The sequence below is a fragment of the Lissotriton vulgaris genome, chromosome 8, assembly GCF_964263255.1.
Source record: "Lissotriton vulgaris chromosome 8, aLisVul1.2, whole genome shotgun sequence".
Classification (NCBI taxonomy): Eukaryota; Metazoa; Chordata; class Amphibia; order Caudata; family Salamandridae; genus Lissotriton; species Lissotriton vulgaris.
Window position 1 is genome coordinate 1404167549 of NC_141696.1, and position 72089 is coordinate 1404239637.

The following is a 72089-nucleotide window of genomic DNA, read 5'->3' on the forward strand; positions in this document are numbered from 1 at the left end:
TCGAGCAGCCTCCAAACGCGGTCACAGTAGAAGCAGCTTATCTCCTTTCCTCACGGAGATGCAAAGCAGAGTCACGGCAGGCAACAAACAGCTGCGAGCGGCCCCCGCGGAGCGGGGGCCGCGAGCTGTAAATACTGAAGCTGGCGAATCAGATCAAAGCAGGCAGCCAAGCAATCAGGGCGGAACAGGGGCGGGAAGAGACTCCAGGTGCGCTCCGGTCTTCACGCGCAGAACCCTGGGTCTCGCAGTCCCGACCTCTGTCGAGCAGCCTCCAAACGCGGTCACAGTAGAAGCAGCTTATCTCCTTTCCTCACGGAGATGCAAAGCAGAGTCACGGCAGGCAACAAACAGCTGCGAGCGGCCCCCGCGGAGCGGGGGCCGCGAGCTGTAAATACTGAAGCTGGCGAATCAGATCAAAGCAGGCAGCCAAGCAATCAGGGCGGAACAGGGGCGGGAAGAGACTCCAGGTGCGCTCCGGTCTTCACGCGCAGAACCCTGGGTCTCGCAGTCCCGACCTCTGTCGAGCAGCCTCCAAACGCGGTCACAGTAGAAGCAGCTTATCTCCTTTCCTCACGGAGATGCAAAGCAGAGTCACGGCAGGCAACAAACAGCTGCGAGCGGCTCCCGCGGAGCGGGGGCCGCGAGCTGTAAATACTGAAGCTGGCGAATCAGATCAAAGCAGGCAGCCAAGCAATCAGGGCGGAACAGGGGCGGGAAGAGACTCCAGGTGCGCTCCGGTCTTCACGCGCAGAACCCTGGGTCTCGCAGTCCCGACCTCTGTCGAGCAGCCTCCAAACGCGGTCACAGTAGAAGCAGCTTATCTCCTTTCCTCACGGAGATGCAAAGCAGAGTCACGGCAGGCAACAAACAGCTGCGAGCGGCTCCCGCGGAGCGGGGGCCGCGAGCTGTAAATACTGAAGCTGGCGAATCAGATCAAAGCAGGCAGCCAAGCAATCAGGGCGGAACAGGGGCGGGAAGAGACTCCAGGTGCGCTCCGGTCTTCACGCGCAGAACCCTGGGTCTCGCAGTCCCGACCTCTGTCGAGCAGCCTCCAAACGCGGTCACAGTAGAAGCAGCTTATCTCCTTTCCTCACGGAGATGCAAAGCAGAGTCACGGCAGGCAACAAACAGCTGCGAGCGGCACCCGCGGAGCGGGGGCCGCGAGCTGTAAATACTGAAGCTGGCGAATCAGATCAAAGCAGGCAGCCAAGCAATCAGGGCGGAACAGGGGCGGGAAGAGACTCCAGGTGCGCTCCGGCCTTCACGCGCAGAACCCTGGGTCTCGCAGTCCCGACCTCTGTCGAGCAGCCTCCAAACGCGGTCACAGTAGAAGCAGCTTATCTCCTTTCCTCACGGAGATGCAAAGCAGAGTCACGGCAGGCAACAAACAGCTGCGAGCGGCACCCGCGGAGCGGGGGCCGCGAGCTGTAAATACTGAAGCTGGCGAATCAGATCAAAGCAGGCAGCCAAGCAATCAGGGCGGAACAGGGGCGGGAAGAGACTCCAGGTGCGCTCCGGTCTTCACGCGCAGAACCCTGGGTCTCGCAGTCCCGACCTCTGTCGAGCAGCCTCCAAACGCGGTCACAGTAGAAGCAGCTTATCTCCTTTCCTCACGGAGATGCAAAGCAGAGTCACGGCAGGCAACAAACAGCTGCGAGCGGCACCCGCGGAGCGGGGGCCGCGAGCTGTAAATACTGAAGCTGGCGAATCAGATCAAAGCAGGCAGCCAAGCAATCAGGGCGGAACAGGGGCGGGAAGAGACTCCAGGTGCGCTCCGGTCTTCACGCGCAGAACCCTGGGTCTCGCAGTCCCGACCTCTGTCGAGCAGCCTCCAAACGCGGTCACAGTAGAAGCAGCTTATCTCCTTTCCTCACGGAGATGCAAAGCAGAGTCACGGCAGGCAACAAACAGCTGCGAGCGGCACCCGCGGAGCGGGGGCCGCGAGCTGTAAATACTGAAGCTGGCGAATCAGATCAAAGCAGGCAGCCAAGCAATCAGGGCGGAACAGGGGCGGGAAGAGACTCCAGGTGCGCTCCGGTCTTCACGCGCAGAACCCTGGGTCTCGCAGTCCCGACCTCTGTCGAGCAGCCTCCAAACGCGGTCACAGTAGAAGCAGCTTATCTCCTTTCCTCACGGAGATGCAAAGCAGAGTCACGGCAGGCAACAAACAGCTGCGAGCGGCACCCGCGGAGCGGGGCCGCGAGCTGTAAATACTGAAGCTGGCGAATCAGATCAAAGCAGGCAGCCAAGCAATCAGGGCGGAACAGGGGCGGGAAGAGACTCCAGGTGCGCTCCGGTCTTCACGCGCAGAACCCTGGGTCTCGCAGTCCCGACCTCTGTCGAGCAGCCTCCAAACGCGGTCACAGTAGAAGCAGCTTATCTCCTTTCCTCACGGAGATGCAAAGCAGAGTCACGGCAGGCAACAAACAGCTGCGAGCGGCTCCCGCGGAGCGGGGGCCGCGAGCTGTAAATACTGAAGCTGGCGAATCAGATCAAAGCAGGCAGCCAAGCAATCAGGGCGGAACAGGGGCGGGAAGAGACTCCAGGTGCGCTCCGGTCTTCACGCGCAGAACCCTGGGTCTCGCAGTCCCGACCTCTGTCGAGCAGCCTCCAAACGCGGTCACAGTAGAAGCAGCTTATCTCCTTTCCTCACGGAGATGCAAAGCAGAGACTTCCGTATACTAAAATGTCTGCTTGCGCAGGGCCTACGTTATTGGCTTTGAAGACTTCAATGACGACACAAACTGAATGCTTTGAAGTGTATGGCCCAGAAATGCACTCACATGCTCCTGTATATTGCAGGCTTCGGAATGCAGATCTCGAAACATCTAACACACACCAGAAAAAGAAATGCATTACGTGCAAGGAACATCGCACCAGTAGCAGTGAACATGACATGGTGACTGTGTGTCTGCCTTGAGGAGGCTCCAACGTCACGCTTGCTCCTGGCTGGCTAGCTGGCAAGTACCACATGCGTCTCAGCAAATCCAGATGCTGCTCAAGCAGCGCCAGGATTGGCTTGAGCAGTGATAATTGCCGCTCATTAGAAGACCGGGAAGACCGGGAGCTGAGGCATGGAACAACCCTCGCTCTTCTAATGAGCAGCTGAGTGCGCATGTTCGGGCTGGTCGCAAACTTTTTCAGCCCTAAACAGAACATGTGCACTCTTGCTGCGTGCTCCGCCGACCACCTGACAATGTCATCATCACTTGCACTGAACTCCTGCTGCTCGCCCTCTACTGAGCCGACTACCTCGGGCGGGCGCGGTCCCATGGCTGGCCGGCCTGCCTGGGATTGAATATTTGAATGTGAGATCTAGGGTGGCATGGTAAGCAAAAGAAAAATGGATTTAACCCAGATCTCTTGAATGGGGTGAATGTATGATTCATTCAGCATTCCGTCCATCATTTGTTTGCATAGCACTTTTCACCCTAAGTGGATAGGTATGCCCAGACGTGGGTCCCTTGCTCACTGTGCCACCGGATTCAAGCTAGCCTGGCTGATGAACGATAATACCCAAACTTTGGTCCCAAGATGCTTGTTTCCGGTCCAGGGAGGACCTAGCTTGGCAGTTTGTTCTGGACTGTTCCTATGAGGCACAGGGTCAAGACTGATTTGCATATGGCTGGGTCTAAACTGGGGTGGCAAGGTGAGCAAAAGAATTATGGATTTAAACCAGATCTCTTGACTGGGGATGAATGTATGATTTATTCAGCATTCCGTCCATCATTTGTTTGCGTCGCATAAATACTTTACACATTGCCTCTAAGTTAAGCCTGACTGCTTTTGTACCAAGCTAACCGAGGGTTAGCACAGGTTAGTTTAGTGACTTTTTGTGGTTCACCCTGACAGGGATTGTGTCTGTCGCTTAACATGGTTTCACACCACTCAACCAACAAATCAATATATCCCAGTTACCCAACTTGCAGTAAGTAACTGGGATGGGTAAGTGAGAAAGGCCTCTGGTGCAGCCTTAATTGGGAAGAAACAATGGTTAAAACTGAATGAGACTATGAGGCAAGTCCATAGTTAATCTTGCTGCTGGTTATTATTTATAATTGTAGGATCTGTAGAAATGCAAAATTGTTGTGCAATGTTTGTGCTATGCCTAAATAACTTGAATTATGCTTTCGATAAGCTCACAAAACTTGAATTGCTTCTGTATGTTCTATAGAAGAAGCTAACTGTCTGATAACCCTTGCATCAAGAAATGTATGTGGGATACTAGTGAGAATTTATGAACAATTTAGGAAAACACCTAAAACATTGGTCTTAAAGGTTACCCTTAATTTGGGGGCCTCGAGACATCAACTTTACATTCGTATGGGAGGATTGGTGCATTTATTTAATATTAATGAATAATTAGGCATCTACATGAAATATACATTTGAAGGAATAGCTAATGGGTTGTCCGGCTTTTGTTGCCTCCCTCCACTGTGTAATTTCATAATAAAACATGCTTGTGAATCAGATAATCACCACGTTTCATGTGCTTTTAGAATATACAGCTATATATTCACTTTTCTAGAGAGGTTGCTAAACAGTTAAGTGCTGCTTTAATTACTTGTGATGACTGTTTTTGTAATACATTGGTGTTATATGCAAAACAAGCTTCACACCCCTATTGTAGTACTTTATGATGCAGTGCTCACTGATGATGATTCATACATTAGTTAACCAGAGATTGGTAGATGAGAGGATTTATTTTAGTCACCTGCCACCTTTGAGAGATGAGCAATGGCGACAATTACATAGTGGTTCCTTCAAACTCCTCCTTTAGAAGTGCATTTTAAAATATCTTACGGTACCTGCTGCAGAGATCTTTATGTTCCTGGTAAATCCCAGGGAGCACTACTAAGGGTAAGATAACTCTGGTGGTTAATGAACGTGCTGGAGAAATGTGGGTTTTGTACAATCACAGTGTTGACTCCAACAGTATTATTTTGGCTCAAAGTGGCTCCTGCAAAGCACATTGTGTAACATACCAGTGACAGTTTTTTTATGTAGATAGATAAGTGGGTTACTGCTTTTGAGTTCCGTTTGTTACTTGCATTTCATAAATTGCAATATTTGTAATATAGCACAGTGAGATACGAGCCAGCATCAAGGAGCTACATGTAAAGTGCAAGGCATGGGTTTAGAACCATATTTTTTGTAGCTGTTGTTAGTATAAGGATGCTAAAAATGATTGCTTTGGGAAGAAATAAAGTCTTACGAGTATAGACAAATGCAAGCACTGTCACATTTTAAATCCTGGCTGTGTGTTTCTTCCAAAAACGCACTGTTAATATTTAAAGCCTACCAGTAAGGACGATGCGTATCTTGTAACCCTTGTTGTCTTATATAGCACAACATTTGCATTCACGTACACATCTGTAGAATTTATTGTCAATGTATAATGTGTGCATCTGATGTAAAGCTCTCGGACACCCACCATATTGGTTGAGCAGCACTATAAAAGAATATTAGAAAAATAAATAAATAAATTAGTAAGTGCTATTTAAATTGTTAATCATGTAACTACTCATACAGACTGATACATTGACATTCTTACAGTCCATGTACATCTCTTATGTACAGGGATTGAAAAAAGTCAAAAGTGTGTCTCAAAATTATACCTTTTCTTAAGTACTTTTGAAGCTATACAGGGTGCCTTTATTTCCCTCCATTGTGTTGGTACCTAGGTGATAGGCTTCAGCTAGCTCCCAGACAGGATTTTATTGGAACAGAAGTGGGCCTGATGCGACTCTTAACTTTGCCCTTTGTTTTGGGCCAGCTCAAATCAAAAATAAGAAAGCTCCATCACTGATTGCATGTTGCTGTTCTAAATGGAGAGCAGGCACACTAATGAATGTATACCGGCGCCTGCAAATTACATCAGGACAAATTCAGCAATCGGTGGGGTCCACCATTAATGTTTCTGAATATGTGAAATCGGTTAATATTTTCTTGTGTGTCGAGGCTTTTTGGGAAACAATGTCTATCTTTGCTGAAAGTTAAATTGTTTTGTAACATTCACGTGTAAATGGGCCAGGGCTCCCTGAAACTTGGGGGCAACAGATTTGTTACAAATGTGACGAGCACTTACGGCCTAGAAACAAGCTCGTTAACAGAAAGAAATGGCTCGGTGCTTAACAGTCAATGCCTAACAAAAGCGCAAGTAGCATTGAAAAAGAGGACATTTATCTTGAGTGCTCCATGTCAAGCTGTTACTCAGAGCACAGGCACACACCCATGTTGGGGTGATGACTGAGGCCACTGGACAAAACCTGGAAAGAAAGAAATCTTATTGTATTTAGCTCTGGTATGATCTACCCTTGTCACTAAGCGGCAGCCACCCCATTACAAGGGCCAGGCTTTGTATATTGATACGTCAAACTATCTAATTTGTAATGTTTCAGTTAAAGCATACATGTCAACACTGTCGATTAACGTGGAAAACTCGATTTTAAAACAAAAAGGCTTAGTTTTTACTGTCTCTCCCTTAATAACACTTTCCACTTCAACACAAGACAACGAGGAGATAAATCTGTCTGCTTTTTTTTTTTTACCTTAATCTAATATTTCCAAATAGAGGCTCAAAAGACCTAGAAATAATGTGTATGCGTATTCCCTACAACAGGCTTTGAGGGGGAAAAAATGCAAAAACAACAGTTGATGGACAGAATGCAGAACAATGTCGTACATTCACCACAGTACGAGATCTGGGCCAAAATCCATCGGTTTTTTTTTTTTGTTCACCATGCCATTCCAATTTGAACCCAGCCATGTGCCTCATGGGAACTGTCCAGACTGAACTGAGGACGAAAAAAGGCAAAGCACACAAGGTAGGTATGTGTGCCTGTGAGGGGGTGCTAGAAGGCGAGTTAGTAGTATATAGTGAACCATACATACACGGCATCCATTACAAAAGTCAGCTCAGCTGTGTATTCAAGTCATTTTTGTAAAATGAAAGACAAAAAACATAGGTCATTAGACATAGCCCCTGGCACGTTTTTCTATAAAACGGTACTGCGTTCAGTTTGAATAAAAAATAAATGTTCCTCAATGTGTATACTCAGACTATACATAAGTGGCTAGTCTTTTTAGTAATGCGAATACTGTGCCTAAATATTCAGGAGTAAGGTTAGACAGTACATTTGACCGCACAGTGTCCACCACGCCCAGTTCTGCCCTGGTGAGAAACACTTCAGGTTCACGGCGCCTCAGACCGAGCCCTTTGTTTAACTTCTTTAGGTGCCGTCACTCAGGTAAACGGCCTGGAGAAACACGGTGTCCACGTGCTGTGCCCGCCCCTCCCCCTGCACCGAGGTCGCAGCTCTGAAAGGGCACGGCCGAAGCCACGCCCACCCGGACCTTTTATGGATGGCGGTTACCGGAAATGACGATGCTCCGCCCTCGGGGCGGCCTTGCGTGGTTCCGCCCAGCCTCTTCACAGGCTGCTCTGTGCTCTCCCCCACCCGGAGCTCACAGACAAGCACAGAGCAGAGAGGCAGACAGACGGCAGCGGGGACCGCAGCTTCCCACAGCACAGAGACCCCCTAGGCCCACGCACCACCCCCCAATAACCGCCGCCGTTGAGCCTCCGACTTGGTTTTGGACTGGTTGTTGTTTCCGAAGGAGACCCTGAAGACACTGGATTACTGTTCCTGGGAGGACTACGCACCTGGGTCGCGGAAGACAGGTACGAGAGGCACAGCCAGCTGCTGGGTGGGGGCAGAACAGTCGCCAGGGACTGCAGTGGGCTCTGAATTATTTATTAAGAGGCTGCAGAAGATATTTGGGGGTAGACAGTGGTGTACGTCATCACACGGGGTACCCCTGAGATGTGGGAACCTTATTTTAGGGGAACACGTGAGGATGGTGAGAAAATACTACCAACGTTACTTGGAGGCGGTGGGACGATCATTCCTTCGGGGTGAGGGTGCTTAGGGCACGAAGTGACACATTTCCTAAACATGCAGCACGAAGGGAGTGCACACGGCTCGAGAATTTCGTTTTTCCCCACCATTTTACTTTGAAAGTGAAATTTAGTTGCAACACGGAGCGCCCCAGTTTTCTTTACTTTGGACACCCTTTGATTAGGCCTCAGCACTGTGAGGATGAGTATAGTAGGCTAACGTGTAGTTTGCGATGAGACATACCACACGCCATGTAAGTCATACCTGCCCCGGTGCAATAAGTGTACTCTGGGGTGTGTATTTTGATGTGATCATTTCCGATCTGTTTCCCCGTTTGGAGTTGATCGACTGGTTTCAGCTTTTGTTAAAGACGATCATCGTGCTCAGCGAATGGCGCTTTGTGTTTTTTTGTGTGTAGGGAGTGGACACCTTCGTATACAACAAACTGTGTAGCAGGTCGAGTTTTCCTCATGTGTCGATTGATGCAAGATGGGGCTGTACGAAGTTCACAGATTTTGCACGTTAATTGTTTTTTATTATTATCCGGATATATTGAGGATAAGCTGGCCCTGCAGGGGAGTGATGGTCGGTGGGGTCGAGCCGACGTGTCCTGCCCTGTATCCATCTATAGTCCCGGATGAATGAGGACAAAGGCCTCGGGAAGGTCTGTGTGGGCCTCCAGTTTATCGAGCAGTGCCTTTAGGGCCAAGGAAAGGTGAACCACTGCCGTGTGCAACTTCAGTGGTGGTGAGATTGACGAAAGGCCTGTGTAGAGGTGTCAGCAGAGTGCAGCTGCGGTAATAGTGAGTGCAGCGTGCGTGGAGGGGTGGCAGTGCACTGAGTGTGAGTGCAGCTGTGGGGATAGCCTGCATGAGGTCTGAGTAGTGCGAGGGTACAAGTGAATGCAGGGCCCGTGGAGACATGCCAGCAAAGTGCAGCTGTGAGTACAGTGAATGCAGGCCCCGTGGAGACATGCCAGCAAAGTGCAGCTGTGGGTACAGTGAATGCAGGCCCCGTGGAGGGGTGCCAGCAGAGTGCAGCTGTGGGGCGAGTATAGAGCCCATGAAGTGGCGCTAGACAAGCGAGTCTGTGAGGGTACTGGTTCATGCAGTACCTCTTGAGGGGTGCCAGCAGTGTGTTCAGCAGTGAATGCATAATCTGGAAAGGGGTACCAACGCATTGATTTTATTGTATTTATAAAGTTTTATGTACCGCAAACATAACCACCGGGGGTATCAAAGCGCTTTACAATATGTGGCAAGAGGGTACATGTAAACAACCAAGAGTAACCTAAGAAAGGGAATGATATTGAGGTTTTTGTTTTTTATTTAATGCGATTTTATATAGCGCGAACTTTACCTGAAGGTGTCAGAGCGCTTTACATAAGAACCAGTCGCAAAACATGAGGACTAATGATTACATGCGTTAGATAAAAGACACCAACAGAAAACATTGCAAATGTACAAGATGTAAAGTCCCACAAAGACTGGTGATTAGTTATTTCTATATACATAGGCAAGGGCTACGGATGGATATACTCTAAGCGTCACATAGGAATGGTAGAGAGCACAAAGTTCTACTGCATATACTAGTGATTAGAGTTATCGCTATATACGTAGGTAAAAAAATAGAGACAAGCCAAGAAGGGGTGTTGCGCTGCCCGCAGGGTTGGTACCGTGCAGATAGTGATCGTGGTTTTTGGGAAGGGGCTCCCACCCGGCGTGCAGCTGGAGGAAGAGTGGGCGTGCCCATCTGCTGTGCAGCTGGAGGCCACAGTTAATGCATACCCTCGGTGGGGGTGTGAGGGGGGACTGATTGCGCGTGCCACCGGGCTGTGAAACGGGGAGTATTGTGAGCGTGCGTTTTATTTAACAGTCTTTGGTCTTGTCAGTTGGGGGCGGAGACGGCACAGCTTGAGGGATGCGCTCAGTGCGCAGCTGGACGTAGAGTGAGTGTTACGTTTCTTACAAACAGTCGTCCTTCGCACCGGGTGTGCCAGGAAAGTTAAACCCCCAACTGCTGGACCACCATCACTGAGGCAGATCGAGTGCCTGCATGAGACGACGGACACTTAATACATTTAGCATAGAGTGAGAGTCGTCGCATCTCAGGTTTGTTGGCCTAAGTGGTGTCCAGCATAGTTTCGGTTTGTTAGGTCGGGGGAAACGTGAACGTCACAACAGTCCTAAATGACTTCAGTCTTTGTGCTAGTACTACCTCCTTTTTATTTCTTTCTTCTAAGTGGCGTTGAAGGCAGCTTGTGTTTATATATATATATATATATATATATATATATATATATATATATATATATATATATATATATATATATATATATTCTCTCCAACGATGAAGTTGTCGTATTCTCAGACATCAAGTTGAGGCCCATATGCATTTACGGTGAAGTTTTATTTGCGCTCTCACCCAACGCGTGTATGTATAATTTATTTTTTACCTCTTTCCTATGTAAATTTGGAAGCGCTCGGACTCTACAACAGAGTGGTTTGCATCGCTTGGTAAAGCCGTTGAATACATGATGCCGTGCCGCTGTGGCACCCTTATTCTGGCATATTGAAAGAATGCACCATTTATGGCTAAAACACTGGCGGTCACTTACCCGCGCTCGCCAAATCCTTTACTTTGCGTTTTTTCTGTATGTTTCAGATGTTCTGGGATCGTAACATATGCTGTAGCTTAATGACTGGAGGTACACGTACACGCATGCACCTTTTTGCAATCTACTAAAGAATCGCTTGCGTGTTTACCTGACCCTCTCATAAGGACCATCGCACTTCCAAACGCCCTTGTGTCCCGTGACCCCCACAGTCTAATAATGTTCAGCTTTCTTTTGACCGACTCGTTCCCACTGAGGCTGATGGGGTGACATATTCTCGCCAGTAGTTGTCTCATTTCTACTAGGCCCTGTGGCATCTTTGAACGAGGCGACCGGTAGCCCTGTTTTTTAAGTCCTACGACTTCCAGGAAAAACATACTTCGGAATGCATGATGAACTATTTACTTCTTAGAAGTACACCCAATCACCCTGCTGTCATTCGTACATCAGCTGTACGAATTGTGAACACAAAGCAATCATTTTTTACGTTTCCCAGAATTGGTGAAGAAAGCAGGTGTGATTAACATAATTTGTAAAAATGAATTGTCACAAGGATGTACACTTATTGCACAGGAGAACACAATGTGGTAGCGTAGAGAAGCATTTATTCACAGAGATAAAACATGTTCACGCCAGTTTGCCCCTCGGAGCTTCGGAAGATGTGCAGTTTGCGGCTGTATTCGTGAAGCAGTTTGCAGTTGGGTTGGCGCATTGGCGCCGTCCCAAGCCTAGCATGAGTGGCTTCCTGGGTGGTAAGCGCGATGGCCCGGGTCCCGCCCCCCATCCGTTCTGGGTAGTTTAAGGTCACGTCACGCAGACGACTTCTTTTAATCTCACATAAACTAGGATCCTCAACATGCATCGTGTTTTATGGACCGTGTCTGAGAGACTGCTTCCTGGCGTATTTCTGGAAACAGCCTACACTTTCTTGGTACGTAAAGTCACACATTACATTACAGCTAGAATACACACCCTTCATGCTTATAGTTGGCAAGATACATTGAAGCACGTCTGCCTTGCCTTCCTTGGGCCAGTGTAAAACGTCTATGTCTAAGTGGTTTTTTATAGGTGTTTTAAAATATATTTTTATTATGTTTGCAAGTCTCTCATGTGGATTTCTGGTGCTAAAATGAGTTCTAAATCTAAACGGAAAGGTCTCTGCACACATGTATGGTGTGTGTTTTGGGGGGGGGCGGGGGGTTGAAGCTAGCATCTTCTTGGTTTCTTCCCAAAAAGGGGGGTTATTTGTTGCTGTTCATAACGCTTGGTACAACATTAACATAGTTCTGGTTCTATTGTGACATTAAGAACTGAGCCCTCCTAACTGTATTTTTATGCCCTATTTCTAGCTCTGCGTGGACTTGGGATGGACTTGGACCAAGTGGCGCCTGTGTACAATGGATACAAAGGAGCTCTCAAGGTGAGTGAGGTGGGAGACGTAGTCTGGAGACCATCTCAACCCTTCAGAATCAAAAAGTTGATGATTTAAAGGGGCCATCTAGCATAGAGAATCTTTTTAGACAGCCCGATATTCCTTAAACTATCACTCCAAGGTTCCTTTGTTTGATATCTGCAGGAGGTATAAGGCCTGTTGGGAAGTAATTCGCCAGACGGCCTCTTTAAGCCACAGCATCAGTGTAATGGCGTGCTCCCCAAACACTTATAAAATGCATAGTTGATGTCTGTGCATTCACATGTAGTTTTGTGTTGTGAAGCGCTCACATAGCTGTGATTGTATTCATCTAGCGCTTACTATCCCTGCCACTCTTTACAGAGAGAGTAGCACGCTGCTCCGAAACCCAAGGTTAATGGTTAATCTAGTGGTCATTGTTGGTTATTGCAGTTAGTCATGTGCTCTTAAGAACACATTCCGTGCATTTACTCCAGTTACTTTGTGAAGTATTATATTCATACCAGTAAGGTGGGGACTAAGTGGTTTCAGATGAGTGGCTGGTGGAGATTGGGTAATGTTGGTTACAGGGATTGGGTTTTAAGGAGGGGTTTTAATCTATAAAGAGACTGATAGGAGGCTATACTCCGAAATAAAAAGGCTTTCAGAGGATGGAAGGTAAGCAGGTCAATTAAAGAAAGTAAGGAGAAATCAAACAAATTATGTCAAGGTCACTTTCTCATGCAGGATTTTAGGAGTGTGGTGGGGGGGATCTTTCTGAACTATCAAGCAATCTTAGGGTGTACGCTGTAGAAACAAACAATAAAATACCTGGTGCTCCATATTCGGGGCATACAGCGTTAACATGCGATTCTGAGTGTACACATCATTTAAACACTACAGCTTCAGCCTGTGTTGTGTGCGGGGGGAGGGGGTGCTTTCACCCATCTGTGTGGTTTCATGACCTTTACTCGGTAGCCCTGGACATGTGAATTATCGCCCCCCTGTATTTCCTGGCATGCAATGCTCTGCTTGAGAGCCTGGCTCCTGGGCCTATCTTTCATTTTCTGTGACCTCGATTAAGTGCCAGGCTGGTATCTGGTTGATGCCAGCTGAGAGGCGTGCATGAGCCGTGTGGCTAGTCCCCAGTCTGTGATTGCTTTTGGCTTGCTTTGTTGTGTGTTTGGCACTGCCCTGTTTGCTCAATACACTGTCTACCACAACACCCTGTTTTGTGTACATTAAACCTTCCACTGCCCCATTGACTCAGACGTTATTTGCCGATAACACACGTGGCCTACTGTTTAAGTGCTTAGCGCCGCCCTGTACTTACTGTGTGATTCATACAGTGAGGCTAAGAATTGATCATGGAGTTTCAAGTGGAGTCCAGGCATCGACCGGGTGTTTCAGCTCGTTGATTTGCAGACAGAGGTGTTATTTCGTTTCTAGGCTTTTTTCCTCCATCACGCCCTACCTACCAGTCCTAATAAAGCAAAGGTTATTTGTCACTCGTGGAAGAAGTGCAGATTGTCTGTCATTGCTGACTATTGCTTACACAGATTGCCCCAGCTTACATCATCGTCTACCAGTTTACTGCTTAATTGGCTAGGATCCTGCTATTCGGGTGGAGTCTTGTAGGTTAGTCGTTCAGTTGTTCATACCCGATCCGTCCTTGGTTCTCCCGGCAATGTCGCTGGTTTCCTATGGCCAGAGTAACCCCTGGAAGGTGCTCTCGGTTTTTGCACCCAAGGGTCTGACTGTTTCAGCGTTGGTTGATGGACCCAGTCCTTGTGTGCCGTGGGAGCTTGGCACTTTTTCGAACCTAGGTCCTTTTCATTAACATATCTTTGACAGCGCAGGATGACCAGACCGTTGAACATTAGATACACTGCCAATACTGGGTTTGCAACATTCCCCATGCGCTTCAGTTTTTGCTCTCAAATCTTGGGTGGATATCTTGGGCTAGCACACCATTTCTGTTCTTGTCCTGCGCCCGTGGGCGCCTTCTCTAGAAACCTCACTTCTGTTTGCGCTTTTAAACCATGCCATTGTCACCCTTGCATTATTAAAGCCCCAGCCATCAAGTTAGCACAGTGAGTTACAGTGCTTACCTCCTAGATACCAGTCCCAATCCCGACAGTGAGCTCAGTCGATTTTATTTTTTGAGTAGTTTCGAGTTGAATTAAACTACTAAACCGAGTCCCAGCGTGAAGCATGTACTGGACACCGCAACTGTCCAGCTATATGTATCGATATACATGGGGTGGATTTTCTACTCTTGGTGCACTCCCAGCTGTGTAATCAACTGTATTTGAAAACGGCCGCCCCGCCCTTGGTTTAGGTCAACCTGTAATACAAGATCAAAAAAAGAAATCAAAACATGTTTTAACCAAAGGGCACTGTATCGTTCTAAATTTAACAGGTCGAAAGCGTTTGTGAAATTATATTTAGAGAGCCCTATTGAACAGGAAGGCGCCCCAGATATTTATTTTTTGTGATCAACTCACAACATCGATTTTTATCCCGGTATGGTTTCGTTTGACCCTCATTGCTTCAGTTTTCCTATCAGGCTGGCACCTACTCTATAGTCCACCTTCCACCCTGTCCCTGCAGAGGCTCCTCCTCCCAATCAAACCTACTACATACTTAATTTTTTTTGTAAATTTTATAGGGTGCGCCGCCAAAGACTTATCTGGCTGCTTATGCATAAGCATTATTTTTACTCAGTCGTCCAACTTTGTATTTCCTACAATCATTGCCTAATGATCAAGTATGTTTTACTGTGGCCTCATATTTACTTATATCAATGAAGCCTAGGTGACTAGACCACTTCGTCTTATGAATCGCGCATCTTAATCTTGTTCCTAAACTTAATGTTTTTTTTATCTGATTACTGTCCCCATTCTTAATATGAAAGTTGTATTTGTTGTATACTGTGCATTGTTGTACTTCTATGATCTTAAAAATTTGAGTATCGAATAAAGTGATTTGACTGAACAGTTTTGAATATTTATATCCCCCAGGTTATTGGTCTTCCACTTTGCAAAGCTGCCTTTTCAATATCTGAAACATTCTGGAAGCACGTTACCTTGTACGTGAGAATTCTTGCTCGGCTGCTTTGAAGCTTTGTCAGACTTGGTGCTAAACCATGTTTTTGTTTCTGCATTAAACCTAACCGGGTTTGGCCCTAGACATACATTTTTGGGCGGGCTTTAGCGTTATGAAGCCTGGAACTAGACCCGTCAGTTACGTTGGCCCTGCATTAATGAGTCCCGTGTACTAACCAGCATTATTTGTGCCCAGGCCCAAGCAGCAGCAGCAGCATTTGGCCAGGCAGGATACTGCATTATAGTGCCCGGTACTTGGTGGCATTCCTGGCCCTGCATTAGATGGCATTATTCGCCCCGGTAGTTGAATAGTTCTTTGGGCCTGGCCCTGAACAGAGCCTCGTTGAGCCCATGGGCTCATTCCGTCTGTTTTGCTTCGTGAATCGAGCCATATTTATGAGGCAGAGTTGGTCTTCTGTGATCCTTTGCTGTTAAACACGCTTATAAGCAGATCGTGTTTTGTGTGCAGTTAGTGACAGTACTGACATGCTAGCCTGGACTGTCTCAGGAATGCGTTCTTGTTGACACACGTCCATGTGAGGATCTTCAATGGACTATAATTATGTCTGAACGTGAGGCACATTCGCCCATCACGTGTACCGCCCCAGTGCTCCCAATTAGTGGCTGAACCACAGACGATACTGACGAACCGATTCATCATGTGGGAGAAATACATTTGCATCTTCACGTGCTTTAATACATATGTACACAGGCGGTGGGTGGTTTGTTCGAATAAGAGGCAGTTCTCGCATGTTTGCTATTGTGTCCTCGTTGACACACCTTCCGCCATTTTACAAATGTATATATTTTTTTTTACCATAATCTAAATAATGTGTGTAATCGGCAGAATCAAGTCGCTTGTACTTCTGTGGATTTGGTGTTGTCTGATTCCACCATACAGTGAAAAATGTTAGCCTCTAGTACAGGGATCTTCAAACTGGGGGACGGTCCACCCTGGGGCAGCATAAAGTGACCCCAGGTGGGCAGCATGCTCTGGCCAACAGGCATTATGCTGATAGCAGTGCTTTGTTTTAAGTGGCAAAAAAGGAGCAGCAGTAAGCTGCTCTGTAATGTGCCACCACTAACCTCTTTTATCATGTATCATCACGAACATCTTTTATCATGTATATCCTGACGTTTAGACCTATTTAAACTTTACCAATTTCATAAAATAATTGTGAAATTCTGAGGGGGGGCAACATATTTTTTTCAATGGGGCGGAGGGGTATGTGACATTGAAGTGTAAAGACCACTGCTTTAGCTGGTGGCCTATGTGGGTCCTGGAGTCCTCCTGTGCATAATACATTTTGATTGTTTATGCTCATCGAATACTTGATTTCGCTACAGATGGGGGTCCATTGTCCTCATCCCTTCATGCTCCCCTCACACTTTGGATATATGATCATTGCCTCAGTAGAGACCTACCTTTAACTTGAATTATAGATGCCGGCCTGGTGACTTGGGTCTCTGTAGCATCTCTTGAGTTGTAGATGCCTCCTGCCGGAGGTCTTGGATACCTATAGCATCGCTTGTGTTGTGGAAGCCTGGCTGGTGACTTAAAGCACTAGAAATGAGGACAGAACACTTATCTGCATCCTACTTCTAGATACCTCCTATGTATCCCTTTAGTTGAGACAGTCACATGTGCTGTGATTCTGGCTCCAGAGCATTTTCTGATGTTTTCTGCCCTAGGTCCGAAGTAAAACATTATGCCATTTTTGATTGCATCAGTTCCTATATCCGTGACTACTGTGGGAAAAATTCAAGGGTTGAGGCTGTGAAATGCCTTAGCGGGTTGGTTGAGTGTCCACTGCTGAGATTTTTATGTAATGTGCAGGCCATAGTTCTGTGTAATCCATATGGAAAAACTGACTCCGGGAAATACACTTTTTAGGAAACCTTGACCTCAACAAGTTTCCTCAATTTACCATGGCGATTGCTACTGAGTGACCTCCGCTTTTTGAAAAAAATAAATAAAATAAGTCCTTGATCACATAGCTCCTTGTTGGTGATTCCTCTTCATGTGCGATGTTTTGTGCTTGAAGCACTACAGGTGAATATTGTGTTCTATGACTATTTAAATGGACTTTGGCTCCAACAACTTCAAGCACTGGCTTAGTAACCTGCAGCTATTGGCTTGTAACATTGTCAATCACGTCTTGGATCAGCGCACAGGAGATCTTTCTCCTTCCTTTGAATACATAAGGGACTCTTTTACAGTCTGCAAGCAGAACTGTAGCACTGGGACATGTGTGCATATGAAAGAATTAGAAAAATGGATTCCACTGAAGAGAAAGCAACTCTTTATTCTAAACTATCCACCTTTTAGATGCCTTTGCCTTTACACAACCGGCATTGGCAGCCTGATGCATGATCCCCATTAGACCCCTTCAGTGTTTGCGGGTAGCATGGTAAGCTTGTTAATGTACAAGTGTCTGTGCCTTAGCACTAGATGTATGTATGTGTCTTGTAAAGCGCACTGCTGCCCTGAGGCGTCGTGGCGCTGTAGACAGCTGGGAAACCCGTCCCGGCTGTCCCTGTGAGATGGTCCCTACCGGGTATCTCCAAGGTGAAACCAGGCATCCCCGGCGAATGTGGGGTGACGTTGTAGAGATGAGGCAAGCTAATGCCCAGAGTTGCCAAGTGTGATCCCTGGTTAGAGTAGGCACCGAGGTGAGAATTATCGAGTCCGCTGGCCCTGGTCCACGACCCTGCCGCGTCGGGAATTGAACCCTGGTCCCGGGCCGTTCTCTGCTTCCGGGTCTGCCGCCTCTAACCAGTGAGCCACACCACTCCACTCCGCAGTACATAAAGCACATTCATACATTGGGTAATAAGGGCACCCGCTGCTAAGCACAAAAAGACAATTCGTACTTTGAATTTTAATAAATAGCTGTGCATTGTGATTCCAGAATGTGGTGCTGTCCTTACACGAGCACAAACCTGAGCATTGTTGCAATTTATTGTACCGTATCAAAGTCGAGTTGCAGTTCTAGTTGCAATGTTAGTAGTTTCTTTTAAATGCTTGCAAGAACCTCACAACCCCCCAGGCAACAGTTGTCATTCAGTGGTTACCGCTGCCTAGGGGCTTGAAGGCCTTTGTGTGCATCAACATTACAGTGCGTTATAAGCTAACAAATCATTCTGATAGTAACATTTTTAGAATTTTGTGATCATTAATGTACAGAACAGCCTTTAACTATTGTTTGATCTTGGTCCATTTTCAGCGACAGCTTGCCTTTGATACCTTCAGTAACCAGACTTCTTTATTCAGTGGATTATATTCCTCATTCGACGAAGAACAAGCAGTGCCAACCGGCTTGGATTCAATCTCGCCCGGTAAATATCTAGATAGGGGTTTACTAACTGTGGCGACCGATGAACTAGCCAAATCTGTGGTTTGTTTGAGATATCGAAGCATAAAGGCACATGGCTTTTTCCTACCCACAACGTCCCTATGGCTTAAAGTTTTTTGCAGCTGGTATTAATATCTAGAATCTTTTGTTTTTTGTTTCATTACCTTCCAACACCCACTTACAGCTGATTAAGTGAAAATTATCTTTCCCTATCAACTCATACCAGTAGGATACAATAGATTGCTTGACTTTGAGGTGTCCAACAGATACAGCTGTGCAAATGAGTTCATGATTGCAAACATGAGGGGACTTTAAGCTTCGGACTCTGGTTTTAAATGGCATTAGAGTAATTCTTTGCGATACATTGGACCATTGCAGGGAAGATTAATCATGTATGCGTTCAGTCTTATTTTGTATGCAGTTAGTAGTGCCTTGGGTCCATTTGCCTTTTCAAGTTAATACAGGGTCCAAGATGTATCGGAGAAACTCGTGTTCCATATAGATTCATTTTAAAACCATGTATGTCATGCTACCTCTTGGGATTCCTTGCCCATCACAAATTCTGTGGTATAAACCCAATAAGACGTGAATAATTAAAAAAAAATGAGTAGTGAGAAAGGGACAGAATTGATTAATTCGAATTATAGGCCCTGTGAACTTCAAACCAGCCATGCAGTAAAATGTTGAAGAAATACGGAGCTAATGGCTGTCCTCCCCCTCCCCTTTAAAATTAAAGGGCGGTTGCTGGGCTTTTATGCTACTTGTTTTATTTTGTAAAATGTACCCATCTATCTCAGCTTGATTTGGGAGTAAACAAATGCCCACATAATTTTGTGGGTGTGATCATGCTTTATGAAGCATGTGCACACAGCATTCTGTCCTGCATGCAAGTGCCTACAAGATGACGCAGTTGCGTCCTCGTGCCTCCCATCCCCAAAACCCCCCCTCCCTTTCACTATGCCGTAAGGCATCTTGGCGATGCTTTAGAGTGTCTACATAAGACAATGTCAACAGGTCCCAAAAGCGAGATCTTTTGGTTTTGTTTTTCTTTCTGCTTCAGACAATGCCACATGGTGTGGCCGCTCTATTATCTGGGCGTGCTACAGCAGAAAGTGTGCCTTTTGGTCCCCTGGTTGCATCACTAGGCTATTCAGAGTTCTGAAACTTTTACTGTAGGTTGTTTTATGGGCACACCAGTGCGTTTGTTGGGTAGGCTGGCTAGCCTGATTTTGCACTTAGTGGCTGATGCTCACTTAAGAGACGAAAAAACCTTGCATGCGGAGGCTGAGTGGCGTTGGTTAGATGGAACTCAGTCGGAGAACCCTTTAAACAGCCCCCTCCTCTGGCTGTGGGGTGATAATGCGCCTTAAAGTATTTAGGCATGTTCCTGTTCAGCAATTATTTGAATGTGGGTGTTCCTTTTTGCTAAAATGATTTTGAGTACCTTTCTAAAAATCTGGGAAAGCACATTAATATAAGGCCGAATTTGCCCTCTTCTCAAGAGTATCACGCCCAGGAGTTTACATGTTTATAAAATGCCACCCTTTGTCAGCCAGGAACGGTCAATGCCATCTTGTGATCTGTGCTGATGACACTACACATGCCTTCCCACAGTCTTTTGTAACATTATTCCTTTGCTGCTTCATTACTCATATTTCCCGATTACGTGGCGAACTGTGTTTCTGAATCTGCCTGCCTTCTTTTCAGACGTGAACAGCTGTGAGCTCCCACTCCTGACACCATGCAGCAAGGCAGTGATGAGCCAGGCCCTCAAAGCCACCTTCAACGGCTTCACCAAGGAGCAGCGTCGTCTGGGGATCCCCAACAGTAAGTGTACCCCATCTCGAGGCATGCAGTCAGTCATTCCACACACTACATTACCCATAGTGTCACCTTCAAGTGCGGCTACTTGATACGTGTGACAGAAAAGAATTGCACGTGAAGAGAATTTTATCCTGGGTGACTACTAGCATTGTAATTCAGCGGGATTTGTATTTAAGAGGGGCCACAGTTCCTCCTGCTACATAGTCTAATGAGGGCTTGCTGTGTAAGTTAAGATGAAACTTTCCATGGTTATCTCAACACAATGCTCTTAAAATGTTCCACTGCGGACGCACGCCTCACTTTGCATTAAAGTATAAGAATAAAGTGGACACCAAGTTTGTGGAATCACACGTTTCACTCTTATCGCCAGGTCCTTGGTTCTGGACTGAGGGGCAAGTCTACCAGTGGCTTTCGTGGGCAGTGAACGAGTTCAGTTTGGAGAATGTGAATTTTCAGAAGTTTCTCATGAATGGCCAGGCCCTGTGCAACCTGGGCAAGGATCGCTTCCTGGACTTGGCACCTGATTTTGTGGGCGACATTCTGTGGGAGCACCTGGAACAGATGATGAAAGGTAAGCGTTGAATGAAAACCTAATGATTTAATAATGTCATTAAAAGTTAATGAAACTGGTCTTGTAATGTTTTCAAAATAGTCTTTTGTATAAGACTGCAGTATGCCAAAAAATTACATATTTAAAAGCAATAGGTGGGCCCTAAAAGAGTGTCCTCTTGCTCAGTATTTACAAACGGTGACCCTACAATTCTAATTCCTTTTAATCCTGCATAATCTCATCCCAGGGAAAGGGCAGGAAGTATGAAAAAGTGAGGCGAATTGAACGCCCCCAAACTTCTCCGGAATGTTGACAAATTGGCATCTACGGGGGAAAGTGCCTTTGCAGAAAGCACTGGCTTTCCGTAGTGCCATAGCCACAAAAGAAGCCTTTCCATAATTTCTCAGTTTTACACTTGTAAAACTGTGACTGGCACAGCTTTTCCTGTGAAATCCAGTAAAGATTTGTGACTCCCTGCAATGTTAATCTAGAAACTCTCTGGGTGTCATTTAACATAGTTCTTTTTGATCTGGTCCATTGACTGGCACTCCATTTCAGGTCCAAAGCCTATGATACCAATACTATGCTCCAATACTATGCTAAATAAAACGTTGCGTTATTACTTAACCAGTTTTGCCACTTTCGGTAGGCTTTGGCAACAGCCCTTGTTTTCCTCTTTGTACGAGTATGTGTCTGATGTAAGTTTTGTTTGTGTTTAAGTTCAATGTTGAGTCAACACACTGCAGGGATATACTCCCACATCGGGCCAGAGTCGCTTAACGAAACGCACTGAGCAAATTAGTTGTATCCAAGGCACGTGTAACCACATGTTTGTTCGGTTTGTAGAGCATCACGTGAAGGAGGAGTATGTGGACGTGGACGACTCGCAGCTGAACTCAGTCCCGCGGTGGATCAGTTCACATTCCTTAGGTGAGTCCTTTGTTTTGGTGGCTCTACTGGAAGTCTCCTTACATGGTTAAGAGCCTTGTCTCTGACTTCTGATCAGTCAGTAATGCTCCACGATTATATAGACTTATGTCTGGTTGGTCACCGAGCTGCAAAGATTTCTAGTAAATCTGCCCCTTTGCAACAGAATTTTGGTGGCATGTTTTTCAGCGTTTCAGGATATTTTATCTCCCACTGAGTATGTACAGATTGACAATTGTTTTCCTTATTTTAAGATTAGTTTTTGTTTGTCATTAGGTTTAAACTATTTTCTTTGTTGTAAAGGGACGGGGTGTACCCCCAGCAGTGTCCAACCCCCTTGAATCAGCTTTGTGATTTGGTTACGTGGGATTTATTTCACTGATCACCCCTATAAGCCTGCTGCCATGATATGGGAATGTGATGTGGTACAAAAATGTTCCACAGCAGTGTCCCTTCATTGGCCTTCAGCTTGAATGTAGAGTGCTGGCTTTAATATACTTAAGTGTTTGTCACATTGGTATTTGCGTTTTCGCATAAGCGCTCTAACTCTGAACTACATTTTCTGTGGCTCGGTGTTCAGATTGATTCCTGGGGCTGGGATCCCCTCTTCATGTTTCTTATACACGTTTCTCAGGTATCCGTAAAGCTCGGTCCATCCTTTTTTAGTGTACAGCTCAATAGCTTTTCAATTTACCACCATTGACCTTCCAACTAGCTTTGAATGTTCCGACTTAATAGTGTATACATCTGTGAAGAAACTCACACCTGTTCTCCCCATTACACCTGCAAAATGCATCTTCATACATGTGATGGTTATTCTAAATCTAATTTTAAATCCTGATAAATTTGTACTTGTGTATGCAATATCGGAACTCAGTGAGGCAAAAACACAACATCAATAATACTGCAATGACTGCGGTTTTTGTGTGGATTACTTGACTTCTGAATGCTTCTTTGCAGTTAGTAGGTGAAAAGTAGTGTTCACAAATTGTCATCTCAATCAGTTTCATAACATTCCTTGTAGGGTTCGATGTGGATCCACCACAGTGCGGTGCACAAGTTCCGCGATACCCGAAAGGACGCGTCATGGGTGAACACTGCCAGCCGTCCACTGTTCCTGAGCTTCACAGCCCAGACCAAGAGTTCCAGGGTTATGGAAAGCCTTGTCTGGAGACAGTTAGCGTGAACTATTGTTCCTTGAACCAGGACTTTGCCAGAACCCTTGAGATGCTGATACACAACACAGGTATGACCGCGACATTGATCAAGCAGATCATAATCTAAATGTGATATTTTCCATTGATAGTAACGTTATGGTTTTCTTCTTAAATTGTTTTAGGGAAATCTAGAGAACATGAATCCTGTGACAGCGGCGCAGAGAGTTTCGACAGTTCTGACTCGTACATGCAGTCGTGGGCCAGCCAGTCCTCCCTGTTGGACATGCAACGTGTCCCCTCGCATGAGAGCTTTGAAGAAGATTGGAGTCACTCCCTTTGCTTAAACAAGCCAACTATGTCCTTTAAGGATTACATTCAGGATAGAAATGACCCAGTGGAGCAAGGGAAACCTGTCATTCCAGCGGCCATTCTCGCAGGTTTCACCGGTGAGCATTTGGGTTTTGTATCTAAAGGCAGCTTTTCATGGTGATCTTCAAAACTATCTTTGATTAGAACATTATTTAACAATCTGCCTGTAATTGAATGGCGTGTGTTGCTTTCTTCACAAACTACACCACAACGTAAATGAGGGGGTGGCTTGTTTAGAATTCGGAAATGAAATCTGTTTCGCCACAGACTCAAAGATTTGTCAGATGGAACAGTCCTTTTGAATCTACGTGGGTGGTGGATGACATGAGGGTGTAATCTCAAACTGATCACGAAGTAATGAGCACAACCATATCTCTATTCAGATTTTTGTGGGCGTAGTGGTTTCTGTGAATGAATGTACTAGTCTCACAATTTCTTTCCATGTTTTTTTTTTGGCAGGGAGTGGGCCTATTCAGCTGTGGCAGTTCTTGTTGGAGCTATTGACAGACAAGACTTGCCAATCATTTATCAGCTGGACTGGCGATGGATGGGAGTTCAAGCTGGCTGACCCTGATGAGGTGTGTAGAATTTAAGGTTGTAGGTGAGACCAAAAAAGTATACATGCAGGGCAACGTGCATTCAGTTTCCGGTCTTGCAGGGCTAGATGACACCCCTGACATTTGGCGCCTTCTATACCTACCAAATGCAAAAGCTTCAACTTGGATCTGTCCGCAAGAAAACATACAATTTGAAATTATTATAGTTTGCACTACACAAGTTAAACAAGTGATAAGAAGTTATTGTTTACCCATCTTCCTGTTATGTAATTTAGTACATAAGACAAATTGACATCAGCAGTGCCCCATAAGGGTCGCTGCTGTGGAATTCTTTGGTTTTAATTATCTAGCAAAAGTGCCTCAACTTAGATGACCAAGTCCTGAAAACCACACACTATAGCATAGTTTATGTGTACTTTTATCTGCAGAGATGTGAGGACCTACTACTAAGCCACCTGTCTCTGTAGCTGCTTCCATTACTTTCTGTAGCATGTGATTAATGTGGTTCCTGCTACTGGTGATGTGTTAGACCAGAAGAAAAGTTAATATTAAAGTACTAGACTGGTTTGTGTAGGATTTTGTGGGCAGAAGTGCTGGATAAAGTCTGTCTATAGAGGATTTCGATATTTGGCAGGGCGGAGAGGTGGGGCCCCCACATTGGCGCATTCTACATTAGATGTGTGTTGGACAAGAGGATGGGAGGAGGATCACAAATGTGAAGTCAGAATTCTCAACTCTGATTCAATTTTTCTACTTTAGATGTAGAATTCCTGAAACTTGCTCTCGAAAGTCGTACTCCACTCCGGGTAGTGGTACAGATAATATTCAGAGAATGCAGATGGTTGGTGTGAGGATAGCAAGACTCATTAACTCCTACTTCTATGTCCCGAAGCACCAGTTGAACCATACAAGCCCCTTGTTGCTCATGTAGGATGTCAGAGACCACCAAGATGTCTTTAGGAATACAATGGCTCGAGAAAGCCGGCCCATGATCAATTGATTACCATTGCGTCCTGAATAATGACCGTGGTAATTCCGTATGGTAACATACATGTTGTATTCTAAACTAGAATTCACAACCCCCTTGCATGGCACTGTGGGCTAGCTGTGTTTTCACTCATCCTGTTCAGTGGTTTGTGTCGAGTTGGATTTTGTATTAAGTGATTTTTGATTTATTTTTGTTAATACCTCGAGTCTTGGTTGTGCTTAAATGGTACAGAGGCAGGAATGTAAGACAAAGCTGGGTTCAAGCCTAGGCTGAGAGCAGCCATAGGTACATAGGAGGTAGTATTCCTAATGGCGTGGTTTACTGTTTAAAGTCTGTTAACTGAAAAATAGTTAATTAGGTTTCCTGTTCTAAACTTTGTTGCACATAAAGGCCACTTCCTAAATCCTAATGTTTGTTTCCTTTGAATTAAAGGTTGCACGGAGGTGGGGGAGAAGGAAAAACAAGCCAAAAATGAATTATGAGAAGCTAAGTCGAGGTCTGCGCTATTACTACGATAAAAACATCATCCACAAGACCTCTGGGAAGCGCTACGTGTATCGATTTGTATGTGACTTGCACAACCTTTTGGGGTACACGGCAGAAGAGCTCCATGCCATGCTGGGAGTGCAGCCAGACACGGAAGACTGAACTGTGGATCTCGTTTGAGAGAAGCTTGGAGATCTAGAAATCTGATGAGAACTCTTGCCTCATGAGGCTACGCCTGCAGATTGCACCACGCAGTGCAGTTTCTCTGCGATACAGGCCTTGAAAGGGTTTCCCAGCTAACTGGGAAGCCAGTACAATTTCGTATGCACCCCAGACTGTACCAAGGCCTTTGTTCACTGCCTGGAGAGGTATAACCAGAGTCCATGGGGTGGCCTGGTTCTTAACGTGGCATCAGACTGACTTACTTTTTTTTTCTTTTCGTTATCGAAAAGTGCCACTGCTGTGAATGTTGGTGGCGTTTCAAACCAAAGATAAAACATAAATTGCTTGACTGAACCGTTTTTCAGACTGGGTCCAAAATTAAGCCTCTATCCTGTAGGCTCCGCAGGGACGCCCATCAACCTAGAGACCAGCCGGGGCTGCGCTATTCAACTCCTGCCTGAGGTAGAGTGTGGTGTTCAGGCTGTGCCTGAGCAGATTATTGAAAGACTTTTGTATAAAATTCTCATTTCAACACCTTTTTTTCTGTTATACAAAAAAATGCTGTGTAAGTACAGGACATGTTTTTTGTAAAAACCAGCCATAGTCCTTATAGAAGTTTTTTTTTATTTTTATCAATCACACCATTTCAAAGGAAGTTTGTATATAATTTATATGCATTGCAATCTTATTTAATATCTGTAAAGGGTAATTATGGTTAAATATATAACTGTTGCAAGCTGAAGAATGGAAATGTAAATAGAATGCATCAGGATTTACTTGTACAAATACGTTGGCGACACTGCAAAAAAGAAAACCAGGCTGACTGTTCACCATGTTATCTGTAAATTGTTACAGTAGAAAGGAAATAAGTCAGGAACATTTGGTTCTTATTGGTTGATATGCGCGGGAGATCAGGTCTGAGTTCCATGTTACACTTTGATATGATTTGGCTATTGTTGGAATGTTGTAGCACATTTTGGATACAGGTTTGCTCTTTTTCAGTCCATAATCTGCCCTGCTCAATGTGGCTGCACTGTTATTTTTTTTTTTCCTTCTTAATCCACCAAGATCAAATTACAAGAATTCTATTTTTGCAAATAATATGACTCCTGTTCTTTGATCAGGAAAAAATGTGTAGCAGCTATTTTTACTGCGAAACCAAATCCACTGGATGTTGTAAATGTAATAAACCAGAAAAACAAAAAAATGCTTTATTTTTTATCTATCCTCAGTCTAAACTATTTCTTTATTGTTACATTTGAACTATGAAATCCAAATTGGAAAATAAAAGCTGTCTAAAAGACTTCAATATCTAGTAGATTATTTTAGTGTGTTCCGTGGTCCAATGCATTTGCAGCGTAAATCTTAATCTGGATTCGCAAACTGTGCATTATTCTGTCATCTATTAGTTGGGTCCGGAATTCTTCTTTGTATTAGTAGCCGTTCTCTATTTGTGTCTTATTTTTGGTTGTGTTTTTTTGGCATAGACTGTGCCACCATTTGGTGCCAAATCCAGCCTCTCCTGACATCATACCTCCCAGCTTCCACATGTAGTCGCCATTTTGAGATTGTTTTTTTTCCCCCCATTGGACCTGGCCGCATTGCTGAAGGCTCTCCATTGCCGGAAATAATTATTTGAACACTCTTCAAAGAAGAATCCGAAAACCGGAGGAAGCAACAGAATTAAAGTTATCAAGTATCCACACCGAGGGCCCCCTCTTTTCCATGTGACATGGAAAACACACCACTTCTATTCTGCCTCCAGTGCCACCACAAGGTTGCACCGAATGATATAACTGCACTTTTTGGCAGAGCTTATGAACGATTCATGGGGCAGCCAACATTGCGTAACAGAGGTGCTGTGGTCCACTGAGGCAGTATCCACAAGTACAAATACACAAGAGGCAATAATGGGCAGTTGAATAAATAAATCTCACCATTTACATTCCTGGGCAGGTGAGGTGTGATTATACATTAGTGCACTCACTGCTAAATCTCCACATTCTCCCACACAAGGAGCATTTGCAGCAACAGGGTTCTCTTGTGCACAGTAGTGCTAAAGTAATGGCACCAGAAGAGTAAGCTCCCTAAACATGAGTAGGTGCAGCTCCGCAATAGATGTGCAAGTTTGTCGCACTTAGATTTGTGAAGTAGTCACTTTTTTTTTCTTTCAAATCCGAGCCTCTGCCACTGGTTTCTCTCCTTCCAATGTTCCCAACCCCCCACCTACCCACCCAGATGTGCCTGTTATCTTCTGGGAAAATCCTGTAATTCTGTTGCCGGATGCGGACATACGAGTATTGGGAGGCCTGCTGAAAGAGGTTTTAACGTTGCAGCAACGTGTGCAATCAGTGTGTTTTTTCCAGAAGCTGAGGGTTCTGCTGGTCTATGGGATGATGCGTGGATATTTCGAAATGGGCACATGCATAAAGGCACAAAGTCAGGCACACAAGAAAACCACTCCTTGTCAAATCATGTAGAGATAGAAAAACAAGCTTTTTTGTCTACATAGGACGAATGCTCACACAGGTGGCAGTGTCACTTTTCCTTGGATCTGGTATGGGTTCATTTTTACTGCTGACGTAACCAACAAAAATGCAAGAATACAGCGTTTGCATAAAATTACGGTGGGAATATTGTACAATTTCACACCGTTGTCAATAAAACGTGATTGTGAGACCTAAAAATGTACATTTTGATAATTTCTACTTTATATTGAACTTAGTTCTGCAATTTTTGCCATTTTTAATCGTTGTAAATGAGTCCCCCACAGATGGCAGGTACTGTGTACATGCATGATTTATAACAGAGCCACTCTAATGAGATTCTACAGCTGAGACTTTTTCCTCATAATTTGCCACATAATGATGCTATACTGCATATTTTAACAAAAAATGTTTCTAAAAAGAGGGTAACCCACCCTGCCACACAGTGAAAAGCTCATCACAAGTAGTGACTAGTCACCTTTTCATTGCTATTTCTGTATTTGGGTGTTAATCTGAAAGTAATAAGGCAAAACCTTTATACTGACAGGTTAACATATACTAATGTAAAAAAAAATGAAGTAATGCGATAAACAAACATGTGCTGCCTTCTGCTACATAATTCTAATTTTTTTGTGACTACATAATTCAGGCAACCCTGCTGCATAATTTAGACCTTCACTGCTGCTTCATCACAGCGACTCTGTTTATTTAGCACAAACTGCCAGAGCACTTTGCATGGTGGTGTGGAAAATTAACACAAACTTGGTGAACATTATCGGCGTCATCTTGCCCCTTTTCAAGCCCATTCGTGCGCGTAAGCGGCAGCCATTTTGAGCACCATGGCCTCCCTGCCCCTCGCTGATAGCCAGCGCGTCTCTCTCTCTCTCTCTTAGCCTCGCAAGCATTCCCCCCGCACACTGACAACCCCCGCTCTCTCATGCTTTGGGTCATAAACCCCCTTCAGCGCAGCTTCACCACGGAATCCCATCCTGTTCCCAGCGCGACACCTCCCCTCATTCCTTTCATGGCCTCAGATCCTTTTGATGCAAACCCCCTTTTTCCTGTGTCCCCGTTTGTCTTCCTTGTTCCCAGGCCGCCACCTGGCCCTGCGGATACTGTTTATTACCCCGTACAGTAGGAAGCTTCCCCTCCCCATCAAAAGACCCACGAACCGATCAAAGCCCCCACCCTATAAGATCCGATCAACCCCATGCATTGCGTGAATCGGCGGAATGCCCTGCTGTGCGGCAACCATCACCTGTTGTGACCGGGGTGGGGAATCCAACTGTAAATGTATGTGGGAACAGGCCTGAAGGGGAGATTCCGAGGATGTTCTTTCAACTATCGACGTGTTGCGAGAATGTGTTATGTGCAATAAAGGTCATAAACCCTAGTATAAGAGGCCAGGCCTCAGAGATGTGGTTAGAGCACCTCGTGACGATACTTGCTGTCTGAATTGATGTGTTCTCCTCCGGAGAGAATAAAATCCTCGTTTCCTGCCTTCCAGTCTCCAGCGCCTGCTTCTTCATTGATTAATATTGGTGGGCCATAGAGGCGATACCGCCGGGCAACATAAAAGGGTCTTTGGTTACTGGTTGTCTTTGGAACCCTTTTTTACAATTGGCGTCCCAAACGTGGGGCCCATCAGCGACTCGTGGATCCAGTGGGAGAGGTCCTGACGACAGAGTGAACGACTGCAACGATCGGAAGGTACCCTGTCCGATAGACCCTCGTCTGACAGCCGATCATCTGAACTTCACTGGTTCCGAACAGACCTCTCTCGAGTGATCTGCGGTCCTGACTGGGAACCATCAGGAGTGCCACGAGAAGTACGAAGAGAAGAGGACGATCGGGCGCTGGATTCGGAAGACAAGAAACTGTCCATGCGGTCCGGGTAAGGTCGTGTAAACACGACAAATTGCGAAAGTGATTGATAATTGAAAGTGATTGATAATTGATGAGAAAATACTAGTATTACTTTTTGTTAATTTATTGGAGATTCACTGTCTACAAACGGAGAAACAACAGGCTCTCCCTTTATAAACAGCGAAGGATAGGTACGCACCCGTCGGACCTATCTTTCTCCCCCACTGAACAATTGCCCCTTCCCCCCATTGATTAACTGTTATAGATTGTTTTCTGGAGATTCTCTGTCTGCAAACAGGGAAAAATAGGTCCCCTCTTTACAGATAGTGAAAGGGTAGGTGACGCGAACCTTTGCGAGCCTACTTATTCTCCCCATTGACCATATTGATTTTTTATTTTTGACCTAACATTGATTGCTCAAGATTGGTTCATGAGGTATTCACTACGTGCAAACAACGTAGAATAGAAATATTCTGTCTAGTCTTTGCGCGCAGTGATAAGATAGGTAGTGCTGACTATTATCCCATTGTAATCCGTCATGCCTGTCTTCTCCCCACTGGTTAGTAGCCTGTTTAGCCCGGACCGCTTATTAGAGATGAACCATCCGGCTCCGCTGGAAGGCACCCCTAATAAGGACATGTTCATGAAGCATGGATTGATCGCTATAGCCTATAGTGAGCTGTGGCATAAATATACGAAAAAGGATCAAGAAAGTCAGTGGCCACTGAGAGGATCCTTTGATCTTGACAAAATAGAAACGGTAGAAATAGCCCTTCGTAGGAATGAAACAACACCTATTATGCTCGATAGTCTCGGTATGTGGCGCAAAGAAGCCACGCGACGAAGGGAAGGCGACGAATTCAGAAAAGGTGAAGGGACACGACGGACAACCCTCCAAACGTCTAGTAGGCAAAGGGAAGGGCCAGCGATGGCACAGTCCCGAGGAGTAGATATGAAAAGAGAACGGTGTAAAGGGGTGTGCCGACAAGTCAACCCTGGAACACAACGATCCGAAGGTGACCCCCCCGACACTGTGCACAGGACGAATAGATTTAAAACAGAACCAATGTGCTTTCTGTAAATGCCTCGGGCACTGGAAAGTCCAATGCCCGACTTTACAGAGCATAGGTAAGAACGGAGGGTCGACAGAAAGGACAGGCCGACAGAAAGGGAAAAGGCGCGAAATAAAAACCAATCAGACTAGTGCGGACAGGACAGATAGAACCACCCCGTTTGATTATGCTCGATGGCACAGATTTCGTCAGACCAATTTTAACGACATGTTAGAGTTCTGGGACTGATTGCTCTCTGTTGCTCCCCCACTCTGAAAAACAAACACAACTGCAGGCCAGTGTAAACAACCCCCCCCGTTAGAGAAAAGACTCAAGGAAGCCAAACGTCTATTATATAACTTAGGATTTAATTACGGTAAAGAAAACACACAACCAACAGTAAAAAGAATAACTAGTAGAACTCTCTAAAAAACAAACTTGACTAATAGGAAAATTACAAAACATATTATGCTCACTCCGGAAGTCCTCGAAATGTAACAGTTCGATGGTCCCACCCATCCGAAATCACATAGCACGTGTGGGGCGGGGCCTACCAGCAGCCATGAGCCAAAAGGAGATCGCCGGCGAGAAGGTCCTGGAGGCTCCACCAAGCAGGCAATGAAATGGTCTTTCCATACTACCCTTCCAGGGATGGCGTCCCCCGGGCCGCGAGTAGGGAGGGGGCGGATGAGAATGACCCCCTCCCTTGTATCTCCTGGTCCGGCCATCACGAATTTCTCCATCGAACGGATGCAGGGTGGGCAGGGAGGAAGAGGCGACGCGGATGAGCCTCTTCCACCTCCACAGGTAGGAGGCTTCCCTGCCCTGGTCCGGCACCGATGTCCTCCAGCCGGGCGACGGCCATATACCTACGCTGCACAGGAAATATAATGCCCGACTGGTATATTTCCGCAACACAGGACATACAATGCCCGACTGGTATACTTGCATAGTACAGGACATACATTGTCCGACGGGCATATTTACGGAGCACCGGATGTACAGTGGTCCCCCAAGAGTCGGAATCAGGGGTGTAGGGTGGTCATCATGTGCGCCCCTGATTCAAAGGGACGGTGTAGGATGCGCCGGGAGAGGAAGGCGGCACGGACGAGCCTCTCTCACCTCCCCAGAAGAAGGCTCCACTGCTGCACCCTGGCGCCCCGAACCAAATTGTCCTGCTCCAGCAGCATGATGCTCTCTTTCGCCATCACAAGAAGTTTCTTCCACTCCTGATGGATACGACAAAGGTGGCTGCCGCAGGATCTCAAAATGGCGTCTGGGCCCTCGAAAGGCGGGTCTAGGCCGCTGGAGTAACTTTGTCCGAAATTGCAACTCGGGCACTTGCCCACCTGGGCGCAAGCCCCCACCATCGACAAACATCCCCTCGACTTTGAAGATTCTACCAAAGTCCCAAGAGCCCTCAGCCCCTTCAGGCTTCCGGTGAGGAACAGCTGCATTGATCTCAAATAAAATAACCACGGCACAGCAACAAGATGGCGGTGCTCTCGTGTCTGCATCAGCTTCCGTCTGAACCACCCAGGAACATTATGGGCTAACGAACTCGAGTAAGTTCCGGCTGAACATCAACATGACCCGGTAAGAAAGACTCTACCCCCTCCCTCTCTTGATTGACGGTCCACGCCACCAGCCCCTCTGTTAGCACAGTTTTTTTTGAACTGCCGAAAGGGACCCTGGTCCAACCGCCAATCGTCGGGGACATTTTTGCCCCTGATGCTACTTCCGGACTAAACCGGCCTCGCCCAAAATGGCGCCGGTATCAATGGAAACTAACGGACGCCTCGTGGTGTTCCTTAACTAATGAAACTTGATGTACTAAGATATATATATACGAACCATTGTGCACTCGAGGGGAAAGGGAGGAGGGTTCACTTGGCGAACGTTTGAGAGGGGTTCCGTGAAAATGTTGATTTCAATGAACAATTTATTTTTTGATATTTATTGTAACTGGTACATAACGTCGCTTATGATGCACACCCACGGTTTACATCTAGGAAATGCGATTCCGATGAGCTTGACTGTGTTTCCATTTATGAACTAAAATGCCCCTGATTCCCTCGTCACGCAATGAAATGTTTTTAGTTACTTGCAAATAATAAATTAGGCCTTTTTACATGTTCTTGTGCTATAAAATAACCCCCTACTGTATGTGCTTCTATCGACGACATGTCAGGCCAAATTATGATTGTGCTCTCACATTTTACGTACTGAATGATTATACAAATAAAGGTCTTAAAAACTATGAAAAGGCATCGCATACTTTTGTAAATGCGGGTATCGGTGGGAGGGTTTTTCTGTGCGAAACCGTTCTGCTCTTTTTTTAAGGTTATCCGAGAAATGGTTGTTCGGCCCCGGATTGATGATCGGATCCCAGGTATGATACGTTGCCTCCAAAATATGCGACTAAGCTCAGGAACTAACGTATGAAGAAGGACCTCGACTTCTGAGAAAGGGTAAAGTAAAGAGGGGTGATTGATAAAATGTTATTAAGGTATGGCGGTCGAAGGTACTAAGGTACCGGGTTAAACGAAGAACTGATATGCCTTAGAACCTCACAGCTTTGGGAATGACTTAAGGATCCCGAAGGCCGGATACATCTACAAAACCGGGTACCTCACGCTAGGCACCTCTGATTCCTTTTTAAGCGTTTCTCTACACACGACCCTTAATGCCATCCTCGAACCTCCCCATGAACCACCTATCACATTGCCCGCCCCCCTTGACTTCGGAGACCAAGACCCTAAGGATTATATCCCGAAGAGATAAGTACGAGTATGCGGTAAGTAAAGGACTTTCGTGCCCGTACATTTGATGTATGCGAATGTTGTCCCCCCCACCTCCCCCTTTCCCTCCTTTTTTCCCTCTGCAGGTTACATTAGAATCCCGATTAGAGTATCGTAAAGGATCTGGAGCCACGTCACGCCCGATGCATGAAAACGGACTAACGCTGCAAGACGACACAAAAGGACGCCCTACCCAATGCGCGACCTTTTTTTGTACCTGATCTAATGCTCTTCTGTCCCAAAACTGCATGCTTTCTACATCCTAACACAGACCCGAAACGTCTAACGTTGGGTAACGCACTGAATAGCCCAAACAATACACGGTCATTCTCCATGTCCCACGTGTACTGTTTGGCCTATTGTCTGTCTCTCTCTCTCTCTCTCTCTCTCTTTCTCTCTCTCTCTCTCTCTCTCTCTCTCTCTCTCTCTCTCTCACTCTTTCACCCCTCCACACTTTCCCTCTTCCTAGCGACTGGCACCTAATTGACGAACCTGGTGCACCTCCTGATTGGCCCCAAATACCACAAGTATTTGCACAAATTTGTCCTAAATAAAATTGTATCGGTACCACGTTACTACCTCTCCTTTTCTACTAAAATATGGATGAAATTTAAATTGACCGAAAGGAAAAGGACAGGTAAGACAACTAAGGTTCTCCAAATTTGACCCACAACCAGGGAACTATTTGTCAGTGGCTTCTATGATAACATATGTCTGTGGTAATGCGACCATCCCCATCCCAAATTGTCCCCATACCCCAAACAGTAAGAAATGATCGAGACACCCCCGTCTTCCCAAAATGCCCCCAGTTTGGTGTCAGCTGCCCTGAACGAGAGCCTGAAAAACGCCCCTGCTCTAATTCACTGTGTTCCCAATTGTTTTCCATAAGATCCCTCCTTCCCCGAGGATAAGTTTAATAATTATCGCAAACCACCCCCGAGTTTTTTTGTAGTAACCAGGTTGCGAGGATTTATATAGAAAGTTAGAAAGATGTGTGCAAAGTTGAAAATTAGATCGAAAATCGAAAGAATTTGTTGCAGTAAGCCTTGTTGAAAATAAGATGTTTTTATGTAATGCAGACTTGTTTAGCCTATGTTCACCCCTCAGAAGGATGCCTATCAGACTATGGTGAATAGCACGTTGCACTTTTTCGTAAAATACAAGGTCCTGAAGACCAGCCTAGCCTTGCAAGACTCGTACTAGGGAAATGGGTCCCTACCAGAAGAACTGACATCTACTATAATAGACGTATGCAATAAATGAGTACCAGACCTCGTACCTATTACAAATGAACGTAATAACTATCAAAGCGCCAAAGAATTAGCCAACAAAAGAAAGTCGTAAGGAATCCAGCAAACCCATCATCAATTGTTTATACGTTAGCCGCAAAAATCTCAAATGTAGCGAGTGCTTACCCCAGTTGCTTGGTGTTGGGAGAGAAATAGACTTATGTAATTACCTTCTTCTGCAATATCTCTAAAGACTGTCTTTTCAAAACTCATTTAAGGGTATCACTGTCGGAGGAGAAAGAGACCGGATGTGGGAGCACGCGGCCTGACTGCGGATTGTGGAACATCAGCGACGGAGGCCGAGGCGAGACCACAGCAGTAAGGAGACGCAGGACGGGGCACTGTTTCAGACAAAGCTAAGGAAAGGGCTGACCTGAAGCCCCTGCTCTATGATCAACGTGTGCCAAAAAGTCCCCGCTCTCTGAACATGGTTACGGACCCGCCTGTCGAAAACTCTCCGCCCCCCTGATCTGTTCCCGACTTGGCCTTGCTCCATCCCCTCCTCCTCCGACCTACCATAAGGACTGTTCACACCCGCACCTTTCCACCCGAACTCCCAAGTTCCTCCAAATCCTACTGAGCTACCCAGAGAAGAGTACTCCCTGCGTCAGAAGGGAGGGAGCTCCGACTAAGTAGACCACGAACTATGTTAATCTTAGAACGGTGACCTAGAACTCCACCAAGGGTCGCCTCTGAAGAGAAGATGAACGAAGTATGTGGTTCTACCCGCTGCTGAACGCCTCGAAGATGATGGAAGCGACAGGAAATGCCCACCACACAGACTCAAGAAACAAACAGATCTCACAATTCTGGAACAATTGCATTTTCCATTGCAAATCTATGCTCTGCATTACGGAAGAAGATGCACCTGCTCCAAAACCGTAACGCATTTCTCCTATGAGGTCTGGCGAAACAAAACAAAATGTACCCCTGCCCGCAGACCTCCAACGACTCGATCCACATGAACATTCCTGTTGACAGACCGAGTTGTAATCCAGGTACTTAACAGTGCCAACAGAAGACGACAAAAGACAACGAGAACTCTGATATCTTTACTGTATCTCCTTTCTCTCCCAATCACCATTGGACTAACTATGCACCCGCCGAATGCAAAAAGGACTTACTTATATGATAACTTACCAGTTCTTATTCCAAATGACTATAAGTATCTATGATCTGTACCTAACGCCCTCGCTACGTAATTCTAGTCTGATATTGCATTACGATGACTTTTTTTCTGCAAACAACTTAACGATGAACCCGCCTACTAGATGATGAGATTTTTCAATATGATGTTTATAATGTGATGTTTATGTACAGTTCTTTTGCCTAAGTCCCCTCTCCCTTACTTATGATCGCTGCATATCGGTATAGATAGGAAATAGGCCAGCAAGATGTCTTGGAAATGTTAAAGGGAGGACTGTGGAAAATTAACACAAACTTGGTGAACATTATCGGCGTCATCTTGCCCCTTTTCAAGCCCATTCGTGCGCGTAAGCGGCAGCCATTTTGAGCACCATGGCCTCCCTGCCCCTCGCTGATAGCCAGCGCGTCTCTCTCTCTCTCTTAGCCTCGCAAGCATTCCCCCCGCACACTGACAACCCCCGCTCTCTCATGCTTTGGGTCATAAACCCCCTTCAGCGCAGCTTCACCACGGAATCCCATCCTGTTCCCAGCGCGACACCTCCCCTCATTCCTTTCATGGCCTCAGATCCTTTTGATGCAAACCCCCTTTTTCCTGTGTCCCCGTTTGGCTTCCTTGTTCCCAGGCCGCCACCTGGCCCTGCGGATACTGTTTATTACCCCGTACAGTAGGAAGCTTCCCCTCCCCATCAAAAGACCCACGAACCGATCAAAGCCCCCACCCTATAAGATCCGATCAACCCCATGCATTCCGTGAATCGGCGGAATGCCCTGCTGTGCGGCAACCATCACCTGTTGTGACCGGGGTGGGGAATCCAACTGTAAATGTATGTGGGAACAGGCCTGAAGGGGAGATTCCGAGGATGTTCTTTCAACTATCGACGTGTTGCGAGAATGTGTTATGTGCAATAAAGGTCATAAACCCTAGTATAAGAGGCCAGGCCTCAGAGATGTGGTTAGAGCACCTCGTGACGATACTTGCTGTCTGAATTGATGTGTTCTCCTCCGGAGAGAATAAAATCCTCGTTTCCTGCCTTCCAGTCTCCAGCGCCTGCTTCTTCATTGATTAATATTGGTGGGCCATAGAGGCGATACCGCCGGGCAACATAAAAGGGTCTTTGGTTACTGGTTGTCTTTGGAACCCTTTTTTACAATTGGCGTCCCAAACGTGGGGCCCATCAGCGACTCGTGGATCCAGTGGGAGAGGTCCTGACGACAGAGTGAACGACTGCAACGATCGGAAGGTACCCTGTCCGATAGACCCTCGTCTGACAGCCGATCATCCGAACTTCACTGGTTCCGAACAGACCTCTCTCGAGTGATCTGCGGTCCTGACTGGGAACCATCAGGAGTGCCACGAGAAGTACGAAGAGAAGAGGACGATCGGGCGCTGGATTCGGAAGACAAGAAACTGTCCATGCGGTCCGGGTAAGGTCGTGTAAACACGACAAATTGCGAAAGTGATTGATAATTGAAAGTGATTGATAATTGATGAGAAAATACTAGTATTACTTTTTGTTAATTTATTGGAGATTCACTGTCTACAAACGGAGAAACAACAGGCTCTCCCTTTATAAACAGCGAAGGATAGGTACGCACCCGTCGGACCTATCTTTCTCCCCCACTGAACAATTGCCCCTTCCCCCCATTGATTAACTGTTATAGATTGTTTTCTGGAGATTCTCTGTCTGCAAACAGGGAAAAATAGGTCCCCTCTTTACAGATAGTGAAAGGGTAGGTGACGCGAACCTTTGCGAGCCTACTTATTCTCCCCATTGACCATATTGATTTTTTATTTTTGACCTAACATTGATTGCTCAAGATTGGTTCATGAGGTATTCACTACGTGCAAACAACGTAGAATAGAAATATTCTGTCTAGTCTTTGCGCGCAGTGATAAGATAGGTAGTGCTGACTATTATCCCATTGTGATCTGTCATGCCTGTCTTCTCCCCACTGGTTAGTAGCCTGTTTAGCCCGGACCGCTTATTAGAGATGAACCATCCGGCTCCGCTGGAAGGCACCCCTAATAAGGACATGTTCATGAAGCATGGATTGATCGCTATAGCCTATAGTGAGCTGTGGCATAAATATACGAAAAAGGATCGAGAAAGTCAGTGGCCACTGAGAGGATCCTTTGATCTTGACAAAATAGAAACGGTAGAAATAGCCCTTCGTAGGAATGAAACAACACCTATTATGCTCGATAGTCTCGGTATGTGGCGCAAAGAAGCCACGCGACGAAGGGAAGGCGACAAATTCAGAAAAGGTGAAGGGACACGACGGACAACCCTCCAAACGTCTAGTAGGCAAAGGGAAGGGCCAGCGATGGCACAGTCCCGAGGAGTAGATATGAAAAGAGAACGGTGTAAAGGGGTGTGCCGACAAGTCAACCCTGGAACACAACGATCCGAAGGTGACCCCCCGACACTGTGCACAGGACGAATAGATTTAAAACAGAACCAATGTGCTTTCTGTAAATGCCTCGGGCACTGGAAAGCCCAATGCCCGACTTTACAGAGCATAGGTAAGAACGGAGGGTCGACAGAAAGGACAGGCCGACAGAAAGGGAAAAGGCGCGAAATAAAAACCAATCAGACTAGTGCGGACAGGACAGATAGAACCACCCCGTTTGATTATGCTCGGAGAGAATAAAATCCTCGTTTCCTGCCTTCCAGTCTCCAGCGCCTGCTTCTTCATTGATTAATATTGGTGGGCCATAGAGGCGATACCGCCGGGCAACATAAAAGGGTCTTTGGTTACTGGTTGTCTTTGGAACCCTTTTTTACAGTGGGTGGTGGTTTACAGTAGGTACATGAGACGAGAAATGCAACCAAATAGAAGTACAGGCTTAGGCTAACAGGAATGTGCCCAAAATGTGGAGAATAACCGGTTTCTTGCCAGATTAAGCCTGTAAAATTGGCACTGATGTGAGACTTTTCCTCTGCTGCAGTAGCAAGATTAGGAAATAAAGTGGGGGTGCTGAATAAGCGAGAAGCAGTGGAGGGAAGGTGTAGGCAATGGAATAAGGAAAAGGCAAGCAAGTCTGTGGGGGATGGTAGTAGGAACGGAGACCCCATGCAAAAATGTGGACATTACGATGTTTCAGACTCCATGAGTGGCTGTGTGAAATACAACATTGCCTGGAACACGAAGATACTTTCTGACTGCTTCATTACGTGCCGTTTCTTTTATTCAAATTTAGCTTTATTGTTTAACCCCAGGAAAAAAAGTTTCGATTTACAGCGCAAGCATAAACTTGCAAAGCTGCCTTTTCTGTAGACTGCCAGGTGTTAAAATTTGCTCCGAGCCCCCGAATGCGGCCTCGTCCATAAAAGCAGACTGACCAAGTAAAGGTCAATGTCTCTAAATAGAGACTCCATTAGTTGTGTTTTCACTCTTTATCAACGCTGGTGGCATTGTTACATTGCAATAGGCGTCTCACTGATCAGCCATTGGAGAAGTTCCTGCCTTACTGTAAATTAGCATGCCCCACATTTGACCCTGCCCCCACGCCCCCTGATACCAGACCATTCCATGCAGCATCACAGTTAGCATAATTTTCCTAAGGCTCTGACCGCTGCAACACCCACTATCAGATTGACTCGCCACTGTGTCAGGGATGACGACTTGCCGCTCTTAATTCCAGGACGTGCCCCGCAGCGCACCAAAGATGAGTGGACTGCCCTGGACAGATCCCAATGGACAGGGCGATAGAGTGGTGCAGCAATCAGTGACCGAAACCTGCCCCCAGCGCTGGGACCCCGACAGCCGCAAAAGTGTTTCCTGCCTCTGCGCCCGACCTTGCCCTTCAGCAGGTGGGCTACCAGTGATTAATTCACTCTAGAACACTCGATGACCGCTTTTTTGAGATCTGTAGAGCATCCATCCGCTGTAAATTATGTTTTTCTGAGATTTTAATTTCTCATTTACACAAATATAATGCCCTACCATGGCTTCCTGGTTCCTCTGCCCGCATTCGCTTTGGACTGTAAAGTAAGAGTCACTGGGATTCACTGTGTTCTGGAGGACAGCTCTAAGATAACTCCGCAGCGCGATCACCATAGACTCCAGAGACACACTTGCAGTAAATCTGGCCAGAACAGGCTGGAAACAGTCATCCAGGTGAGTATGCCAGAACTTACAGGAGAGCAAAATGCATAATTCGCAGCTTCTCGTTGGCACAGTGTTCGCCTGGGGTGATTTGATCATCCACTCTTTGGCTTGTCAAATGGACAGTGTTCGCCTATACAAGGTTTTCTATATCTTTGGGAAGTTCCTTTGCAAAATTGCCTGCGTGTAGTGGATTTTAAGTCCGTGATCTCCCTGCTTGTCACTTTATAGATTCTGGGTAAAAATGTTCCTGATGGTTACTATCCACCGCAGATTCTTCATCTTTAGAATATCACTACATGCTAGACTTGATCTGTAGAATTGTTTGACAATCCTCTTGCATGCCAACAGGTGGTGCTCTGTGGCTAAGCGGTGATACTGTACCTCCCCAGAAGTGATGGAGCCACATAGCAGTGTTTCCCCTGTGTGTTGCCGTAACTTTCTTTCTGTGCCCTTTGAAGCTAATCTAGAGCTCTGCATCCAACTTTGTCAGTCTTCTGATTACTTCAAAATGTATCTCAAACATTGTGCAAGGATGATGATTCCTCCAAAAATGACAGAAGTCAAGCCATGCCGCAGATGTCGATCGCCAACCCACTTGACTTGCGCCTTTGGTACTTGGGCTCTGGGCACTACTTGAAGTCATTCAATAAATATGCCCTAATGCACCCATAGGCAATCTGGGAGTCTCATTCACAGAGCCGACCCAGAGCAAAGTCCCATTCTTGCGCCAAGTCTTATGGAAAGTGGAATTTGAAAATGTTCAGTGGAAATGCCACACTTAAAGTTGCCTAATGTTGAAACTCATGCAGACCTATCGACTGAGATCCTTCAGCCAGGTCCAACATCTTCTAAATCACTATATCCATGCAACAAGGAAATTACAGACTCTCATGGCCACTTGCTCCAAGCTGCGCTTAACAGGTCGAATGACTGGCAGGATCATCAGGTGGGATAAACAGGCCTGAGTGATACAGATTTTTTGATAAGGCATCCTACACCTAAAAGCTGGGTGATACCAATGTCAATGAGTAAAGTCACCAAATGCCTTCCCAAACAAACAAGCATGTCCTAATGCCTTTGGAAAGGGAATGTTCACTGTGGCTAGTTAAGCCATAAGGTCCTTGAACACTGTGCCTTTTGGGCAGGTACACCCTTACTTTATGGGTCATGGCAAGGAAGATCTTGCCAGCTGTTCTGAGGAGCCCAGAACCTTGCGGGCTCCAACGAAATATGATGGCCAGGATGTAGTAAAGTATGTGCTGGATTGGGCATTACAGACTGTGGCACAGACCTGGACACAATCAACCGGGTTTTCAGGGGATGTTCAAGCTTCCCTTATAACAAGAATAAGGGGAACCTCTATTCTGACCTAAATGATAGAAAATAAATGAAAGAAATAAAATACAAACACTAAGTCTGTGAATGATTTCATGTTTCTTGTAGCATCTTGTATGTAATTTTGAAGAGACTTTAATGCTCCAGTGTAAAGAAATATAGGTCAGAATAGAGGTTCCCCTTATTCTTGTTGTTGGTTTGCCACTCCCTCCTCTAGACCTGAAAGTACCTTAGGGAGTACCCTGTTCACCCATGTAAGCTTCTCTTATAGACATGCCCTTTGATTGCTTAAGCTTGTTTAGAGAGAGTGCTTATTCAGTGCTTAAGCAGTCTAAGGACGTTCACTCCACAGCAAGATCCTTGGGACTCTTGCCCACCACCCCACCAAGCAGTTCTGTCTAAAGTACAGGTAGTTTATGGGTTATTCCAAAGGGTTAGCCCACAGAGCGTGTCAGTTCTCTCAATCTGTGCAGTAACTTCAGGCCTCGTCCTTTAGGGCAGGGGCATGACAGTGGCCAAAGCCAATCACAGCAGCAGGGGCAGCTCTCCCTTACCTTCTACCCTGCTGCATCAGTTGGCAACCTTCGTAAAACTTGCCTTCACAAGCCCACACAGCTGTTAGGAGGCAGGATACAACATTGCCTCCCCGGCTGAAGATCCATCATATCTTACTGATGGGCCTTCCAAACTGTTTAAAGGGGCTATGCCAATCTTTTGTTTACTCTGTCCCATTTTCTCCTCATATCAGAGCAACTGTCAGCAGACCGTTTTGCAATCTTGTGTCAGGAAGTCAACCTGCTGCTGGTCAAGTTTGCCTGCTTCTGCGAGAGAAGAGGTGTGCTATTCGTGCTACTTCCCCCATACTGAAGGACAGTATGCCTTTCTTTGCAAAGACACATTCAAAATGAGATTCCCTCTGCTCTGGAACCAAGAGACTGAGTGGTGTCCATGAAATTTCAGGAACAATATTTTCATGTACACCGTCCTGCAATACCCTGGTCGTTATCTGCGGTACACGATGAAGTTGGAACACTCTGCTTCTCTGGTGTTCACAAAAGTGATTTGTGTGGTTGCTGCCCGCCTTCTGAAGTTTTGGATACATGTGTTTCTGTACCTCGACGACTCGCTGCTCACCTCCACCCCCAAATGATCCTGACATCTTTGTCCCACCTCAACCTCCTGTCCAAACATTTTCTTTGATACATCACTGTCCTAGATTATTTTGTCAATTGGAACTATGATTTTTGTTACTAAGTTGTTACCTTTTGTCACTTAGTCACAGCCCAGCTCCCCCGCACCCTCTCTTTGGGGCACTGTATACAGTTCTGCTTTACTTAATTATGCTACACAGATTTCTATGATGTATTATATTTTGGATTATGAGTGTGGCAATTGCATTACTGATCATTGTGAGTACTGGCTAAGATAATATAATAGGAATACATCTGAAAGAACTATTTATTCTGATGGATACTTCTGCCTGCACATTACTCCCCTCTTGAATATCCCAGATGCCTGACTGGATCCGTAGTCTCCCAAGCTTACAGGGGACAGTGGCTTCATCTCAACCCCAGAAGCGGAGTTGCAGTGATGTTACTGGAGTCATAGTGCCCACCTCCGCGCCCAGATGGCGTTGTGCTGGTGCCTACCATACATGACATGTTTGGGATAGGCTCTAACATTCTAAGACACGGGCAAAGCAGGCCCTCCGGCACCTACTTCTATGACATGGGAATTGCTGACTCTGCAGGATAAAAGCAGGTTGGACAAATCACCTGATATTGACATACTGCCACTGGGTCCTGCCTTAGTGGAAATGGTGTAATTTCATGTCATCCTTAAAGAGCAGCAGAGGGATTGGAGAAGTTTCTTCAGTTGAGCTTTGCCCAAGCCTTTTGACTGAAGTATTTTAATCAGCCGCACTTTGGTGGAGCTACTGCCTGATAAATGAACTCTTAACATTATAAATAATTCTATACTATGTGGTTCTTTAACAAACTATTTCATCAACGACACTAGTGACCTCGTGATTTACCTCAAGGAGAGCATCTGAGTCCCAATGCACAACCTGCAATCTAACCATAAATCACACCATGCCTGGTAACTGCTCCCTTTTAACACTCTTACATTGATAAACTCCTCCCACACCACTAAAGCCTGAAACTCAACAGCTCCCACCAGTGGATCTATGGGCAGCCTTTATACAAGGCATCAACCTTCTAAGAAGACCTCAAAACAACACCTATCAAGCCCCTACATTAAAAAAACAACCTAGTTCTGACCCCAAAGCGCCTAAATATTACTGACCATCATAAGTGTAACCTATTATTGGATTATCAAAATGGATTCTGCTTTGTATTTGGCACTCAAGCTTCGCTGAAGGAAACATGGGGATTAAATCAAAGCAACCACTGACTTGTGGCCATAATCATGCTTTATCTTTCTTCTGCCTTTGACATTGTACAACACCTTATTGTTCTCAAGCTACTTCATGACCTAGCAATTCAAGGAACCTCTCTGAAATCGATTGAATTTCATCTGACTGACAGGATGGTTACTCTTTCAGTTCCCCCTTTCTCTTCTGATTGATTCAGCTGTGGTAAATAAAAATTTACCTATGCGGAATTTCTATGCGGTAAAGTTCAATAAAATAACTCAATCGAAATGAGAGGCAGAGTCCGTGGCATCTGAGTTTATAAGGGTTTTATTCCATAAAATGGAATTGGTTCGAACCAGGTATCATGTTCCATCACCACGAAGGTTCAGGAAGGGATAGACAATACTTTATTAACAGAGTACAATATATATAGTAAATGCATACAATGGTGATGGATACAGAAGGCGTAACAGCTGAGAGAAACGAGATAAGAACACGTGCGTAACAGAAGGCGTGCACGAGGGCGTACACGGAGGTGTGTGCTAGAAACATCACATGAGTGTCACAGGTGGGTGGATTCATAGAGGAATCCTGCAGTGTCAGCAGAAATATATGGCAGAGATGCGCGCGCAGCAGCATGACGTGTGATTGACGTGGAACTGGAGGGTGAAGGGGACTTGACATTTAGCACTATACGTGGAGACAGAAGTCTGGCGTGTCAGAACAACCTAATCCCAAATCATATCTGATATCTTGTGTTTGAGGAACTGTATTATCTAGAACAGTGGTTCCCAAACTTTTGACTCCTGAGGACCCCCATTGAGTCTCCACTGAAAGCCGGGGACCCCCAAGAAATTTGTATGAGTTGGCGACACATTGCGAGTCGCTAAATGAAATGTACAACAGTGTGTTTTACACTGTTTGGGATTCCCAATGGGGTCGCATCTTGCGAGAGTAATTAATATTAATGAGCCTCTCTCAATTTGGGAGCCCATTGGGAATGCCAGCCCTCCCAGGTATGGTGGCCTGCTGGGCTCTGCAGGCCACCATGTTTGGGACTGCTTTTAAATAAAGCAGTTAAAAAAAAAATGAAGCCCGATTACCATTCATTAAAAAAAAAAGACAATGAAACGTTTTCATTTCATTTTCTAAGGGAAGGCAGAGGTCCCTGGGACCACTTCCGGCCCTTAAAAAATAATTTTGCATGCATTTGCAAAGGGGAAGGAGGCCCCTGGGGACCCCTTCCCCTTTGCGAATATATTACCATCTACTTGAAGTAGGTAGTAATTGCGAGTGTTTTGCGACCGCAAAACATTTGTACCTGGTTTTGAGACTCGCTATTTGGAAGGGAATTCCCCTTCCAAATAGCCAGTTGCAAAACCTATTTAGCGAGTCGCAAACAAAGTGTGACTCGCGAAATAGGCAATGTACATGGCCAATAGGTTTTTGCATGTGCAAACGGTTTCACAAACCTGTTCGCGCATATCAAAACGGATCGCACATCTGGCCCTTAGTATTTTACATTGAAGAAATAGCCCCTCTGTCACGTGTATTTCATTTGTTTTATAGCATCTCTCATACCATTGTAGGATGTCAGAGCACTTTACATCACACACATATAGAGACATTGAACCATACATGTAAATCGGTGTGCATATAAAATGTTTAAAGAGTGCTCGGTCTGAAAAACTCAGGATTCAGAACATAACACAGTGGCTAGCACTGACTTTAACATTAAAAATGTATTTCCACCCCAAAAATTTTTTTAGCAGCATCAGGATAATGAATAACTGGGAAAAAACATATGTTACTAACTGGTACCATGCAGTTTGCAAGCAGCTCCTTTATGACAGTTTATAGGTCCCTCTGCTAGATTACGATTGTCACTTATGAAGTGCACAGTAACAAAAGAATCTCTGAGACAAAAGCAGTAACCACGAACCTATGCACATAAAATACTGCTTTTTAAAATGCATGTTACACGTTCTTCACATTAGGCACATTAACCCTCTGTGCTACATTAGTTAAGTCAAAACTGCTACTGAACAAAACTCTCCTCACTCTCCAGCAGGTACATTAATCACTAGCATTATCTTGACACTTTTATTGTTGCTGGGAAGCTGCTAATTATACAAGAAACTTTTCTGTGCTTTTAAAACTGTTGCCTACGGACCCCCTGGGAATGTGTCACGGACCCCTGGGGGTCCACGGACCCCAGTTTGAGAAACACTGATCTAGAAGGAAAGGTCTCTCGGGCAGAGGCTATTCTATACTGACTGCTAGTGCATGCATATGTGACTACGTGTCTACGTGTAATGCGAGGGGGCCATGGGCCTACAATGGTAACAGGAGCAATGAATTAACTTGCACGGAGACAGAAAGTCCGGGCCCTTTGCTCTGCAGCTGGGGAGATGTTTACCTAAAACACTAGACAGGAATGTATTTTCGAGGAGCGGAGCAGATAACTTGAAGGCGAAATACAGTCTTGGCAGGCAAGCAGGCCGAGCCGGGCACCGCTCGCCGCACGGGGAGTAAGGCAAGGGTCACGGATGCAGATCCAGGCTGCAGCTTTCAGAGGCAGAAGGCAGAAAGGGCTCGATGGCAGAAATCAGGGCCTAGCTCGCCAGAGCCAGGAAAACGTGAAAGTGCACCATGTAAAGACGGTGGCACGGCATACTTAGGAACTGAATTTTCGACCCATTCATGGTGGATCTGAAAGAGGACATGTTAACGTTGGACGCAAATGTATTTGCGTCTTCATAGCTGGTTGTGGAGGGAACATACATGTACTTGAAGCACGTACATGGAACCGTTGGGGTCTACGTTAGGGGACACAATTGTCCATAAAAATTCATATTACCTCACAGCTCTGCACCTGGTGTACCACAAGGGTAGGTCACTACTGTCCTCTTCAATACCTACCTCGTCCACTACCAGATTTTATATCCTTTATCTCCCTACACTGTCTCCTAGGACCAAGAAGAAGCACCTGTAAAGCAATATGCACAGTGAGCTGAGCAAGCTAAAGGACTGGACCATACTTCCTAAAACAAAATCTCCAGAATTGTATTCAAACAAGATCTGTGCACTCAAGGCTTGCCCCACTGTAGACCCCCATCAGTGCATATTCTTGAACCAGTAGACCCCCCTCTGTTCTGAAAGCTAAACTCTAGAACTCAATGCCTGCTCAAATAAAGGATTATTTATAATTATTGACAGTTCCGCAAGGCATTAAAGGCATGAGTTTTCCCATCATCTTTGAATGTCATGCCCATGAACCACCATCTCCCACATTGGCCTTACCACATCCACAACTCTTTCATCCATACCCTTCTGAAAAGGCACCAAGGAATCAATGAAAGAAAGAGCACTTTGCAGCTTCGTGAGGGGTATGAAGCGAAATACAAAGGCTATTCGAATAAATATAGATTAATAAAACATGCGGCTCCTTTTGCCAAACCTATGCGGAGCGGAAGTTCCACTGGAGCCTCTCTCAGATGAAGAGAGGGCTGTTTCTCAAAACCTGCATCTTGGGAGACTGTGGAAGGAACTCAGTCAGGTGAACGTGGATTAAGCCATGGCCTTGCTTTTGCTGCAAGTGACACATTTGTGGGACTTAAAATTATGACATTCCATGATTGTGCAGAATCTGGAGAGCATATTGATAAAGTATGGATTAAGCAGGAGTTCATTGAGGTAATTAACGAGAAGACTGTTGGTACGGGGCAAGCTGTGGATGGAATAATGGTGTCTTCTGGTCCAACTAGGTGATTTTTGGTTATGTTTTCCACTGACTATATTGCTTTGAAATTTGGAATTCCATTGACTGTTCAAGAGATTCTAAGGAGGGTATAAGCTATTGATAAATGTTCAGGTACCATCTAGTTTTCTTCAGTTCTCAGAAGTGTTCTTTTATATTTTTGTTTGGTTTCTGGTAGAGAACTGTTTTGAAGTGGTATGAGCTGAGCTATTGTACGGGGTGGGTGGGCCGTTGTTCTCAACCAGGTTTGGGCTGAAGTCTGGGTCTCATTTCTCCTACCTGCAAATTCTGGACCCGCTCAAACAGCGGCTGCTCCTCTGCTAAGGCGGAGGAGCGTTGCCCCTCAGGAAAAATACAATTGTACTAACATAATCATGTTATTATCATTTTATTTTTCCGTACTGGCTCTGTAGGTGCTGGGTGGGGCTGGGCTGCCCACAGCGCAGGGGGTGTAGTCGTAGGCACTTTCTAAGTGCACATGACGGTTTGGCCGGCCATTTTGGGCTGGCCAAACAGCCTTGCGCACTTAGCATGTTCTCCACCTGGCTGTTTGCACAGCCAGGTGGAGGACAACCACAGCCTCCCACTCCCTGTCTGAGCGCCGTACCACAGCACTTAGACCAATCACGACACTGCTGTCATGCTGATGACGGCAGCGTTGTGATTGGCTAGAAGAGTCTCGGAGCCTGTGTGCTTCCTGTTTACTACGTTGGGTGAAGGAGCGGCGGCCGGCAGCTAAGTGGATTTTTCTTTTTTTTAATTCTTTTTTTTTCATCCCCACCCCACTACTACTGCCCTGTAGTAGCCACTACTGTGCTCAGGGACAAACCAAAACAACAGTAAGAGCTGTGAGTAACTTTATCTTTTCATACTTTGAGCAAGCAGAGTTTAGCACTGTTATCACAGTCCTACATTGGTTCTGCATTACAGCTGCTCTGGCAGATGAAAATGGAGCTGGGCCATGGCTCTGGCTGTGCCCAGACACGGGCAATGGACACTGCTCCCTTACTTCATATCCATTGAACAACACACATGCCCACGAATACTCTGGTTCTGCAGTGAAGTTTGCTGAATGTTGACCTTTGATCGGTGACAGTGATTTGAATAAACTGCCCTTTATACTTTGTCAATCTGGTGCTACTTTTCGGTGTTTTATGGATTTTAACTTTTCTGATATTAATTAGTACGTGATGATGTATTTTAAATTATATATTGATCATCTATTTGTCTCATGAGGGTACATGAAAGTCATATTCAGGACCAACTCCAGCATGTATGTGATGCTCAACAGTAAAACCTGAGAAATGTGAATTGAAAAATTGACTGTAGAGTATCTGACATTTTTGTTAATTTCAACTGGATTATCCACGGCCCATCATACAATGCAGTAGTTATTAATTTGCCTTCTCTGGCCAATGGCAACAAAACCGAATATTTTTAGGATGGTCACGTTCTATACATAATTATGAATTGCTCTTGTGGATCACTGAATTTGAAGACATAACCTGTTCTTCATCTCCCAGACCCAACTCATAAATGTAATATTGGATGATTAGTCGAATAGCACCATTAGGGCTGTCCAACTCAAGTCCAAGATGATCATAGTCTGAAAGAAAAATCCTAACCTTTTCCTTTTATGGTCTATCTGATTGTAAAAAAAATAATTTCACTTATTGATGATAAACCACATGCTACAACATCTGTGTTCGGAATGAAGTAATTTGTTCCTTGAAACATCCTATTCAAACTCTGAACAGATCATAGAAATCGGAAAATATTTCACAAATATCAGTGTTGTAATAGTCGACAAATACAGGTTATTGTTTCTAAAACCAAGATTGTGTATGTTCCTGAATCTAATAAGTTAGTGTAGGTTCAATTCACCCTTTTGACCCAAGAGACTTTATTTTGGGGTCCAGCCATTACAGCGTTCTAGTTACTGTTCCAATAATATTCTGAGAGCTTTCTCAAGTGAAGAATATATTTAATTTCAAAATCATCAGATTTATATTTTGTGAAGAATTCGTTGTTTGATCATGTAGTGGAAGACAAGTTAGCCGAGCTAGTAAAGCATAAATATTTTAAATAAACAAGCCTAATCTCAATTGATACGTGTTTATCACTTATTCATTGTTGGCTCATGCCCTTTCAAGTTCATCTCTCTCACTGTATATTTCAATTGAGGCTTCAGTATTAAGGCGAATGTTACTGAATAAAGATGTAGAGATATAGCCTAACAAATGCATACTTTTGTGAAGCAATGCTGATAATTCATGCAAAAAATGGGCAGATCAAGTAAGAAGTAAGCATGGTCGGAATTTGCGAATTCGTGATACGCAACACGCGCAAATTCGTAATCACGATTTGCAAAAATCCACCAAATTCAACGTGCATGCGGAATTTTTTTTTGCGAGTTCGTGAGATTTTTTTTTACCAGTTCGGGACCGAGAACTTGCGCATACGGTCGCAACTGTCGCGAACATGTTGTTTCCACTTAACCAGCCGGCTTGCAATGCCTTTTTCCTGTTTCAGGTCGCAATGACGCGTTCGCAATTTCCTGTTTCGGGTCGAAATGACGTGTTCGCGATCGCGGCGTCGTTCGGCCAGCTACCAAAATCTCGCAGCGCACGCGAACAGGGAGGAAAACTCATCAGCGAATGCAGAATCATGGTAAGTCAATGCCGCACGCGAGCAAGATTGTATTTTTGAAGCGCGAACAAGAAAAAAAAATTTGCCTACTCGTGAACTGCGGATTTTTGGGCAACTTCACGCGGATCGCGAAATTGCCAATTATTTGCAAATTCCGCTCGAATTTTTCGCCCATACTTAGTAAGAAGTAATTCTAAGGCATTGAGTAGAGAATAGCCTATGGGAATAGTCATTCAAATTAATGCACAAACTAATCTTACTCATGAATAGGTCTCCCGGTTTTATGGTATTTATTTTATTTATTATTTTATTAAAATTTCTGTCTGTATTCATCCATATTTATTTTTTGCCCATCTTATTGGTATTTATCCATATTTATTTTGTGTTTTGCAAATATATGGAGTCATAAAATGGTATCTTTCCACATTTATTTAACTTCCGCCGGACTTCTGGCCACCTTCCTTCCAAAGCACGACTGCGTCTACCACCTCGGTCCGCAACTTGGGAGTGATGTTTGGGTCCAATCTCCAACTGGATGCAGCTGTCAATAAAACAGTGAGTACTTGCATGGGATTGCTTCGTATGTTGAGAAAGGTCCTCCCGATGCTTCCCATGGACAGTAGGACAGAGGTGGTGAGGAGCATCATCGTAAGCCGCCTTGACTACTGCAATGCTCTATTTCTTGGAGCACCAGCCACTCTGGTAGGAAAACTGCAACGGGTGCAAAATCTTGCAGCCAAATTAGCGCTTGTTCGCCGCCGCTACGACTCCTCATCCCAGGCATTAAGAGACCTTCATTGGTTACCGATCCTTCAATGGATCGATTTTAAATCTTTATGTATTGTATTCAGGGCCCTCCACGGACAAGGCCCAGTACCACTTCAGAACATGTTTCATTGGTATACTCCGTCTAGATCCCTTCATTCGGCTTCCGCTTACCTTGCTGTGGTGCCTAAAGTTCTGAGATCACGGCTGGGCGGCCGATCTTTCAGCTTTACGGCAGCCAGATTATGGAACACTTCCGCTAGGATTGAGAAGTACGAATTACCTTGTCTCTTTCAAGAAAAATTTAAAGACACATCTCTTTCCTAGGACTGCTTCTTCTTAGTTTCCTAAATCAGTAGGGTGCGCAGCAGGATCTTATCAGTCAAAGCGCCAGGATACCCGTTGGGTGACAGACACGCGCTATGAAAGATTACCAATACATACATACATACATACTTACAAACTTGCACTCATACTTTGCTGCTTGTTGCGCTTTAGCACATTAAGCAGCCAAATATAGCAAAACACTACACCTTCAGGTAAATATGAGCGTTACAATACAAATATATGTTACCATACACCTGCATTTAGGGAAATCTCAACCTATTTTTAACTTCCCATGTGGCCTAACTGCTCAGCTGTGGTCCTAGAAATCACGAAAAACTGCTTGGAGAGTCACCCACAAGAAGCACACTTTTCTGCATTTTTCCGCTTTTAAAAATAAATACAGACAGGAAGCACTTTGTTTTCTGTCTGTAATTATCTGTAAAAATCCGTAAAACGGAAAACCTGGAACCTTACTCATGAATAATGAAAAAAAAAGCTTGCTTCGTAATTACAGGTTTAGACTATTCACCTGGAAGATTGAACAATTATACACTTGATCTTACGGTCGAACCGAAAGTGTTCCTTGCTTAGTGCAGACAATCTGTACATGTTATACAACTGTCCAGGTTTAAGGTTCCACCAGGGAAAATGGCAAGTGCTTAGCCATCATCATTTTATTTATTTATTTATTTATTTGTTTATTTATTTGTTGACTTGGAATGTCCACGTGCTCATGCTGCCCTTGTCAGTAGTGCATTGTCCTTTCCTATCTTTGCAACTCAGTCTTGCAAAGCCAACGCTTTCCTGTTGCCCCCACCAGCTATGGTGCCTCCATGGTGCATCCAGGCTGGGTCATCTGCCCGAGCACTACTGGTGAAGGTCAATTTGCTATTGCAGCCTTGAATTTGCTTGACTTGTTTGCATCTTTCATTGTCCATATGTCAATGTGGTCATACGTGGTGTCAGAAAAAAATGCATGACACAATCTTGAGCAGGGGATGGGATAGGAGGAAGTAAATTGCCAAGGAAACTAAGGGAAAGTCATAAGAAGTATGTGTTTCAAAGTTCCAAAATAGAGTTTCCTCTACCAGTTTCAGGCCATCCACGCCTGGAGGTGACCTGATCCATCTCACAAGGAGCAGGCTGGCCAACAGGGGAGCAGTGTAGCAAAGCCTTCCAGAATGCTCCTTCCTGGGGATGCCTGCAATTTCTGGAGAACTTGCTGGCTGCATATGAATTTGAATGCTATTTGGAGTGGTGTAGAAGAAAGGAAATAACGAGACATAGTGTCAGGGCAAAAAAGACCACTTGCCTTTGTTATGAACCATGGGGCGAGTATATGGGTAAGGCAACTTCATTGTGTTACCAAATGTCTTCCAGCCCATTATGTTTCTCCTCTGTGTGGCCTCCTGAGCTGTGTTGGAGTCCAGTACAATCTCTTCCTTCTTCCCAGAACCAGGTATTCATGACTTTATTGGCTTGTGGTCTCCATGAGGGTACCAGAGATGGGGAACAGGGATATTGTCCTGAGCTCCTTTTCTCCACTTCCTTGCCCTGGGCCAAATGCCTCCTCCTCTTGGATGCTGACTCTGCCTTTTCCCATGTTTGACTTGCCAATGTTATGAATAAGCAAGAGATACAAGTTATCATAGCAGGTACAGTATTGGTCATATTTCTAGAGAGGAAGGGTGGTCCAAAGGAGAATCCAAGTCCATATCAGTTTTCACATGGTTTTTGTAGAAAAAACACACTCAAAAAAACTCTGGACCTCTTGAGTTTTGAACAGTAAAGTCTTTAGGGGGATAGTGAGTGTGTTAGCAACAGTTAGGTAAAAACATGAACAGCCGACACGACAGGGGGCGAAACACGTGTCGGCTGTTCATGTTTTTACCTAAATTAATAAAGAGCATTTTCTTACACAAAATGGACTTTTGACTCAAATTATATGAGCAAGGATCCAGCCTAATGATATAAAGAACTGTTGCTAACACACTCACTATCCCCCTAATGACAGTATTGGTCATATGCTGTAGTATGAGAAGCGTGCATGTTCTACTACGCATGACCAATCATACATTGTCAAATTTGATGTTGAGTGCTTTGCAACATTTCAACATCTGTGCGCAAATAACAACCCAAAACATGTGTTGCTGTGCATCATACACTTTAGCCGCTTAAGATTGTCCAGGACAGAATGGTACTGTAGGTACATAGGACTTGACACAGGTAGGGTAACAACTTCATGGAATGTCATTACTCTTGTGGTATTGCAGACAATTTGCACGTTTGGAGTGCCAACGGATTCTATTCGTGTCTGTGCATTGACTTCTGGTTCACAACGGGATTGTATTTAATTCCCTTTTCATAATTCAACAGGTCTTCTACAAGCACATACCAGCGTATCTGTGAGAGAAATAGGAGAAATATGCCCCATCCTCTGTACGATTCCACACGAAACTGACAAACGTACCTTTTTAGGTCGAGGACTGCGTCAGCAGTGGGCGGAGCTCTGAGATTTTATGTTTCTTAGTAAGGGGGTTTGTACCCGCCTCTCTTCTCCATTGGCTGGCTTCCTAAACGGAGGCCAGCCATTGGAGGAGAGGGGCATCACTCGGTTCAAGCCCTGTCTTTTTCGGATTCGGGGCATTTGTTTAAGCTTCTTTCTTGTTTTCTTTCTCTCCTCTTCCCATTGGCTGGAATTTTACCTTCCAGCCAATGGGAAGAGGAGAGAAAGAAAACACGTCCCTGAATGCGAAAAGGAGGCTGCGTTTCTCCAAAGCATTTCTGCCTCGCCTCGGAGAAACGTGGTCGCAGTCACAGCTCATGTCTCTTGTTTACTTTTATTTTATGGTTTGCAAGCATTTAACATTGCTGTGGCAGCAACTTAATGCCTCCAAGACATTAAAACCAATTTGATGTTAACTACAGGAATTTGTTTCCTTATACGATGCTTAACATGTGCCAGAACTCTTACGGTCCGACCCGTGGTACAACAAAGAACTCGCTAACCAGTTTGCGACTGTTTACAGACTCGCAAACGTTCACACATCAGGCCCTTAGAGTGTAATTTTCGCAGCCCACCACCTTTTTGAATCGTACCAAACCTCTCTGACCAATCAAACGCAAAACAAAACAGAATTGAAGTGAATAGTTTGGAAGACCGACGATAGGATCATGTCCATCGCAAAAAAACGAATGCAGAAAGCTACTGAATTTAGGGTATTGATTGCAGTAACACTCGATTGGCTTGCAGGTCAGTACAAAGTATTATCATCCTGGACGCTGAAAACGATCTGACTAATATTATCCAAATCAAAGAACACATAAGACGTTCTATCCCACCAATGCCTCTATGGTTGCTGTATGGCCCTCTGCCCTTTCGCGCTTCTCCTGCGACGCTCTGTTCGGGCCACGCTCTCTATGGTTAGAGGCAGAGATGATTGGCAGAGGTGTTTGGAGTCGGGCGGTTTGAGAGAGGCCTGCTCAGCTCAAGGGTTTCTGTGTTTGTGACCCCCTCAACCCCTGTTTCTTGCTTGAGTTTCGCACCCTCGTCCAGTGCCCCCCTCTCCTTCGGGCGCCATGGCAGACATGGCCGCCCCGGTAGGGAAGCGGCTACTCCTACAGTTCTCGGACTTGAACCCGGGGACCCCCCCAGGGCCCCTGCAGGAGCTTGGGCAGCACGGCTGGCAAAGCGGGACCGTGCGTGGCATGAGTGGGGCTGAACCCTGTGAGCTGGCGGTGAGTGAGAACAAGGGCAGTCAAGGAGTTTGAGGAGTGAGTAAGGAATATATGCCCACAGCGGGAAGTCTAAATAGGGGGATTTTCCTGTTGTGGGCTGGAGAGACCAAAAGAAGGTAGAGGGAGCCTTGTCATGAGAGCAAGGGATGAGAGGGGGTAGGGGCGTTACTGTGTAAGACCCACACTCGCTTCAAAGATCAAATCTGCAATGTTTCACTTTGATTCTCAATTTCTTCTTTTATAAGTAGTATTATCCCCAGTTGCATGTCAGTAGAGAAAATACAACTGAACACATTCTCCGTGTCAGGAAAAATCACTTTTAGGTGTTGCAGGAATTAGACATATTTGTTGTTGGGGGCGAGGGAGGAAGCTAGCGAGTTGTCAAGCAGTGTGGGCGGAGACATCTCTACATACATGTCAACATTTCCTTTGGTTGGCTCACGTTGTTGTGGGACAACGTATATCACAGGGGTCATTCTTCAGGACTAAAGGTGGCTAGTAAGCATTTTAAAGTATACAGCTTCACTGCCCTCATGAGCACGTCTTCATTTCACCGTTCACGAGTGTGTGTGTGGGGCCGTGTGTGTGGGGGGGCTCTCTGTGTGTGTGTGTGGGGGGGGCTCTGTGTGTGTGTGTGGTGGGGCTCTCTGTGTGTGGGGGCTCTGTGTGCGTGTGTGAGGGGGGCTCTGTGTGTGTGTAGGGATATGTGTGTGTGGGGGGGTTCTGTGTGTGTGTGTGTGGGGGGGTCTCTGTGTGTGTGTGTGTGTGGGGGGGCTCTGTGTGTGTGTGTGTGTGGGGGGGCTCTCTGTGTGTGTGTGGGGGGGGCTCTGTGTGTGTGGGGGGGGCTCTGTGTGTATGTGTGTGTGGGGGCTCTGTGTGTATGTGTGTGTGGGGGCTCTCTGTGTGTGTGTGTAGGGCTGTGTTACCGTTGCCTACACACATTACAGTCTGGGACTGGGCCAGTGTGCTTGCTCCGTGCCAGTCATGTCAGCGGTTCGCGGGGTGGGAGGGACTTGGAGAAGATGTTCCCAGGACGAGGGACTTTCACTGAACTAGCCCGGATCTTCTATCCTATCACGGCAAGACTTGTTTTACCGCCCACAAGAGCTCTTGCCGGAAACGGTGCAGGTATAAACCTCCTGGGGAAGGCGGCTGGAAGGTCTGCTCCAGTGCTAGCCACCCTGTAATATGTTTTGCAAAGCGAAAGCAACGTTTCTGTATCCGTTTGTGCTTACACTGTGTTTTCTACATAGCATGCTGGATTAATAACATTTTAAGGTACAGTTGACATATTTTGAAAGAATGTTCTGAGGGGTAAAGCAGCAGGTAGACCTTCCTGTGCACTGTCCCTCGCGGGCTGTTAGTGCCCTGGTGTGGGGGGGGGGAAGGGGGAGGGGGATAAAGTGTGCCCTCGCAGAGTGGGCCCTGGAGCTCGCACGACTTGAGCCATTTTGAAAAACACAGCGATGTTTATATTTAATAGGACGATATGACATACTGCCTTAAATGCCCACCTTCGATGAAGGAAACGTCACGCAAGGTTTGATTTTGGGAAGTACCCGAGGACCTCAGCACCCTAATATGTCAAATATTGAGACCCACGAGAAACCAGTTCATCGCACGTTGGAACATTAATGCTGTATATCTATCCTCGCTTTATCTCCCGCATATATCCCACCCCTCACTTTCTCAGCTGTACATTCAGAGTGCGTTGAAACTTTTGACTTAAGGTGCCAGATGTTTTTGGGTGAATCCACTTAGAGGGTTCAAGTTGTCTTGTATGCATCTCAAAAGTCCTCTCATTTCATACAGATTTTGTAAATTTCAAGTAGGGCTCTGTTTTCGCTTTTGAAATCTGTGCGCCTGGAGAGACGGGGGTGCATGTCCCGTTGAGCTGTAGCAGCAGAGTGAATGGCGGCAGCAGGCCCTTTGGGGTGGCCCTCCAGCACAGGGCTGGGAAACATTATGAATCGAGGGTTTGCCCGGGGGGAGCAGGCGTGTCAGCTTTACTTCTAATAGCCGGTAAAAGGGCCCGTTGTCACTAGGGTGACCAACTGGCATTGGTGCAAATTCAGGACGGTGAGTGTAAAAATTCAGGACAAAGGGTCAAAATTCAGGACACAAATTCAGGACAGGAGGTCAAAATTCAGGCCATGGAGCATGGGTCACTCCGCTCACAACTGCAGTGCAGCCACAGACCATGGGTCACTCCGCTCACAACTGCAGTGCAGCCACAGAGCATGGGACACTCTTGGCATTGTAAATGACAATGCCATTTATTTAACGATTAAGCTATTGGTAATGCCAATTATTTATGATTTTAAAAAAACAACACAAACAAAAAATGTCATGAGCAATGCCAATAGCTCTACCTTTATTAATGCCGAGACCATTGCATTGTAAATGCTTGTTTGTTGTTGTTATAACGGGTTTGGTGGAAGATCTTTTACAGAACAGGCTACGAGATTCTGAACTCCCTGTCAGTCAATTCAAGAACAAAGAAAGAACATATTGTAGATTGGATTTTTTTCTGCTGAGGCTCTTGGACACAGCAGTGCTGGCCTCTTGGAACAACGTCTCTGCCCTCTGGAGAGACTGTGAAGAGATGTTTTCTGTTTTCAGTTTGCGCTCCATTAGCAGCACATCATTTTACACACCGTGTCTTGTATAAGGACTTACTCACTTGCTACGACTTGACATTGTATTCTGTATTTTTTAGTTATATAGTGCTAACATAGCTAGAGGCCAATCAATAGAAGATCGATGACATACATCATATTTTAGTTATAAATGTATACGTTTACATTTCACATATTAAGTGCGTCTTGTTTCCCTTGTTTAAATTTTTAAGATTGCGAGATTAATTTAAGCTGAAGCAGACAATGTTCAGGTTATCGCTGCTTTCGGATAAGCCAAGTTCCAGGTTTCAAAGTCAGCAAATTAGCCACTAGACCACATCTCTTATAATGTTACCAACCGCATCCAGGGCACCAGGGGCGCCATTTGCCACGGTTGGGCTTTCCTTTAACTTCCTAACACATTATGGGAGTATCTGTGTTGTTTTTTCCCTTTGAACAAATAAGGAACAGCACAGCTGTAAACAGTGACATCTACTTGGAAAGTCCAGGCCTGGGTCTCTATTTTAGAGTTGTTATTGTAAGGACAGTAAGTGACATTCTGGAGAAGCCTTTGATTTGAATTCTTGTGTAGGTGGCGATTTATTCTCCTCTCCTTCACAAATAAATAATGACATGCATCACACAACTGAAAGGGTTGCTATTTTAAAACACCACCAGCAACACAGCGCATTTGTGATTTTTTTTTATTTTTCAATTGAACATTTTGAGTAGAAGCATATCACAGCCACACTTAGGAGGCAGCCTATTTATTTTTTATTTTTGTGGCACATGTTTGTAAAAAAAATAAAACATAACCATTGTACCACCATGCCAAGCCCAGAGTTACTGGCTTTGCCAATGTTTGTTGCACAACGACCTTTAACTCAAGGGCAGGTGAGCACTTTAAAGGTAACATACAACCATCATCCATAATAGGACAATACCATAATAGGGACTAATATAGCACTAGGACAAGTGCGCCCAGAAGGGGAGAATAAGAGTTATTATTTGATTGGATGCAGAGAAAATGAGTAGATCTTCAGAGACTAAAAATAAAAAACGAAATAAATGCACTGTGCAATTCTAGGCTTGTTTTTTAATTGAAAATCACAGTTACTTCCATTTTTTCGATATAACTTTTAGTGTCCTAAAAACTGGTTATGGGAAAGTAAATTGATTAGCCAGAAGTAACCTCACGCGGATGGACAGGGCATTAAACTTGTAGTTCTAAACTTGAAAAGCCACTGCTCGTGTGAATGATTTATGCAGCATGTCTAGTGGCTTCAGGCACATCTCAAAGCTACTGGGAGACTGCATATTGATGTGGTGTAAGTGAGAGGATGTCTGGTGCCTGATCCCACCTCTCAGGGACTTAGGATTGGTTTCAGCGGATCAGCTAATGCTTTCCCTTCGACATCATCATGGGACACATGAAACTCAAGGCCTCCCTGGGCGGTATCTAGATGGAGTCCTATAGATATATCTTCTAAATAATTCATACATTTTATACTGATGCATACTTCATTGCCTTCTTATGAGTCGATCCGCTTGGCTTACGACTAATTTCTATAGAGGGTACATAATTGCAAAAATAAAAGTAATAGTTGATGATTTACATTGAAGATACCCAAACTATATGTATGTGCTGCTGTTTGCAGAGCACACGGCTAGCCAGAGAACGAAGTACAGGGCTGGGCAGGCCTTTTATTCCACCGGGCATTTCCTCGTTGAGCTGGGTCCATTATAGGCCTGTTTTAAAATCCCAGGGCAACCCCTGGTAGCTCTGTCACTTTCCCCGACTCCCCGTAGTAAGCAGGGGAGGCTTCGAGAAAGAGAGAGATGGAGGAAGAAGATAGAGAAAAGGCAATCAGAGAGAGACATGAGAGAGCAGAGAAGAAGAGCTAGAGAATTGATGGATGGATGGGAAGAAAGTGATAACCCGAGGAGATGAAGAGAGAGGGGCTGGTTTGAGCATTTTTGACAGGACTGCTTTTAGCTGCTAGGTCTGGTCCTGATGAAGGAGTGCTGTACACCATAGTAGGGTAGTTAGGAAATGCTTGAGGGTTGTGCATAATGCAAACAAAAGTAGTGTTGAATTTCTCCACAGTGAGTTTATTTCCCTCCAAAGCTGAAAGTTTGTTAGTGATTTATTTTTAATTTTTTACAAAGAGACATTCATTTAATTTTTGAAAATGTTTTCAAGAACATGAAATATTCAAAACATGAATAGAAATAACGCCACCACTAATTTGATTAACTGAAGAAAATAAAACAATAACAACAGAATGATGTTCATTTAATCCCTTTTTAGGTCAAAGCCTACCAGACAGAGCAGCTGTCCAGTTTGCTAACAACATCTTATGGGCATCCGGAAAGCTTCCCTGGGAATGCATTCTGCCCATTGTTTACCATTGGCTTTATAGTTAATAACTCACATTTGCTTGCTTTCTTTTTGCTGGCTTAATTTGTTTTAGGCTGTCCAGCTTGAGTTCATCTCTTCCGTGACCCATACCCTATTTACTGTATTCTTTCACCAGTACACACTTTCTGTAAACATACCTATAAATCTTGTTCTGATCTTGTCACATTAGCTGTGCATTCAAAGACAGGCCAAATGTCATGCTGTGTCTTCCGAGTGAGCTTGATGTTTACTTTTCTTTCTTTGACTTCAAAGTGAGAGGATTTACGTGACATTCTTGCTGGCTAGTGAGGGTGTGCAGAAGGAAGGCTGTATAATGTTGTTTCTTTCTAGAACACAACAACATCTAAATGTCTGTAAATGAAGTGTGCAGATATTTTAGAATATATCAGAATTAGGAAAGCACAAATTGCGCAATTTGTTGGTAATTGTGAAGTGGCAGAAACAAGTATTTTATTTCGTTCAAAACAAATCAATGTACTAGGTAATGCCATATCCACACATACTCGTTTGTGCCTGTATATGTTTATCAGTAAAACTGTATGTCTGTGCAAAATGTAATGGTCACCTCAATTGAAGATGTGTTGTTTGTGATGGAAGTGCACTGCTACCACACAATGCATACTCCACTTTACCCACTCCATTCTACTCTGAACCACATCAGGCGCTGTACTCTATTCTTCACCACTCCACACTGTGCCACTCCACTGTACTCCACTTCACACGTCACACTGCATAACCACACTCCACACCATTCCACTATACACCACTTTATTCTTTGCCTTACTTCTCTACTCCGCACCACTCTGCTCTGTGCCAATCCACCCCACTCTATTTTACTATGCATCACTGTACTCTTCACCACCGCACTCTACACCACTTCAGCCTAGGCTACTCCACTTCAATCTGCACCACTCAACTCTACGCCATTCCACTCTGTGTAACTCTACTCTGCAGCGCTACACTCTATGCCACTGCACTCTACACCAATGCACTCTACTCTGTACCACTCCACTCTATGCCAGTGCACTCAATGCCAATCCACTGTAAGCCACTCATCTATTTGGCACCACTGCACTCTACACCACTCTCCTATATGCCAATGCACTCTACCGTGCACCACTCCACTCTACAGTGCACCACTCCACTCTATGCCATTCTACTCAGCGCCTCTTCACTCTACTCATCACCTCTTCACTCTACTCATCACCTGGTTCACTGATTTCTTTTGATCGCAACTGCACTCTACGCCACTGCAATTTTCTACATTGCACCACTCTACTTTTGTGCCACTCTACGCCAATGCACCCTACCCCACTGTACTATGCACCACTCCACTCTTCGCCACTGCACTCTATACCACTCCATTCTAAGTCCACTCTACTCTATGCCACTCCACTCTATGCCACTCTACCCTGCACCACTCTGCTCTACCCTCCAACTCTCCAGTCTGAACCACCTCAATCTGCTCTCAAACAATCTACTCTACACCACTGCTCTCTATGCCATTGTGCTGTATGCCACTCTACCATGCGTCACTCCACACTACACCATTGCACTTTACACCACTGCAATCTACGATGCACCACTCCACTCTACTCTGCACCACTCTACTCTGTCACTGCACGCTACGCCAATGCACTCTACTCAACTTTACTCAAAACCAGTGCCCTCTACGCCACTGCATTCTATGCCAATCTCCTCTGCCCTACTGTAGTTTATGCCACTTCACTCTAGGCCACTCTACGACACTCCACCCAACGACACTACACACCACGATACACCACTATATGGCGCTCTCTCCATTAAACTCTACTCCTATCTATGACACTCTACTCTAAAACACTCTACTCCACTCTATGCCACTCTGCAACATGACTCCACTATACAATACTCTATGCAACTCCCTCTATGCCATTTCATGCTACTTTAATCCACTTTATTCTACGACACATTACTCCACATTACTCCACTGCACTACCCCACTCTACGCCACTCCGCACCATGCCGCTCTATGCCACTCGCCTCTATGGCAGTTCATGCCATTCCACTCTACGCCACTCTACACCACTCTGTACCACTGTATGCTACTCTACATTACTCCACACCATTCTACACTGCTTTAAAACTTTAGACGCCACTCCATAACACTCCACTTTACTCCATCACACTCCACTTTACAGCACTCCACTAAACTCTACTATACGCCGCTAACATTTAGCAGGCTGAACTGCATCCACACTGAAGTACAACCTGGCTAAAACATTTTGGCAAAGCTAATAGCTCTTGCATAGGCGAGACCTATTGGCTTTGACAAAGCTTATTATATTGAGAAATGATTGGACTCATCTGTACACAGAGGGATATGATCCCAGATCCTAGGTTTATATACAAGAAGACTTGCCTACATTTCTATTTCGACCCTGGCAGTGCTGCAACTCCTTGTGTTGAGTAGGCTGAGGTGGTTAGTTTATAGGTCGGGTTGGATCATTAAATCTTCTTATTGAACACAATAACATGGCTTTTAGGTCAAGCCTACCAGACAGCTTGTAGGTAAGATCTGTAATAAGCTTACAGTGGTCTTAGAAACCCCTCATTGCTTACCTTTGGTTGGCTTCATTGTCACTCATATGCTTGTTCCTAATTCAAAGCTTTCTATCCCTTCTTTTGTTTCTTTTCCCTTCCTCTGGAGCAGTCTTTTTACAATTCCTTTGAATGGCGGACTAGTATCCTGCCACTGTTCACATTTAAGGAACCGCTTATTTTCTTTTTCTTTCAGCACTCCCTGAGAGTTCATGTGTTTGCCGCTCTCTCCCTCTCGCGCTGCTGCACCGTGCTGTGTTGCTCCCCACATCTCCCAGCTTGTCTGCTTTTTATTTATTTTATTTAATGCAATTTTATATAGCGCGAACATAACCCGAAGGTGTCAGAGCGCTTTACATAAGAACCCTTTGCAAAACATAAGGACTTAGGATTACATGCATTACATAAAAGATACAAACAGAAAAAATTGCAAATGTACAAGATGTAAAGTCACACAAGGAAGAGATACAAGCAGAAAGAAAAATTGCAAATGTACAAATGGTAAAGTCACTCAAGGAAGATCTACAAATGGATATACTCTAAGAGTCAGGTAGGAATGGTAGAGAGTACAAAGGTCTACTGCATATACTAGTGATTAGAGTTATCTCTATATACACAGGGAAGGGATATGAATGTATATACTCTAAGAGTCACATAGGAATGGTAGAGAGTACGAAGGTCTACTGCATATACTAATGATTAGAATTATCTCTATATACATAAAGAAGGGATACAAATGGATATACTCTAAGAGTCACATAGGAATGGTAGAGAGTATGAAAGTCTACTGCATATACTAGTGATTAGAGTTATCTCTATATACATAGGGAAGGGATATGAATGGATATACTCTAAGAGTCACTTAGGAATGGTAGAGAGTACAAAGGTCTACTGCATATACTAGTGATTAGAGTTATCTCTATATACATATATATATATACATAGTAGATTTTCTCAGGTTAAGACCAAAAAAAGGAAAAAAAAAAAGCAGAGTTCCATTAAGTGGGGTAGGAGGGGGGGTGCAGTCACAGCACCAAGGGAGGGTGGGAGGGATACAAGGGTATGGAGAAAAGGCAAATCAGAAAAGGGAAGAAACATTTTAGGATCGTCAAGGGGGAAACGTTCTTGGTTCTGCTCCTCCATCTCAATCACCCTGGTGCCTACGGCGTCCACACAATGGCACAGAGTCGTCATTTGTTCCATAAGGTCAGCTTTCAATTGATCCATGGAGGATCGCAAGTTCTATTTGAGTTCCTGGCATAATACTGTCTTAAATTCCCGTTGGGTAGCCACCAGCTCCTCTCTTGTAAGAGACATGTTCTGTGGGCGGACTGTCTCTGCTGGAGGAAGAGCCTTTTCGGGTGCAGCAAAATAGCGAGAAACCTTGTTTGCGGTTTTCTTTGGAGGCATAAGGGCAAGGTCCGGCACGGTGAGCGATCCGATAGTGCAGGTTCAGGGTAGGTCTAGGCCCCAGACGAGAAATAGTGAAGAGCAAGCATGTGAGTTCCCCACAGGGTGATAGCAAACTTGCACTGAATGGCGGGTTCAGGACGCCATGTTGGAGTCAGGCAAAGCGGGCAAAGCGAGGCACGCCTTGGAGGAGAGAAAGCAGCCCTGAGTTGATCCAGAATAGACAAAAGTCACTCTACCCAGGGGGACAGCTATTCTCTGGTTGAGTGTGGCTTCCCAGGCTCTGCACAGAACGTGAGGCACATCACGATGTTTCCCGCTATTTCGCCGCTATCTTAGTGTCAGGCGGCTGTCTCATAGATCGTCGTGTCCCAGGCCATCCGTGTGTGAGTAAATGGGGAAGAAACTAACCTGCTCACGGGCTGAAAAGCAGACTATAAGGATTGTTTTTATTTTGTCAGCTGCATTCCACATATTGTGTGAAAACACAAGCTTTGACCTACAAAGGCTTCGCCCACAAAAAAGAAACCCAGCCACAGATTCCTAACATTGGGATGGTACTGGCCAATAGACGGATAGCCTTCAAGTGGATGATGCACGCCCACCCAGATACAGAGACTGCCCGCGAGACATGTCTGAATGGGCAGTGGCTGAAGAGGTTTGGATAAAATTGCCCGGCGAGATGAAAAGCTAGACTAGAGGATGACCTTCTGGCATGGAGGCAGATGCTTCTAGATTTACACGCAGATGAGACTATATCGAGGTAGGAAATGGGAATGCATGGACAAAAAAGGGGGAATGTACACGGAATATATATTGACAATGTGGTCTAACGTGGGATACACCATCCCACACCCAGGGCCCAGAGCGTGAGGCTGCGAAGAATGTTCAATATACAGTGTGACGCTGAATCGTCATATATAAATATGTAATTTAGCAATAAATCCTGTACGAAACCATGCCTGAGTTGCACGTGGGGGGAATGGGGGGACAGAGAATGTAGTATTCTCTGTGTTGTGCCTTCTAGGCACCTGTAGGTAGAATCCTGCTAATGTGTTCATTCTATGCTGTGTTGTAGAATGTTGGTTGTTTGGAGTTCACCACTGTTTCTGCCTGATGTCGCTGTACCTTTCCTGAGCGAAATAAACTCTCCTTTTAACCAACTTCATGAGCATATCTTCTTTCAATACTACAAAATTGTTGGCGACGATGCTCAGGAGAGGGAAAAGGAACCTGCCTTACCTCGACTGTCCTCGAGTGTCAGTTTTCGCGTTGAGTCTTCGTGGGAGAATGAAGATTAGCCATTCCAGACAGCCTTTCACCTGCAGACGTCCAAGCCAAGCGAGATAAGTCTCTCCGATTTATTTTAAGCGCGTTTATCTAATTTATCGGCGTTTAACTAATTTATCGGCAAAAAGAAGGCTTTAACGGACTTTGACATTTAACGGACTTTGACATTGACGTCATAGACGTCTGTGATTGGCAACGCTACTGTGCGTAAAGGTATCTTTCAGTCTGCAGCGCAGGAGGGACGCGTTTGGTTGGCAGCGCTCTTCTACTCAACGTGGCGGCCATTTTAGTCTTCGTAACCTTGGCAACCAGGTAAACCTTCACTCTAGCTGCTGTTATCTGTACTGCGCATCAGAGTACGCGTTGTCTTAGCAACGCTAGTGCCGTTTTATGAAGTCGACGTTGTTTACATTGCATTGCCACACAGTTAACTTGTTGACTTAAACGCTGTCATGATTTAAACGACGACAAAGATGATAATTCTATGCACTTGCACAGGAAAACTAACTTAAATGCTGCCATTGTTCAAACGAAGACAAACAGTGGATCAAGAGAGCACAGGAACACTGTCAGTGGATCAAAAGCAGTGTATATTGAATAAAATTTCATTTCCAATCTTTCTGGAACAGCGACAGGGCAGGTTGATGAAGTTTTGAGATTAACAAACTCCCTATCATCAAGTACTATTTTGATCAGCATGCAATCTGTTTCTCCTCCACCTCCTTTTCTGGAGACGCCAGGCAATCCACCCATAGTATGGAAAAAATGGTTTGATGCTTTCGAAACTTATTTGGGTGCGATTGGCGCGTCAAGATATCGCGCAGAGAGGAAGAAATGTCTTTTATTACATTCTCTAGGTTTTGAGGGAAGAGAGATATATAAACATTTACCTCCATTAACAAGAAACAACGCCGAAGAAGATGTTGATGAATACACCGAGACAAGAATGAGACTGGAGTTGAGATTTGATGTTAAGCCTAGTCTTGTTGTAATTAGACATAAATTCTTCAAAAGAGAACAGCTTCCTGGGGAGGATGTTGAGACATATATTTCTAGTTTGAGGCAGCTTAGTGCAGAATGCGAATTTGAGGGTTTTAGGGAACAATTAATTAGAGATCAATATGTTTGTAAATGTTCCGACAAATCAATTCAACAAAAGTTACTTACTTTGGGCAACCCAACACTTGAAGAGACTATTCGCATGGCAAAGAGTATAGAGTTGTCTAAAAAGGAAGTGAAGGAACTTGAGAAGAAATGTGAAGAAGCAATTTCCATAGTTAGAACTAAGGAGAACAAGGATAATATAACGGCCTTGGTCAGAGCAATGTAAATGTGGTAGGAAATGTCACAGAATATTATGATAATTCAGGAAGGGAGTCAGATCCTATTAACAGTATCCAAGACGACCTTAGGGACATGGTTGTGGTGGTACGGGATGATGGTGTCATCACTGGGGATCCCTCAGAGTGTGTTGACTTTTATGAAGATTTTGGTGTTGGTGACAAGGTTATTTCCTTGTTGGTAGACTCAGGTGCTAAAGTAACAATGGTCACCCAAGAACTGTTTGAAGAAACTTGGCCTGAAAGGAAACTCCTGCCACCAGATAGAGCTCCCGTTTCTTATGAAGGACGCATAATAGCACTTCTTGGTTTTTTTGAGGATATGTTGGACTTGGCCCTTCTGGCAGGTTCACCCCTAGACTTTTTGCCTTGTGTGACCCTGTGTCAGTGATTTTTGGGTCTCTGCGCACTTTCCCCTGAGTCCCAGAGTGAAAGTGCGTGCGTGTAGTATGGCTGGCCTGCCCTCCCATAGGAATGCATGGGGAATGTGTGTGTCCCTGGTAGTTCCTGATGCGTGGGCAGTGCAGGCTCGAATTTACTATGTGTAAACTCGTGAGAGTGAATGCTGCGAGATGGTGTATGCGGCATGTATGTGTCTAGAAGGGAAGTGCTACTTCTGGACATTGAGATATGTGTGCAGTGAGGGTGCTGGAGCGTGATTGGCTGGAGCTGGCTGGCATGCCAGGCTCCAGGAAGTCTGGATGGGTCTGCCCGGTGGTGAGTGGGAGATTAGCATGAGTGATGTGTGGGAGGAGTGTACCTGTGTCCTGGATGGGCTGGGTTTTCCCCACACAATGCTGGCTCCGCCCCCCTGTGGTGTGTCTAACGACCCTAGCCTCCCCAGTGAAAGAAATGGGTGGTTGGGCCATCAAGAGTGCTCCAAAGCCAGCTGAAACTGGTTTTCCCCCCACCCTGCACCTTGAAACGAAGGATTTTACAGTATAAAGAAGGGGCTGTGTCCCCTTAGAAAATGTTCTACTTTTGGATCCTGCCAGAGGGGGCTGTTGCTGCTGCTGGGGCCAGGAGGACCGCCACTTGGGGTGTCTCCCTGCCTGGAGACCCAGTGTGCTGGCTCTGGCCCAGCCTTGCCCCCCTGCCTGCCTCCAGCCCTTGCTGGAGCCTTGTCCTGTCCTCCAGTGCTGGGGAGCACTGAGGATTTCTTGCCTGCAGCTCTGAGAGCGCTGCTCTCTGCCCTCCAGCGCTGGGGAGCGCTGAAATCTCCTGACTAGCGGTTGAAAGCGCTTTATTTTGCCCATAGCGCTGTGAGCGCTGTATTTTCGTCCTGTGGCGCTTGGGAGCGCCTTTCCTCGCTGATTAGCGCTGCTAGCGCTTTGGGTGCCCAGCCGGTGCCCACCCGGCATCTGCTGATCGGGAGGTGCCACCGTTTGATGTCCGAGTGCCCACCTCGGATTATTGCCGTTTTTGAGCATTGCCCCGTCCTGGGATTTTAATTGATCACGAGGGAGCCCACTCCTCGGATTCTGGGACCCCGCCTGCCTATCTAAAGCGAGCCGCTGCGCTGCCCGCGGCGACCCGGAAGTCCCGCCTCCATACCCCCAGGGCCGCGCTGCCATTGGCGGCCCCAGAGGAAGTCAGGCGGATTGCTGCGTGACGGGGCCAGGCGGAGAAGAAGTGAAGCTGCCGGCCGTGTCCCCGAGGCTCCCCGAGTGGAGAGAGGAGCCCCGGGAGAAGGAGCAGAGCCTGCCACGTCTGGTCGAGGCCCCTGGAGAGCGAGAGGAGCCCGCCCGCGGCACCAAGCCGCCCAGAACAGCCGGTGAGTGTTGCCACAGGAATAGAAGGGAGGGGCGCCGGGACACGTTGTCGGTGTCCGCCCCCCCCCTCAGCAGCGCGACCTCGCGCCCTTGTGTTTAGAGCCAGAGAAGCTCTTAGGGGGCATTTCTGGGCAATTCGAGTCCCCAAGAGAGGGACTCCAACCCGAGCCAGAGAGGCTCATTGCCCATTCTTGTGAAGAGCCTGAGAGAGGCTCAGGGCACCATTCCTTGTCCAGGAGCCCAGAGAGGCTCCGCAGTGCCACAGTGGTGGTTCTTGAGCCCAGAGAGGCTCCAACGTTGCCCTAACTTTCCCTGAACCAGTTGCCCAGCACTTTGTGGGCAACTGCTACGTTTAGGCCCTGACATTGGGACACAGGGACTGTCACAGGTGGTGACTGATTTAAGTTTTGCGCAATGTTATTGCTACACCTCTGAATGTTAATGCATCATGTGTTTTGTTTTTACACCCCTACAGGTATTGTGATGTGTAGGTGGTTGTTTTCTCCCTAGTACAGGTGGTGCTAGTGAGGTCCTGTTACCAGTGATTACTGGTTGTGTGCTCTATGTTTATATTGTGTGCTACACTGATTTTACTTTCTAAAGTGCTATTTCTGAAAGTATTGCTTCTAAAAGTGCTGATACCCTTGACAGTGGTCCAAGTGGCCCTGTCCTGTACATTATCCCCTGTAAATTCTGCCCGTGCCTCTGGCACAATGTAAAGTGTGTGTTTTATCTAATGTATGTTTTATTGGAATACAAAGGCTATTTTTTATATAACCTTGTGTGGAGTTTTCCTTTGTGGTGGGCCTTTGGTTGTTGTTGCTGGGGTGCGTGCGCAAATACTTAACTTACATCGCCTCCAAGTTTAGCCTTGCTGCTCGCGCCACGTTACCTAGAGGGCGAGTAGGGGTTATCTTGGCGTGTAACTCCCTTGCCCTGACTTGGGTGTGGTGGTCTCTGGCTGACTTTGGCGAAAGCCCTGGCCAGCCAGGGATCCCATTTCCAACAGGATATCATTCAGTTCAGGGGTAGGAAAATTTTTGGGAAAATGTATGTTTCTATAAAGGGGTTAAACATTCTGGGGTGGTTCCACCAGGGGTTGTTTAAGATGATCCTAAGACCTGGTACTAAAGAACAGGTTAGCATCTCAGAATCTTGTGACTATAATGAAAGGTTAGCAGTCGTGGAGTCAAATGACTACATTGAGCAATTGATTTTCAAGTTTCCTTCTGTTTTTGGGAACAGTCTTGGAATGATTAAAGGTTTTAACCATGAGATAAGAGTGAAAGACGGGGCTATCCCTGTTAAACACAAGGTCAGGAGTGTCCCTTTCAGCGTAAGAGATAGTTTGGAAAAGGAGTTGAGTGAGTTGTGCAAGAAAGGGGTCATAAAACCTATAGAATCGTCCTTGTGGTTGTCTCCTCTTGTTGTCGCCAGGAAAAGGAATGGTGATTTGCGCGTCTGTGTGGACTTGCGCAGTCTCAATAAAAACATCTGGATTGATTCACACCTCTTACCAAAAATGACAGATTTGTTGTCCCTTACCAGAGGTGCAAGGTGGTTCACAAAGTTGGATTTAGCTTCCGCTTACCACCAGGTGGTGTTGAGTCAATCCTCTAGACATTTGACTGCTTTTGTTTCCCCTTTCGGAAGTTTTCAATACTGCAGGATGCCGTTCAACCTTGCGTCAGCGGCAGCTGTCTTCCAAAGGCTAATGAGTCAAATGTTTAAGGATACCCCTGGAGTAATTGTTTTCCAGGATGATGTTTTGATTTTTGGCGAGAACAAAGAGGATCATGACAATTCTTTGAATCAAGTTTTAGAAATAATGCAAGATAAAGGTATTGTTCTTAAAAGTGAGGAATGTGTTTTCCTAAAGGAAAAGATGGAATTTCTTGGACATGTGGTCTCACATGATGGGGTGGAACCATGACTTGGTTTGGTGAAAGCCATTGTAGATGCTTCTCCCCCTGTCGATAAATCTTGTTTGAAGTCTTTCATTGGGCTCAGTGAATTTTACTCTAGATTTATCAAAGATTATGCATCTAAAGTTCAACCCCTCAGAAACATGTTAAAGAAGAATGTGCCATTCATTTGGGATAAAAACTGTCAAGAAATTTTTCAATGGATAAAATTACAGTTAGTGGGTGACAGTGTTCTTGAACCTTTCGATCCTAGTAAAGAATGTGTTGTGACTGTGGATGCGAGTGGTTTTGGTCTTGGGGCTGTCCTTACTCAAAGGAATGGCCAAATTGACAATACTATTGCTTTTGCTTCAAGAGTGTTGCGTGGGGCTGAGGTGAACTTCTCTATCATTGAGAAAGAGCTTTTGGCTTGCTGGTGGGCGGTCAGAAAGTTCAACCCTTTTCTTTGGGGTAGTCATTTCGTGATTCGAACGGACCATAATCCTTTGGTCTCTATTTTGTCTGGGGAGAAGATTAAGGAACATACTCCTAGGATTGCTAGGTTGTCAACGAAGTTACTTCAGTATGATTTTGACATCATTTATTTGCCTGGATCAAAGAATGTTAGGGCAGATTATTTTTCACGTTTTCCTATTACTGACAGTGACTCTGATTTTGAAAAGGAAGATGATCTTGAGGATTGTTTTGTTGCTGCTTTAGATCTTGAAGGAATGTGTGCTGTTAATGAGTTTGAGTGGAAAAGGGAGTTGTTAAAGGATGAGGTACTTGCTCAAGTTGTCAATTACTTGAAATTGTTATTGTTATTGTTATTTTGGATTTGTAGCGCGCCCAATCACCTGCAGGTCTCTAAGCGCTTGGAAATCGATGTTATTACAATAACTTGGCTCAACACCTCAGAGAGACACAGCTACCAGATTACGTTGCGCTCAGGGCTCTACCGAACAGCAGTGTTTTCAATGATTTCCTAAACCGCAAAAGATTCACCTCCCTGCGTAGCCCCTCAGGCAGCTTGTTCCAGGCCGGCTGGCCTAAAGAAAAGAATGTTTCTGGGCATTTCCAGACCTTTGTTAAGATTGCTGATGAGCTCACTGTTGAGGATGGAATTCTTTTGCGTTGTGGTAGGCTTATTCCTCCTGGGAGTTTGAGGAAACGTCTTGTTGATGGTGCACATGAAGGACATTTAGGGAAAACTTTCACGAAACGTAGGTTGAGGGATGTGTTTTGGTGGCCGCAAATGGATGTCTGTGTTGATACTTTGGTTGATAATTGTGTTATCTGCAAGTCTTCTGACAAAGGTTTCAAGGTAAGGACACCCCCTTTGGAACCTATTCAATTTCCAGAGAGAGCGTGGGAGAGGATTGGTGTTGATTTAGTTGGTCCTTTTAATCTCTTACCCTCTTCTTCACGTTTTGCTATTGTAGCCATTGATTATTACTCCAAATGGCCTGAGATTCGTTTTATAAGTGAACCTTCCTCTGCTAATGTTATTCTTTTTTTGAAAGATATATTTCTGAGAGAGGGTTTTCCTTCGGTTGTCATGACGGACAATGGTGTACAGTTCATTAGTTCTGAGTTTGAATGTTTTCTTAAACAGGGTGGTGTTACTCATAAGAAGAGTTCTTTCTATCACCCCCAGGCTA

The 72089-nt window shown here is 45.4% G+C and overlaps 1 protein-coding gene across 1 annotated transcript; it reads left to right on the plus strand.

The window, feature by feature from the left end:
• The first annotated feature begins 7434 nt into the window (after window positions 1-7434).
• On the plus strand, window positions 7435-26697 carry ETS2 (ETS proto-oncogene 2, transcription factor). The gene is made up of 10 exons (XM_086935421.1): window positions 7435-7684; window positions 11865-11935; window positions 18240-18351; window positions 20076-20195; window positions 20563-20763; window positions 21589-21672; window positions 22694-22915; window positions 23009-23272; window positions 23655-23773; window positions 25173-26697. The coding sequence occupies exons 2-10, from the start codon at window positions 11882-11884 to the stop codon at window positions 25386-25388; spliced, it is 1392 nt and encodes a 463-aa protein (XP_086791547.1). The 5' UTR covers window positions 7435-7684; window positions 11865-11881; the 3' UTR covers window positions 25389-26697.
• The last annotated feature ends 45392 nt before the right edge of the window (window positions 26698-72089 follow it).

What these genes read in the sequence shown, in the direction of transcription:
- ETS2 (XM_086935421.1), top strand. Translation starts at nt 11,882, where the DNA reads ATGGACTTGGACCAAGTGGCGCCTGTGTACAATGGATACAAAGGAGCT. An exon ending in GATGCTGATACACAACACAG is followed by an intron (nt 22,916 to 23,008) that starts GTATGACCGCGA and finishes AAATTGTTTTAG; the next exon opens with GGAAATCTAGAGAACATGAA. An exon ending in AGCTGGCTGACCCTGATGAG is followed by an intron (nt 23,774 to 25,172) that starts GTGTGTAGAATT and finishes TTTGAATTAAAG; the next exon opens with GTTGCACGGAGGTGGGGGAG.